General features: G+C 40.6%; 1 protein-coding gene across 5 annotated transcripts; it reads right to left on the reverse strand.

The window, feature by feature from the left end:
• Nucleotides 1-27,842: 27,842 nt before the first annotated feature.
• On the reverse strand, nucleotides 27,843-35,970 carry LOC114710016 (diphosphoinositol polyphosphate phosphohydrolase 3-alpha). 5 transcript variants are annotated; one of them, XM_028894047.2, is made up of 3 exons: nucleotides 35,643-35,953; nucleotides 34,597-35,205; nucleotides 27,843-29,515 (listed from the first exon to the last, which is right to left on the reverse strand). In XM_028894047.2, coding segments are annotated over exons 2-3 (495 nt in total). In that variant the 5' UTR covers nucleotides 35,091-35,205; nucleotides 35,643-35,953; the 3' UTR covers nucleotides 27,843-29,514. The 5 variants fall into 5 exon arrangements, with proteins under 5 accessions (XP_028749880.1, XP_028749882.1, XP_028749883.1 ...); XM_028894049.2 differs by lacking the exon at nucleotides 35,643-35,953 and adding an exon at nucleotides 35,591-35,637; XM_028894050.2 differs by lacking the exon at nucleotides 35,643-35,953 and adding an exon at nucleotides 35,547-35,561.
• Nucleotides 35,971-72,089: the final 36,119 nt, after the last annotated feature.

Raw genomic sequence — 72,089 nt, forward strand, 5'->3', positions numbered from 1 at the left:
ATTAGCCTCACATCTGAATTGTCATTGTCACAAATTGGTGAGACAATTAAGATATTTTAAAGGGAGAAATAAGTTAAAAGAGAATTTTTTTACCATAATAAAAAATGGGAAAATAATTAAAACAGAGGGTGTTTGGTCTCTGTTTGATAATATATTAGGTAGTCTGAAATGGAACAATTAAATGAGAGGGTAATTTATGTTGATGGGATAGATGTAATGTCAATTATAAATATTGTTTGTTTAATAATGTCTATTTTATCATTAAAAAAGATTAATGTGAGTGCTAAGATAACATTTTTAGAAAAACTTGTTAAAACAAATCAAAGAGAAATTAAGATCCAGATAGAAGAATTTAAAAGTGAAATTATCTCAGGATTGAATTATATGGTTACAGGGAAACAACCTTGGGTTACCAGACAGGAAACTTTAATTGACTCGCTAACCTTATAGGAACTGCCAAATGCTCAAGGGTGTGTGCAAGCTAACTGGACTCCAGTGGAAATGTTAGATTTGAGGAGATTTAAAGAAGCTATAGTATCATATGGTATGCATTCTCCATTTGTAAAGCAGTTATTAAACTTACGGTCAACTTGTAATAGAATTATCCCTCAGGACTGGAAAGAGTTAATTACAGCTGGACTAGAGACCAGTCCACAGTTGCAATGGAGAGCTTATTTTAAAGAGGAGGTTAAAACAGTAGAGTAACAACGTAGGACTAGAGGTGTGGAAATTTCCCAGGACCAGCTTCTTGGAGAAGGCGATTATGCTGATATACAAAGACAATGTTTATATGATAACCAAACCTTAATTCTATGCCTCATGGCAGCCATGAATGCGTGGGACAGAACTGAGGTAGCAGGAAAGAAATTGAGTCATTTACAAAAGTTATACAAGGACCCAGAGAATCCTTCATGGGTTCCTTACAAAGGCTGTCTTCAGCAGTAAAGAGAATGATACCAAGTTCAGAAGCTAGAAAGATAATAATAGAATCTTTGGCTTTTGAGAACACAAGTGCAGCATGCAAGATGGTAATCAGGCTGTTAAAGGCCAGATCAGCACCCTTGGAGGAATGGATCAGGGACACAATTAATATTGAGTCTCATGACCATGATGATATGTGGGTAGGAGAGGTGATGCCAAAATTGTTGAGGGAAAATAATAATGTCAGATGTTTTAACTGTGGTAAACAAGGTCATTTGTAAAGGGACTGTAAACAGGGTGTTCCTAGAAACAGTGCTTATTCAAGGAACAATGGCAACAGAATGCCCCTCCCTTCTGGATTATGCAGAAGGTGTGGTAAAGGTACACATTGAACTAACAATGTAGATCAACAAGTGACAGACAAGGCAATCCTTTGCCTCTGCCATCGGGAAACTCACTGAGGGGCCTCATGCAGGCCCCAACGGCAAATTCAGTTCAGACTTTTCCTGCCATTGTAGAAGAAAGCCTTCTCAGAGCAATTAAATAACTAAATGCCTATTGGAAGAGAGAACAGAAAATTCAGGAGAAACCATAAGGCGAATTTTTTTTTGCAAACTTCTATAAATGAACAAAGATCAAAATTAAAAATATGAATAAATGATGCTATCTTGGAAGTTTTGGTAGACACAGGTGCGGACATTACAATAATTGCACCAGAATTTTAGCACCCAAAATGACCTCTTCAGGAGGTAAATGTTCAGCTATTAGGGATTGGAACATTATCTCAAGTGAAACCGAGTGCAAGATGGCTCTTATGTATAGGTCCAGAAGGACAGAGAGGAAAATTAAAGCCATATGTGGCTAATATAGGTATGAACTTATGGGGCCGTGATCTGTTACAACAATGGAATACTCAGATAAACATTCTTCCAACCTCAGAAACAAACCATAAACTAACACATGTTTCTGAGAGAAATATTAGGAAGTTTTATTAGAAAGATCAATTAACACCGGCCATCCAGATTGTACAAGAACAGGGCACAACAACTGCTGATCTTTCAAAGACTCCAGCAGCTCTCCCTTTAAAATGGTTAACAGATAAGCCTGTATGGGTTCATCAGTGGCCTTTAACAACAGAGAAACTTCAGGCTTTAGAAGAGCTGGTACAAGAGCAGTTAAATGCTCAGCATGTTGAAGAATCAACCAGCCCTTGGAATTCTCCTGTATTTGTTATTAAAAAGAAATCTGGTAAATGGAGAATGGTAACAGACCTAAGAGCAATTAACAAAGTAATTCAGCCAATGGGCTCTCTACCATCTGGAATTCCTTTGCCTACTCTGTTACATAAAGGATAGCCTCTTGTCGTTATCGATTTAAAAGATCATTTCTTCTCAATATCCTTACAAGAAAAAGACAGAGAAAGATTTGCTTTACGGTACCTACTTATAATAATTCTCAGTCAAGAGATACCAACGGAAGGTTCTCCCACAGGGAATGTTGAATAGCCCAACTCTGTGCCAATATTTTTGTAAGACAACCGTTGGAAGTAATATGTAAACAATTTCCTAAATCTATAATTTATCATTACATGGATGATATTTTACTAGCTGATTCAAATGCAGATACTTTAGAAAGAATATCTGAAGAAGTAAAGAAAATTTTGTCTTTTTGGGGATTACAAATTGCTCCCAAAAAAGATACAAAGAGGAGATTCTATTAATCATTTAGGATATAAAGTAGGTCTACAAAAAAATTAGACCCCAAAAGGTACAAATTAGGAGAGATCGATTACAGACTCTTTTTTTTTTTTTTTCGAGACAGTGTTTCTCTGTGTAGCTTTGCGCCTTACCTGGGACTCCCTTGGTAGCCCAGGTTGGCCTCGAACTCACAGAGATCCGCCTGGCTCTGCCTCCCGAGTGCTGGGATTAAAGGCATGCGCCACCACCGCCCGACGATTACAGACTCTTAATAACTTTCAAAGATTATTCAGAGACATTTCCATCTACGAACTGTTGTTGGGGTGAAAAATGATAATCTGAGTAATTTGTTCAAAACTTTAGAAGGTGACAAGGACTTAAATAGTCTAAGAGAATTATCAGCTGAAGCTGAAAGAGAATTTGCCTTGGTGGAAAAGAAAGTACAGGAAGGACATGTGGATCAGGTGGATCCAAAGCTGGTTTGCATTTTGGTTGTTTTACCCTCTAAGCATTCTCCTACAGGAATTTTAATGCAGAGGGAAGATATTATATTGGAATGGATATTTCTACCAAATAAATAGAGTAAAAAATTAAAAACTTATGTGGAAAAGATCTCTGACTTGATTTTAAAGGGAAAATTGAGACTTCGTCAATTAGCAGAAATAGACCCAGCAGAAATTGTAGTACCTTTAACTAAGGATGGCACTGACAAATTATGGGAAGAAAGTGAACCTTGGCAAAGAGCTTGCAGTGATTTTTTTGGGAGAGATTAACAGCAAATTTCCCCAAAGTGATAGAATTAAACTTATAAAGAGAGCTAACTGGATCCGGCCTTGCATTGTATGGGAAACACCAATATCTGGAGCCTGTACATTTTATATAGATGAAAACAAACAAGGAAGGGCAGGTTACAAATCAGAAAACTTAAGTAAAGTGGTACAAAGTCCTTTTAATTCTGTCCAAAAATCAGAAGTATATACTATTCTGATGGTATTATGGACTTTTTTGGAACCTCTCAACGTAGTAACTGACTCTCAGTATGCTGAAAGAGTGGTCTTACATATTGAGACTGCAGAATGTATCCCTGATGAGTCAGAATTAACTTTGTTATTTATTCAGTTACAAGATAAAATCAGGAATAGGAAGCATCCCTTATATATAACTCACATCCGATCCCATACTTGTATGCCAGGCCCTCTAGCAGAAGGTAATGACAAGATTGATAAATTATTGATAGGAAATGTGCTGGAGGCCTCAGAATTTCATGAAAAACGTCATGTCAATAGTAAGGTTTTAAAAAAGGATTTTCCCATAACCTGGCAACAAGTCAAGGAAATACAAGGAAATGTCCTACTTGTTCTTTTTACAATCAAATTCCACTACCAGTAGGATGTAACCCAAAGGGTACTCAGAGGAATGAAATCTGGCAGATGGATGTGTTTCATTTTGTAGAATTTGGAACATTGAAATAGGTACACTACCCCATTGATATCTATTCAGGATTTCAATGGGCAACTGCTGTGAATTCCAAAAGGGCTGATTCTGAAATCACGCATTTGCTAGAAGTTATGGCCATCATGGATATACATGCACAAATTAAAACTGACAATGCTCCAGTATATGTCTGTGGTAAAGTGAAACAGTGTTTTTGCTTATTACAATATAAAGGTAATACCACACAATCCTACAGGCCAAGCAGTCATAGAAAGATCAAACAGAACTCTAAAGGATATGCTAAATAAACAGAAATGGGTAACAAAAACCCCCAGAAATAGATTGCATAATGCTATATTAAAATTGAATTTTCTAAATGCTAATGAGAAAGGAACAACAACTGCAGAGAGACATTGGATAATAGAAAAAGACTACAGAATTAAATCAGCCTATATACTTTAAAAATGCACTGACCTCAGAGTGGAAACCAGCATATGTATTACGTTGGGGACAAGGTTTTGCTTTTGTTTCTACAGGAGAAGAAAAGCTATGGATACCATCAAAATTGATAAACGTTCTATTTGAACAAGAGAGGCCTCTTAATTAGAAGAGGTGATAGTTCATCAACCAGCATGACCATTCAATTTAAACTAACTTGTACCACTAACAAATGCTTTTCATTTAGTCAGATACAACTTGCCAAAAGGGACCCCCCCCCCCCAAAGTTAGGGTTGAGACAAGCCCTGCACTTTCCCATTATGCACAGACTGAACAAATGATACAGCTAACTCTCCAAGTACTTGACAAGTAACCTAAAAATTTTCTTTTCAGGATCCCCTAAAGATGCCTTCACCCACAAATAGAAGGAAGACATTTTAAGAATAAGATGCCCATATTCCCAACAGGTGGGGCAGGTGGTTTTTCATCCTTCAATGGGTTTTTTAGATGATTGTGATTGTTTAAGGTGTTTCATTACAAAGGAGATTAGATTCATGGTTCTTATTTTTTTTAAAAAAAGAACAAGAAAATAGAGGATATAGGTAAGAGGTAGATTATTGAATCTACTTTGAAAAGAAAAAGGGGGGAGGATATAGATATGAAAAGATAAAAAGTTAGATTATTGAATCTACTTTTAAAAGGCAACTATACTTGGAGGAGTAACTAGACTGCTGGAGTCTGGCATCTCAATGCTAGACTGTCATTTAATAAAGGAGATGAAGCCACCTACATGCTGAAAAGAATTGGAAGCTGAATTCTAGAAATACAAGCAATTTCCAGAATTTGAAATCTTTCATCATGACATGACACTGGCAAATTTTAAGTTTATCTGGTACGTGGAATACTCACATCAAATGTGAGATAGAGCTGTAGGCCTTTGTCTTGTAAGGATATTGAGAAGAAATGGTCTTTTAAATCGATAACGACAAGAGGCTATCCTTTATGTAACAGAGTAGGCAAAGGAATTCCAGATGGTAGAGAGCCCATTGGCTGAATTACTTTGTTAATTGCTCTTAGGTCTGTTACCATTCTCCATTTACCAGATTTCTTTTTAATAACAAATACAGGAGAATTCCAAGGGCTGGTTGATTCTTCAACATGCTGAGCATTTAACTGCTCTTGTACCAGCTCTTCTAAAGCCTGAAGTTTCTCTGTTGTTAAAGGCCACTGATGAACCCATACAGGCTTATCTGTTAACCATTTTAAAGGGAGAGCTGCTGGAGTCTTTGAAAGATCAGCAGTTGTTGTGCCCTGTTCTTGTACAATCTGGATGGCCGGTGTTAATTGATCTTTCTAATAAAACTTCCTAATATTTCTCTCAGAAACATGTGTTAGTTTATGGTTTGTTTCTGAGGTTGGAAGAATGTTTATCTGAGTATTCCATTGTTGTAACAGATCACGGCCCCATAAGTTCATACCTATATTAGCCACATATGGCTTTAATTTTCCTCTCTGTCCTTCTGGACCTATACATAAGAACCATCTTGCACTCGGTTTCACTTGAGATAATGTTCCAATCCCTAATAGCTGAACATTTACCTCCTGAAGAGGTCATTTTGGGTGCTAAAATTCTGGTGCAATTATTGTAATGTCCGCACCTGTGTCTACCAAAACTTCCAAGATAGCATCATTTATTCATATTTTTAATTTTGATCTTTGTTCATTTATAGAAGTTTGCAAAAAAAAATTCGCCTTATGGTTTCTCCTGAATTTTCTGTTCTCTCTTCCAATAGGCATTTGGTTATTTAATTGCTCTGAGAAGGCCTTCTTCTACAATGGCAGGAAAAGTCTGAACTGAGTTTGCCGTTGGGGCCTGCATGAGGCCCCTCTGTGTAGCTTTGCGCCTTTCCTGGAACTCACTCTGTAGCCCAGGCTGGCCTCGAACTCACAGAGATCCACCTCCCTCTGCCTCCTGATTGCTGGGATTAAAGGCGTGAGCCACCACTGCCCGGCAAGCTATCTTAATTGACTTACCAATTTTTCCACTGTGTAGATCAGTAGAAGTGTGAGGGAATTTCAAATAGCTACATAGAGAGGTGGCCATCCAAGGTGGGAATCCATAGGGAGCCTATCACCCACCAGGAGAGACTGGCAGCATGTACCTCGGCCTGAGCCTTGCAGCTCAGACCTGGGGCTTGTAACAAGCAGTTTTTAAATGAATTCTTGCCACAATTGTTGGGTGCCAATTGTAGATGAATTTTTAAATGGTCCTATTAACTAAAATACATGGAGCCAGTTATAGGGGTTAAAGCCTGAGAGAGATCAGAGGACTAGAAACAGCCACAGGTAATCTTAACTCACTGACACCTAGGTTCCAAATGTGAGGGACTTCCTGTCTACCCACGCCATTATGCCTTGCTGTTCTGCCATCTGATTTGCTCTCTCTGTCCAGCTACATCACTTCCTCTTCCTACCCAGCTCTGTCACTTCCTGTCTGTTTGTACAGCCCTCCAGACCTCCATAGTTAAGTAGTGTTGGAATTTAAGGCATGCACCACCATACCTGGCTGTTTCCAGTGTGGCCTTGAACTCACAGAGATCCAGACAGATCTCTGCCTGCCAAGTGATAGGATTAAAGATGTGTGCTAACATTGTATGACTTTTGTGTTTATGTATAATGGCTTGCTTCTTCCTCTGATCTCCAGGCAAGCTTTATTTATTAAAGCACAAATAAAATATCACCATATTTCAGCATAAATAAAATATCACCACACTCGAGTCTATTCTTCATTGGAATAGCACTTATACAAGATCGGAGTATTGGAGATGAGAGGTACTGGTGGCATTTGTGGGGTATGAAACCACAGACTAGACACTGGGGATTATGAGCCTCCATGGTGCAAAGGCCTAGAGCATAGCTTATAACATAAAACTTGGTTAGATGGAACAAGTTAAGAGTCACATTATTTGACATTTCATAGATTTTATGTTTGTGCTGGCCTACAACTCACCATCCTCCTACCTTATCTTCTTAAGCACTGGTATCTTAGTCAGTGTTCTATTGGTGTGAAGAGACACCATGACCATGGCAACTCTTATAAAGGAAAGCATTTAATTGGGGCTAGCTTACAGTGTCAGAGTTTTAGTCCTGTGTTGTCATGGCAGGAATCATGGGAGCATGCAGGCAAACATGGTGCTGGAGTAGGAGCTGAGCGTTCTACATTAGAGAGAGATAATGGGCTTGGCTTGGGCTTTTGAAACCTCAAATGCCACCTTCAGTGACACACTTCTCCCAACACGGTCACACCTACCTCAATTGAGCCACCTTCTATTCCTATTCAAATAGTGCCACTCCCTATATAACTAAGAATTCAAATAAATGAGCCTTTGTGGACCATTTTTCTTCAAACAACAACTAGGATATCAGATAGGCATCACCACACAGATGCAATTTAGTATATTTTCTTAAACAAATCGTGTTTATTTTCCTCTTGCTTTTATGAGAACTTCTGTGTGTTTATATAATTGTCACTGACCCATGGTATTTCTCTGGGGAGTATGTCTATTAAAAGCCTCTGGAGGCCGGGCGGTGGTGGCGCACGCCTTTAATCCCAGCACTCTGGGAGGCAGAGGCAGGCGGATCTCTGTGAGTTCGAGGCCAGCCTGGTCTACCAAGTGAGTTCCAGGAAAGTCGCAAAGTTACACAAAGAAACCCTGTCTCGAAAAAACCAAAAAAAAAAAAAAAAAAAAAAAAAAAGCCTCTGGAAACTCTTCTGAAAAGTGTTCTTTCTTGACTCTCCCTAATTAATGACCAGATGCATTTCCATATATTTTCCTACTGACTCTCACTTAATTTTAAAACATATATCTTCAGATCTTCGTTCTTTTCTAGTTTGCATATCAATGTACTCTCTATTTTTGAATATATCATAGTTAATTCCCATTCAATAGTAGAAACTTCCATGAAATTAATCTCATATTCCTCTGTCCTGTATAACTAATATTCTTCTCATAAATTCCACTTAAGGGAATAGCATCATCAACTTAATTACTCCAGTAAGTTAACTTCAAATATATTTGTTACATTAATTTCTCTGTATCTTCTATATCCAATTAGTCAGCTCAAAGTCCTTTAAACTTTTGTTTAGGACACCATCATTTATGACTTGGAAAATTAATGTTAGCATCTTCTTATCCCTTTAAAATAATGTCCACTCTTCCAAATGAGGCATAAACTCTCTACAAATCTTTGAGTAATTAACATATTACTTTATGTTATCTATCCTTTTTCCCCCATCCAAGAAGAATCCCTTTTTAAATTTTTAAAGAATTTCATACATGAATATATAGTATTTGTACAATATCCACCCTCCCTCTTCACCTTTAACTCCTCCCATGTCCCTCCAAAGCCCCTCTCAAATTCATGACCTCTTATTCTATATTATTGCCACATATACATATATATTCTCTTTATCACACACACACACACACACACACACACAAACCTTGAGTTCATGTAGTGTTGTTTGTATATACATATATTTAGGATTGATCATTTAGGATTGCAGAACCTATCATGAGGACTGTCTTTGGATAAAACTGATTGGCTCTCCTCAGCAGCCATTGACTGCCTGTAACTTTCTATTTCAAAGAAGGGATTTGTGGAATGTTCTCCATCAGTGCTGGTATATTGTGGTGTTTTGAATGAAAATGGCCTTCATAGGCTCAGAGGGAGTGGCACTATTTGTAGGTGTGGCCTTGTTGGAGGAAGTGTGTCATTGGGGGTGGGCTTTGAGGTTTCAGAAACACCAGCCAGGCCCAGTGGCACCCTCTTCCTGCTGCCTGTGGATCAAAATGAAGAACTCTTGTCTCCTCCTCCAGCTCCATGTCTGCCTTTGTGCCCCCATGACTATAATTGACTATACATCTGTAAACCAGCCCCAATTAAATGCTTTCCTTTATAAGAGTTTCCAAGGTCATGGTGTCTCTTCACAGCAATAGAAACCCTAACTAAAACACATGTCAACTGCTATGTGCAGGTCTTCTGTAAGCAATTATATTCTTGAAAGTTCATAGATATAGCATCCTTGTCATGTCTAGAAGACACTGTTTTGCAGAAGTTGTCCTGCTCCTCTGGCTTTTACCAACATTCTGCTCCCTTTTCTGTGATATCCCTGAGCTTTAGACATAGGGGTTGTGTTGTAGATGATCTGTAGGGTCTGGAATCCCCAAAGCACAATACTTTTTAGTAGTTTTGGATCTTTGTGGTAGTTTCTACTTGCTAAACAAAGAAACTTCTTTGATGAGGTATAAGAGCTGCACATATCTGTAGATATGAATATTTAGAGTTGGAGGCTATATTAATTTAGGAAAATGGCAGTAGTTGGTCCTCTACTAGGAACTATTGTCTCTCCTCCCATGGATTTTTGCCAAGTTTTACAGAACCAACAATGAGTTTCTGCTTATTGAGTAGGTCTTAAGTCCAATCAGACAACTATTGCTTGCCCTTATAATATTAGTGCCACTATTATATCACTGTGGATATCTAGCCATTTTTTTCCTCCATGGAGACCCTTTATTCAGGTCCCAGGCCCAATTTTCAAATGAGTCATTTTTTACTGTTTTTTTTTTAGTTCTTTGTACATTTTGAATATTAATACTCTGCCCGATGTATAGATGACAAGGATTCTCTCCCATTTTGTGGGCTTCATCTTCAACCAGTTGATTATTTCTTTAGCTGTACAGAAACTTTTTAGTTTAATGAAGTCCCACTTGTTTTGTCCCTAATTCTTAGGTAAATGGAGTCCTATTCAGGGAGTCCTTTCCTATATACGTATATCATGTAGGGTCCTGCATATGTTTTCTTCCAGCAGTTTCAGGTTTCACGTTTAGGTCTTTGATCCATTTGGAGATCGTCTGTTTTGAAAAGTGATAGTTACAGAGCTAATTTCATTCCTCTACCTGTGGACATCCAATTTTCCCAGGACCATTCTCACTGAAGATGTTATTTTTCCTCTAGTGTGCATTTTTGTTGCCATTGTCAAATACCAGATGATTTTAGTTATGTGCACTCATGTTTGAGTTTCTATTTTGTTAGACTGATCTACATGTTTGGTTTGGGGCCAGTACTGTGGGAGTCTGTGGTAGACCAGCCCCTCCCTTTTCCTATCTTTTGATGGGTTCTTAGGTGGAGGAGAGAGGAATGAGGAAATATTAGGTGGAATGATATACCTAGATGATGAGGAGAGACAGAGACACAGGATAGCTTCTGGAGTCAATACCCAGTCACCCAGAGCTTTATTCAAGGGGGCTTTTTATAATATGTCAAGGGGAGAGGCAAAGGACCTACCCTTTGCAAGATCAAAGCACATGGTACAACCAAGTGTAGACCCTTCCAAACACCTGGTAAACATGCCCCATGCTAAATCCCATTATGCAACCCTACTGGGTAAAGCAAGCTCAGATTCTCTGACCCTGAGTAAGGTCTCACTAAAGAGCCTCTGTAGGCCACCACACAGTATCATGCTGACGTTAGTATGTATGGCTTTGTAATAATTTAGATCTTGGATTGTAATCTCTCTAGTATTATTCTTCTTCCTGAGGATTGCTTGGGCTATCCAGGATCTTTTGTACTTCTATGTGAAATTAAGATATTTGCTTCTATTTCTGTAAATAATGTCATGGGAGCTTTTATTGGTATTACACTGACTCTATAAAGAGTTTTAGTAGGATAGTCATTTTCACAATATTAATTCTGCCAATCCATGAGCATATGAGGTCTATCTTTTAGTGTCTTCTTCAATTTCTTTCTTCAGAGATTTATAAGTTTTCATTGTAGACATCTTTCACCTTCTTGGTTAGCTTTATTTCTGGACATTTTGTTTTATTTGAGGCTATTGTGAATAAGAGTGTTTCCATACTCTCTCTTTCACTTAGGTTGGTTTTGGTATATAAAATGACTACTGACAATTTTGTAAGTTGATTTTCTATCTTCATACTTTGTAAAAAGAACTGGCTAATTCTAGAAGTTGTATTGTGGAGTTGTTGGGCTATCCTGTAGTGCTAGCTAGTTTTATGTCAAATTGACACAAGTTAGAGTCATTGGAGAGGAAGGAGCCTTCATTGAGAAATGACTCCATAAGATTGGGCTGTAGGCAAGCCTGTAGAACAGTTTCCTAAATATTAATTGATGGGAGAAGCCCAGCCCATTGTGGGTGGTGCCATCCCTGGGCAGGTGGTCCTAGATTCTATATGAAAGCATGCAGAACAAGCCACGGGGAGTAAGCCAGTAAGCAGCACCCTTCCATGGCCTCTCTATCAGCTCCTGCCTTCAATTTCTTGTTTGAGTTCCCATCCTGACTTCTTTGATGAAGAACTGTGATGTGAAGCATAAGCAGAATAAACTCTTTCCTCTCCAAGCTGCTTTGGTCATGGTGTTTCATCACAGCAATAGTAACCCTAACTAAGACACCTATGTATAATATATCATCTGTATGTAGGTGTAAGTAAACTGTTTTCCTATTTGTATCACTTTCATTTCTTTCTTTTGTCTTATTAATCTATAGGGCTTCTAGCACTATATTGAAACAGATTGGGGGTTAGTAGGCAGTCCTTTTTCACTCATGATTTTAATGGTATTTCTTCAAGTTTTTTTCATTTAACATGTTGGCTATGTACTTTGGACATCAATATGGTGGTTTCTCAGAAAATTGGGTGCCAAATGTAGCCAGAAGTTTTTCTGTGCCCCGCCCAGTCCCACAGCCACTCGGACCCAAGTAAACACATAGAGGCTTATATTACTTACAAACTATATGGCCCAATGGCTCAGGCTTCTTGCTAGCTAGCTCTTACAGCTTAACTCAGCCCGTTTCTATTAATGTATGCATTGCCATGTGGCTTCATGGCTTACTGGTACTTTCACATCTTGCTTCTCCTGGCAGCAGCTCACAGTGTCTCACCATTCTCCTTTCTTCTCCTCTCTCTCCAGTTCGAATGTAGCATTTAACCTTATTCTGCCTCACCATTGGCCAAAAAGATTTATGTATCAAACAATCAGAGCAACACACATTCACAGCATACAGAAAGACAAATCACAGCACTTCCCCTTTTCTGACTCATCAAAAAGGAAGGTTTTAACTTTAACATAGTAAAATTACATATAATAGAATGGTTATCAAGCAAGAATTAGTTCTCATATCTTAAATAGAATATATTAGTACTAGAGTTAGAATTTTCAAGATAGGACAGCTGTTGGAGTAATCTTGGTAATTTGACATGTAACATGTCTTTCTTGTTTGATGTTATTCTTGTTGGTTGTAGTTCCATTTCTGTTTATGTTACTACCTTTTGTTTTTCCTGGACAACACTTGATAATCATTCTTATTGTATATATTTTGCATTGTTTAGAACCTTCTTATTTAGACAAAAAGGGTAAATATAGTGGTATTTGCTCTACCCATGACCTTGGGCTATAGGGCCTGAAGGAGGCAATGCTTCCTGCCATTGTACCTGACCTCTTAAAAGGAAAGGGAGAAGGGTTACATGTTCCTTTTCTCTGCTGCCTGCCTGTGAGGTGGATTTGCTCCATGTCAGATCAGAGGATGACTTCAGCTCTCTACTCTGTTCTGTATTCATGAGTGTATTTCCTCAATTTTTCTTAATAAATTCCCCTAATACTTCTCAAATAGACTCCCATGGATTTATAATTTTAAGCAGGAGCAGGGGCTGCCTCTGACTCTTTTGCCTACTTTTGAGACCCTTTTTGTCCTACCAGGTTGCCTAATCCAGCCATAATATGAAGGGACATGCCAATTTTATTATAACTTGACATGTCATGTTTGTTTGATATCCCTGAGAGACCTGTGGGGGATCCTACCCCTACCTTTCCCAGGGTACTCTTGAGAAGAAAGGGATGAGAAACTTGTAGATAGAATGATAGGTCTAGGCAATGAGAGGAAAGATAAAAACACAGGATAGCTTCCAGAGAACCTGGGTCAATACACAATGGCCCAGAACTTTATTCAAAAGGGCTTTGTATAGCAATGCCAAGGGGAGGGGCAAAAGACCTCCCCCTTGCTAGATACAGCCAAGTGTAGAACCTTCTAAACACCTGGTACCCAGGCCTGTGGTCCAATCCTCCTCTGATGCAGCCCTGCTGGGTAAAGCAAGCTCAGATCTCACTAGGAAACCTCTGTGGGCTCCTACAGGTCCCTCTTCTTAATATTTTAAAACTCAAGTAGGGCTATGGAGCTTAATTTTATGCAGCTCTGAATCCACCAAGAGCTTAAAAGTAGTTGGAACCACAGCAATTTCTATAGCTGTCGCACCTCCCAGTAAAGGAGTAAAGGATGATAAAGATGGAATGTCCTTTTTGAATGAGTCTAAGATGTCTATAGAAGTCTCAGCTGCACCAATCCTTTTTTAAATCAACAAACTCCTGATGCAACTGCATCAAACTTAAAACTCCCTTAGCTTCACCAAACTAACAGGTTAACATAATTCTAACATAAATATTACTATACATAATTACAGTTTTCAAACTTACATCCAAAAGCAAACTCTTTTTTTTGGTTTTTTTTTCGAGACAGGGTTTCTCTGTTAGCTTTGTGCCTTTCATGGGACTCACTTGGTAGCCCAGGCTGGCCTCGAACTCACAGAGATCCGCCTGCCTCTGCCTCCCGAGTGCTGGGATTAAAGGCGTGCGCCACCACCGCCTGGCCAAAAGCAAACTCTTAATAGAACCATTAACACTTTTAAAACTTTAGCAAAAATACACTTTAAAGCAATCTCTTAATAGAACCATTTGGCATTTTTTGCTAACAAAATATAGGATAAACTTATGATGTATCTGCATCAAACTTAAATACTCCCTTAGCTTCACCAAACCATGGTGCATCAATATCAACAGGTTAACATAATAACTCTAATATAAATATTATTGTACACAACTATAACTCCTACAAACTTACATACAAAAGCAATACTCTCAATATAACCATCAACACTTTAAAAACTTTAGCAAACATCCAAAAGCAATTTCTTAATAGAGCTATACAAACATACGGTACATTAATACAATTTAACATTAGTCTACTCAAATAACAAGAAAAAATTAAAGAGACTGAGGAATATTAACTTTCCCCTTTCTTTATAATTTAACTGCATCTTGAACCTGAGTAGAAAAAAACCCAAACTTCTCCATTTAAACAGTTCCGTTTTTAACACAAAACCAGTTTTATAAGCAGTTCCATTTTTACATAAACAGTTCCACAAAACAGTTCCATTTTTAACACAAAACAGTGTGTATATAGAGTCTATATGTATAAGTAAAGTCAAAATTGTTCCATTGCAATTGAATCACTCCTGTCCATCTCATTTCTGAAGTCCAAAGAGTTCAAAAACAGTTCTGGTACCAGTTCTAAAGTTTTAGAAAGCTTTTTGATATCTTAAAGTTTCAAATATGAAGAAACCCACAACCAAAAACGTTTTGCAGTTAACAATTCTAGTTCAAACAAGCGTCTCTGAAACTTGCATTCTGAGCCACAGAGGCACTTTTTTAGCTTTCCCTATGCAAAAACTGCTCCAGGGCAAAAGCTATTAGCTCGCTGGGGCAGAGTCCTTTCAAAAGAAACTTTTTTATAGCCAGCAAACAGAAACTGCTTGGCTTTAGCTGCTACCTCTGTGCAGGTTTATAGAATCCCAGTCTTGAGGCCTGAGGCTTTCAATTGCCTCACACCACACAGCCATAAGAGGCCACCCCTGTTATGAGCCACTGCTCCCAGCATCCGGTCAGGGAGGAAATCTAGCAGCTATGAGCTGCAGCTTCCTTGAGTCCCATTACCTGCTTAATCTGTGGCCCTGTGCTCAGCACCCTGTGTCCCAGAAACCTCTGTGTGCCGCTCTGCTTGTATGGCTGAATATAGTACTAGGGAAACTCCATGGTTCCGGCCACACCCTGCGGATGAGAGCTCTGACTGATCTAGGTTCCAGAGTCTCTGCAGGTCAGCCTGGAACATGGTTCTGTGTCACCTCAGCATTTCTCGCTGCCATTCCATGTAGGGGCACGTTTCAACTGCCTGTTCGGCTGCTGCTCCTGCGGCATCTCTGCCAGGCTCTGGCCACTAGGGACTGTGGCTCCAGAAGACAGACCTGCTCTCCTGCTCTACTGCACTCCCTGCTCCTCATCGTGGCTTTTTCACAGCAGAAAGCTTGCAGACCCTCACTGTTGATGCTGTCTCGGGTGTCTGCCACCTGTGCTGCACTGATGACCCATGGGTCTCAGCTGTTGATGCCTGCCTTCTCCTGCTTGCGCTGGCTCTGGCGCCTGCCATTGTTGGCAGCTTCTGGAGCTTCTGAAGCGGCTCAGACTGCCAAGCTCGCAGTGGCTGCTAGGTCCTGGACACTGCCCTGTGCACCCCAGGTTCCATCCATGCTCAGGGGAAAAAACTACTCCATTCTAATTTTCTATTATACCTAAGTCTTCACAATATCCCTATACCTAAAGTTTATTCTACCCTAATATACCTAAGTCTACATTCTTCAAACTAAACTTATGACTTACTTTAGTAGAAAGAGTGAGACATAGAAACAGAGACCTAACTACTTACTTCAGCCTAACTTGAACTACTCTGCTTTATATTTAAAATTTTACTCATGAAAAATAGAATACCACTGCCTCAACTTAATTCATTAATTCATTACTGGGTAGCCCCCCTACTTCCATGGTGCCCCCTACTCTTCTTTCACCAAGCCCCTATGCTGTGGGGGTCCCTGAACCATATGGTGATGCCATCTGTGGGGGGTCCTACCCCCACCTTTCTCAAGGTACTCTTGAGGAGAGAGGGATGAGAAACTTGTAAATAGGCCTATCCAACGAGAGGAAAGACAGAAACACAGGATAGTTTGTGGAGGACCTGGGGCCCAGAACTTTATTCAGAAGGGCTTTTTTTTTTTTACAAGGCCACAGGGCGAGGCAAAAGACCTCCCCCTTGCTGAATATAGCCAAGTGTAGACCCTTCCAAACACCTGGTACCCAGGCCCTTGGTCCAATCCTCCTCCTATGCAGCCCTGCTGTGTAAAGCAAGCTCAGATCTCACTAGGAAACCTCTGTGGGATCCCACAGAGGCCTGCCCTTTTCTGAAGAGAAAGGAGTGGATCTGGTGAATAGGGGATGATGTGAGGGGGCAGGGACTGTGGTCAGGATGTAATATAGACAGAAAAAAATGTTGGCTATGGATTTGTCATCAATAACCTTTAAAATGTTGAAATATGTTCCTTCCACACAAATTCTAAGGCTTTTATCATGAAGTTATGTTAGATTTTGTCAATGACCTTTTCTACATCTATTGAGATGATCATATGATTTTTCTTTAAGTCCATTTATGTGATTTATCACATTTATTGAATTATATATGATGACTCTTCTCTCCATGGGTCATTCAGGATAAATCCAACCCAAGCATAGTTCTCTCTTTTTGTTTTGTATTTGCCTGGATTTAGTATTTAAGTGATGATGATTTGCTAGAAGGAGTTAGGAAGTGCTCCTGTTTCTAATTTTTTAAATCATTTAAGAAGTAATTATTGTAGATCTTACTAAACGATCTAGAAGAATTCTGCTGTGTATCCATTTGGACCTGGGCTTATTGTAGTTGTAATGCTTTTCACTGTCTCAACGTCCCTATTTGTTATAAATCTGTTTCAGCTGTTGATCTCTTCTTTTAACCATTATGGTATAAATGAGGAAATTCATTCATTTTTAATGGCTTTCCAGCTTAACTGGGTACATGTTTTTAAAGTGTTCCCTTATCATTTTTAAAATTTTTTGGTGTGTGTCATAGTATTCCCCTTTGTCACGTCTCTTTTTTTCTTTTGGTGAATTAAGTTAAGGGTCTGCCAGTGTTGTTTATATTTACAAAGAAGGAGATCTTAGATTTATTGATTCTTTGTATTGTTTTGTGGTTATTGTTTCTACTTCATTAATTTGTACCCTGGATTTTTTAAATTTATTCCAGTCTATTGGATTTGGATTTGGCTTGCTATTGTTTTTCCAGACATTTTGGTGTGAATCATTAAGTTGTTCATCTGTGTTCTTTCTTTTTTTTAAATATAGGTATGCAGAGTTATAATTTCCTTCTTTGGACTGCTTTTAATGTGTCCCAAAACTTTTGGTATGTTGTGTTAATACTTTTTATTCATGTACAGGAATTTTGTATTTCTTCATTTCTCTTCTGACCCATCATCATTTAGTAGTGTGTTGTTTAACATCCATGGGTTTCTGTAGTTGGTTGCAATTATTCGGCAACTGATTTCAAGCTCTAATGCATTAAGATCAGATAGGATACTTGGAATTATTTCAATTTTCTGAATTTGTTAAGATTTGGGTTTTTTGTACTACGATACACTGTATTTTAGAGAAGCTTCCATAATATATATTCTTTGGTACTTTGGTGGAATATTCTGTAGATATCAGTTAGATCCATTTGATGTATGATTTCGTTTAGTTCTGATATTTTTCTGTTTATTATTTTTTTTGTCCCTATGATCTCTGCATTTGAGATAGTGGGATGTTGAACTCACCTGTTATTACTGAGTTGGGATTAATCTCTGCCCTGGAATCTAGTAGTATCCTTTTATATAAAATTGGTTGTATCAGTGTTTGGGGCACGTGTTTGGGATTGTAATGTTGTCTTCTTGGTTAATTGTTCCTTTGGTCCTTCTTTTGTTCTTCTTATTAACTTTGACTTGAAGTTTATTTTGTCAGAAATTAGGATAGTGACACCATCTTGCTTCCTGGTTCCATTTGGTCAAGATGTATTTTTCCATATTTTCACTCTAATATGGTGCCCATCTTTAAAGCTAAGATGAGTTTTTCATAAACAACACAAAGACGGACATTCATCTTTCCTGCATTTTTGGATCAAGAGTTGAGGCTGTTATTATTTAAAGTTATTGAAATGTTTGTATTGATCACCGTCATTTTCCTGCTTTTTTCCTATTTGTGTTCATAGTCCTATTTTGTTTTCAGTAATTATAGCTTCATCCGTTTTCTTTCTGTAGCCTCTTGACCATGCTTACTCATCTTGTAAATCAAAAGTATTGTTTTCAATGTCCTCTGAAGGACTGGTTTAGTGGACAAGAATTCTTTTAGCTTGTTTATATAATGGAAAGGTCTTTTTTCTTTCTCCTTTCACTATGGCAAGTGTTCCTGGGTAAAGTAGTTTATATTAGCATCTTTGGTCTTCCATCTCCAGTCTTCTGACTTTTCCAGATTCTACTGAAAAGTCAGCTGTTAATCTTGTGGGTTTGTCTTCACGTTACTGTGGCTTTTCTCTTCCAGCTCCTAAGGACCTTTCCTTATTCTGTATATTTAGTGTTTTATATTACTTGGAGGTTTCTTTTCTGGCACCATCTATTTGGTCTTTTGTGTGTTTCCTGTATATGCACTTGGTATGTCTTAGGTTGGGAAAGTTTTCTTTTTATTTCTTATTAAACAATTATCTTGTTGATGATCTAAGCCATTGATCTTTCCTCTGTGTCTATACTTCATAGATTTGGCCTTTTATAGTGTCCCAAAGTTCTTGAATATGTTTAGCTTTAAAAGATGTATCATAGTATGTGGTCCAGTTCCTCTACTTTATTGTCCAGTCCTGATATTCCCTGTTCTAATTGATCAACTCTACTGGCAAGGCTTCCCTCTGAATTTACTAATTGAGATACTGAATTTTTTTTTGATTCTGTATCCATTTCAGCCAGAGTTTTCTTCAGTAGTTCCCTTTATTTGGATTCACTTTTCAAATCCTGAACTGGCCTTATCTGCTGTGTACACACACACACACACACACACACACACACACACACACACACACACACACGGCTCCAATAATGAACCTGACTCTAATGGTGAGAAAAATGAAGAAAAGATAGATAGATGGACACATGGACAGAAATGCTGGATTGGATGGTCTGGGCCCTCAGACAGAAAAACCACAGTACTCTGGGATTAGAAAGAATTGAACAAGAGACAGGATTGTTGCATATATCTGGAAAATGAATGGGAATTATTATGTACAGATAAACAAGGAGGTGGGTTATTTCATACAGCTGGACTAAGGTGACATGTTCAGCTAATCGAAGTAGGAGCAGTATCTATAGGGAAGCTGTCTTCAGGATGTAAACATGTGGGGGCAGAAAAGAAAGCTATGGTGGACATTTTCTGTACACTCTGTCAATTCCCATCCAGTCTCCCAAGGAGGGCTTTGCCATCCCTCTGAGCCTGAGGCTATTGGGGACCAGCACACATCCACGCAGTACTTATCTCAACAATCTCTTTTAAAGTAGTAACACATAACTGTGTATCTCCAGAATCTGCTTGTTAACAGATAAATAAATGCCTTTCTCTAGATTCTGCTTGTCTCAATGTGTTACACCCAGTGCTTAGAATTGTCCCCCTTTGTTCTTCTGTTTGTTCCTTTATCCTTTTTATCCACTTTTGTTTCTTCTTTTCTCTTTACATCTTTCCCCTTATTTCTTCATTTTACCTTTATAAATGTGCTTCTCTGGGCATGGTTCCCTTTTCTGACCAATGAGAGTCCTCCGCCTGTAGCTAAAGTTCATGTTCTAGTTCCTGTGCAGGCAGTATTTGCCACAGCCATTCAGGGCTCTAGGGCTCCAGGAACAGGCCTGACTGGGGCAGAGAGAAAAAAACCAGACAGATGAAAAGAAATACTGGGATCAGGTGCTCTGGGCTCTCTGATGGAGAAAATGCAGCACCCCCAAAACATCATGTTTATTAATATAGAGTTGAACAGAGAGGTAGAGTTATTGCATACATCTGAACAAGGAAGTGGGGTTATTACATGCAAATAAAGGACAGCTATGCTATCTCTCTCAGCTTCAGAGACTTTGTCAAAGACCTCATAGGTCTGAGGCCTTTTGGTCCTTGACATGACTATATCCATGTCAACAACACACATTCATTCATGGCTTTGCTGTTGTTTGTTTTTGCTCTTTTGGGGGCTGCCACCCAGATCCCAAATAAATCACTCACGGAGGCTTATTCTTAATTACAAATTAGCCTTAGCTTCTTTTGTTTCTAGTCAGCTTTCCTTAACTTATCACATCTACCTTTTGCCTCTGGGCTTTTCCCATTATTTTACTTGTATAAATCTTACTCTTACTCCATGGCTTGCTGTGTAGCTGGGTGGATGGCTCCTGATGTCTTCCTCCTTCTCTGACTACTTCTTTTTTTCAATCTCTTCTCTCAGATTTCTCCTTCTATTTATTCTCCCTGCCTGCCAGCCCTGCCTATCCTTTCTCCTGCCTCGCTATTGGCCACTCAGTTCTTTATTAGACCATCAGGTGTTTTAGACAGGCACAGTAACACAGCTTCACAAAGTTAAACAAATGCAACATAAACAAAAGTAACACACCTTAAAATAACATTCTACTACATGGCTTTCTCCATTTTCCACATTCATCATTTTTATTCAGCAATATGTTTGTGCTGTCAGTAATTTCCATTAGTTTATTCATATCTTCTTTAAGTTCATTCAGATGTTTGTGTACTCTTTAAACTCCTTAAATTCTTTGTGTTTATAATTTTTTAAATCATCTGTGCTGGAGAGATGGCCCAGTGGTTAAAATCAGTTGTTCTTTCAGAGGACCCAGGTTCAATTCCCAGCACATATATGGCAGCTCCCAACTATCCATAATTCCAGTTCCAAGGGACACAACATCCTCTTCTTAACTCTGTAGGCCCCAGGTATGTATGTGATGCACAGGTACACATGCAGACAAAACACTCATACACATAAAATAAAAATAAATAAATTGGAAAACTATTAAATCTGTGTCCTGGGGTTCATCTAGGTAATTCACATTGGAAAACATTCTTTGTGGTGGACATAATTTCCTGGCCTTTTATATTGTTTGTGTTTTTTTCAATGGTCCTGGCCATGTAGGTTTATTTCATTGATTGTGTGCTGATATGAGATTTCAGCTTGCCTTTGAGAGTGAAAATCTCATTCTGTTTCTGTTGTTGTTCAAACTTGGTTGATTTCAGATCAAGTAGGAAGAGTTTGTATGTCAGTCCGTCAGATATTATGTTGAATTTTGATCATAGAGAGGTTGTTTCCAACTCAGTAGTGAGGCAGGGAGGCACAACAATGCAGCTCCCAGCTGAGTGTGGGCATGGAGTGGCATGGAGCTGCATGGAAGGGGATACAGCTACCTAGCTGGGAGTAGAGTTGAAAGCTAACAAGGAGCAAGGGACCTGGTGTGGATTTATAGACAGAGTGTGCAATTGAGACTCCTGGATGGGCTTGGGCAACAGGGGTGGTGCCAGGCAATGGTATGTGGGTGCCACTTCCAGCTGGTCCTCTGCAGGGCAAAGACCTGAGTGAGAAGACGTGTTCTGGGTTTGGATGTGGGTGTCTCTTGCAGAGAGTACAAGGGTGGGACCCCTTTCTGTTCTTAAATGTCAGTATGACAGCATCTCTCACTGTAATGCAGGTTGGTTGCAAATTTAATCTCCTGCCTTGATTTCTGGAATACCTGAGCTACGGAAGTACATTGCCACACATGCTTTGATCCCTTCAGGTTTTGTTCCCATTGATTTTAGACACAATGAACCAATTTCTTTTTATAAAAAGACCTTACTCTGTCTGGCTTCTCAAACCTCAAATCTGTTCTTTCTTATCTCTGGAGCTCCATTTTGGTACTTCTGGTTCAGTCTAATTTCCTGTTTAGGTGCCAAATTACATGGCATTTCCTCTGAGAAGGATTAGTCCTATGAGATGAGCCTGCAGAGCTGAGTGAATCATCACAATCATAAAAAAAATCCATTACGTTAGAATTTCTTCTTTTTTACACAAAAAGCTATACAAAAGGCTTAGTGAAGACAGAGGCCACATTTTATTTGCTCAACCCTTGTATATGTAGAGATAGTGTAATTCTTGACCCAGTGTTTTGAGTGGTAAGGCTAGAGGCATTAGATAAAATCGAATGTGCCTAAGGCTTGCTAGAAAAACACAAAGAACTCACAATTTTCTATTTGAAACTCAATGGAGGCTCTTTCTTCACATATCAGTTGTGAGAATTAGATGAAGTTATTTGTAAAGAGAGTGTTCCTGAGAAAGGATTCCTCTAGAGTATATTAGATAATTTTTATTTTTTAAATATAAATTTCATTGTTTTATATATATATATATATATAGTGTTATGGGATACATATAGATAACAAGATAGTTTATAAGAACAAGTTAGTATATCCACACACTCAGGTTTCCTCATTTAAAAAATGTGAGCAAAAGCAGCTGGCTTTCATTTTGTGGTAGAACAACAATAGTATTCTTCATATCTGGTACTCAGTTCTACCTCTCTTCCTTATTGAGAATGGCTCATTTTACTTAATCATGTTGAGCCTCTGTTTTCTCATCTGCATTTACCTAATGGGATCTTTTCTAGCAAACTACACCGACTTTGACGATAAAATAACTTATGTGGAAGGAGAAATTCCAATTGCTGTGATTTGATCAGTACGTGCTAGATTTGTGTATCAACATACTACACTATGTTCCATTAATGTGTAAAATTATTTCATGTTAACAAAAATTACTTAGTGATTTCTAAAACGTGCACCAGGTAATGGGCCCACCTATTCAGAATGGCTTTTGAAGTCTTCCGTATTTTCTTTGTAGCACCCAAGAAGTAAAGTTTAAGTTTGAGCAGACAAAAGGGAACATTTTACTTTTAATCAATTCTGCCCTGAGCCCTCCTCTATCCCCTCAGCACTGATCTCAAATGAGTCCAAACTCCCAGAAATACTTGCATGCTTCTTTCTATTGCTGTGTAGACCTGGTGAAGCAGTGTTTTAATAGTCTTCTTAGACAGAGGATGGACTTTTTTGTTTACCATATTTACCATTTCAGAAATATGAGTAACACTGAATTCACCATACCATTTTGTCAGTCTTGCCCATGATCTTCATCCAAGAGCATGAGCTTTGAAGGTAAAACTGGATTTCCATCCTCAACTCACAGTGTTAGCTTTTTGATTCATTTAATTGGTTTCAGGTGTACATTCTTTTCAGGGGCTATGAATCTGAGATAGCCTAGGTTCTAGAGAGATGAGTTTAGGGAGCAAGTTTCTCCACTTCATAGCCATGAGAACCACCATGCCTATGATGTGAAACTTCGAACTCACCATTTTTGGTAGTGATGGATGTTAGAGGGATGTGGAAATTTTAAAATGTACTTTGCTTTTTTTTTTTTTTTTTTTTTTTTTTTTTTTTTTTTTTTTTTTTTTGCTTTTTTGAGACATGGTTTCTCTGTGTAGTTTTGGTGCCTGTCCTGGATGTTGCTCTGTAGATCAGGCTGGCCTCGAACTCACAGAGATTAGTCTGGCTCTGCCTCCTGGGTGCTGGGATTAAAGGCATGTTCCACCACCACCTGGCTGTACTTTGCTTTTTAAAACAAGTTTTGTTTTTTTTTTTTTGATTCACATAAAAATCAAGAAGGCAGTACAGAGGCCCCTTGAACCTTATATCCAGTTTGCCCTATTAAAATCTCACATTGTAGTGATGTGTGGTGATATATTGTCTCCCAATATATTGTGTACCCTAATAAAACTTATCTGGGGTCAGAGAACAGAACAGCCACTAGATTAGACATAGAGGCCAGACAGTGGTGGCACACACTCTTAATCCTAGCTTTCTGGAGGCAGAGATCCATCTCTGTGAGTTCAAGGCCACACTGGAAACAGAGCCAGGCATGGTGGCACACACCTTTAATCCCAGCACTTGAGATCTCATGTCCTTGCTTGGGAAGGACACATGCCTTTAATCCCAGGAAGTGATGGCAGGAAGCAGAAAGGCATGTAAGGCATGAGGACCAGGAATTAGAGGCTTTTAAACTTTTAGGCATTTTAGCAGCAGTTCAGCTGAGATCCATTTGTGTGAGGACTCAGAGGCTTCCAGTTTGAGGAAACAGGATCTGATGAGGAACTGTGGCTTGTTCTGTCTCTCTAGTCTTTCAGCCTTTCACCCCAATATCTGGCTCTAGGTTTTTTATTTAATAAGACTATTTAAGATTCATGTTTACAGACATGTTTATTATAATTAAAATAATATAATATTATATTGAAAAAAGTTTTTATTTAAAACATTTTTGAATTTAAATATATTTTAATCATATTCTTCCCCTCCCCCAAGTCCAGATCCTTTTTCCCTCCCTATCCATCCAACTTTTTAAACCCTTTCTCAAAAAACAAACAAAAACCAAATTCAACGAAACCCCCAGAATGAAGACAATAAAACCCTGCCCAAAAAGAAAAAAACAAACCAATAAACAAAACCCCATCAAACTATAACCAAATAAAAGCACACAAGAACTGTGGAGTCCACTATATGTTGGTCAACTACCTCTGAGCATGAGGCCTGCCCTGGAGTGGCTGGTATACTTAGTGCCACTCCATTGAAGAAAACTGATTTTCCCTCTCCCAGCAGGTAAAAGTGACAGTTCAGTTGTTAACCTTTACCCTAGTGGCTAGATTTTCATTCATTCATGCGTTCAGTTCATTCATTCATTTAAAAGATATAACAAAATAAAATATAATAAACCGAAACTGTCACAACAAAGCTGTACAGGACAAACCAACAGAAGGAATAGAGCCCAAGAAAAGGCATAAGAATCAGAGACTCACTCATTTGCATCCTCAGGAGTCCCATGAAAACACTAAATTGGAAGCCATGATATATACACAGAAGACCTGGTCCAGACCTGTGCAGGCCTATGAAGGCCCTGTGTACTCTGCTTCAGTTGAAGAAATTTATTTTCAAGCCATTTGGACTCAGCTTGTATTACTAAACAAGTTCAGGGCTGGGTCTTGAAAGGACCTGACTTATCCTTCTAGGATATTTTATATATGCTAAATGTAAATTATGTTATATGCTCTTTTTTTTTTTAAAAAAAAGTATTACATTCATTTACTCTCCCCCCTCGTGTGTGTGTGTGTGTGTGTGTGTGTGTGTGTGTGTGTGTGTGTGTGTGTCTGCATGTTTTTGCAAGTGCCATGGTTCATGTGTGGAGGTCAGAGGACAACTTGAAGTTCTCTACTACTATGTGGATTTGGGGGAATCAAAGTAAGGTTGCATGTTTGGTGGTAAATGTCTTCCCCTCTGAGCCATCTCACTAGGCTCCCTATGTTTTTTTTTATATTTCCTTCATATATTCTTGCCATCTTCAGTCAAATCTTATTGAAAGTCCCAGAGTGGTTACTAATTACATAAGGGTTGAGGGCACATGATGGGTTAACAAGGCAAAAGGCAGAAAGCAGTGCTCCCTTCCCTTAGTCCAAAGTAGGAGGGATCCTTGTTTCCCCTTTAGAAACAATGTCCAGAATGGCAACCATATTAGGGTGAGAGGCTACAAAATGATATCACAGATGGAGGAGGAGCTAGAGAAGACAGATAAGGCTATGTATGTGAGGCCTATTTGGGGACAACATGCTGCCATTACTTTACTTTGTCCTAGTTTCTTTTCCTGTCACCATGATAAAATAACCCAGCAAAAGCAATTCAAGGGAGAAAGGCTTTATTTCAGTTCTCAGTCCAAGGGTATAGTGTTGTAAAATATTATTGAACTGGGCAAAGATGTGTTACATTTGTTTATGCTGCAGAATAGTACTTTAACTGTGTAAAGGTGTGTGACTATTGTTTATCCTGCATTTGTTTAACGATGTAAGGATGTGTTGCATCTGTTTCACCTTGCCTGCTGAAGGCACCTGATTGGTCTAATAAAGAGCTGACTAGCCAATACCTAGATAGGAGAAAGGATAGGTGGGGCTGGCAGAGAGAACAAATAGGAGGAGAAATCCAGGCTCAAAGAGAGAGAAGAATGAGAGAATGAGGGACACACCTCCAGCCAGCCAGAGAAGCAGTGAAAGGAAGTTATACAGAAGGAATGTAATAAGCTCTGAGGCAAAAGGCAGATAAACAGGTTGATTTAAGTTAAAAGAGCTAGCCAGCAAAGAGCATAAGCTAGGCTGAGCATTCAAAATTAATAAGTCTCTGTGTCATGATTTGGGAGCTGGTCCTGCTGGCTCCAGTGAAAAAGCATGGAACACTCTAGTCTCATCGTAATGGGGAAGTCAAGGTAGCATGAGCTTGAAGCTGCTGGTTATGATGTGTGAAATCAAGAACCAGGCAGGAATGGATGTTTGCTGTTGCTCAGCTTTGGCCACTTGCACAGTCCAGAATTTCAATCAAGGAATGTTTCCACACACAGTGGGCAGGTCTTCCTACCTCAGTTGACCTAATCAATACAGATCCCCACAGACTTGTCAAGAGGCCCAATTCCCATACAATTCTAAGCTGATGATTGACACTAGCTATCATGCCATCTCACTGACTACTTCAAGACCTGTGGCATCAGAGCTTCGTGTGTGAAGATATTAAAACACTCACTCACACACACACACACACACACACACACACACAATTGACCTACTTTGTCTTGCACCAGGAATTTGTAAATAGTGTATCTAGAGTTCAGACCCAAGTTTTATGTTTTGCTTCCTGTATTTGTGAATTTCAGAAGCAACACAAATTTAATAGTGGTCCTTAGCAGCAGCCTAAAACTTTCTAAGGAAGAGCAATGTGTCGGTGTGGAATGTGATTAAAATAGAAACATCATGGACTTTTTGTAAATATTCTAGTGGAGATGTGTGTGTGTGTGTGTGTGTAATATATAATCATATAGTACATTAGATCATATGCAAGAATCAAGACTGAAACTTGCCTTTTTTAAAAGCTTGGTTATCTCTGGAAAGAGGGGTTAGTGTGATTTTTTTTTAAACTCATTTTTCATTTTCAGAATTTTATGAAGATGAATTAAAATGTTATTTTCAAAGAGAATTGTGGGACTGGAGAGATGGCTCAGCAGTTAAGAGCACTGGCGGTTCTTGCAAAGGACTTGATTTCAGTTCCCAGTGCCAAATTGGCAGCTCACAAAATATCCTTACCCCCAATTCGGGGGATCTGGTGAGCTCATGCAGTGCACATACATAGAGGCAAAACCCTCATATACATATACTTAAAAAAAACACAACGGAGATTGCACTTTAACTTACGTCCTGCTCACATACTGCATGCTGGGTGAACTAAGAGCCTTTTGCACATGTTAACTGGAGGTCTTCCAAGAACAAACTTCTTGGAAAGAAACTGGTAGTTAGCAACACATGTAGCTCAGGAAGAAGAGCCAGCTTTTTAGAATAAAGTTTTATCTTTCTGTGAATTATTATTCTGACCAGCCATCCATATTTAGACTCTGAAAGAGAGAGGTGGCCTACTAGCAAACTCTAAGGCATACATCTTTGCAATTTTTATTATGGAAAATTTCAAACATATACAAAAGTATAGAGAATAATGAATTCTCAAACATCTATCACACAGCTCCAACAATTATCAAATCAGAGCCAATCTTGTTTCATCTATATACAAACTTATACCACCCTGATTATATTGAAGCAAATAACAGTAGCATATCTTTCAATTTTCAGTACAGTTTTCTAAAAGATAAGCGCTTCTTTAGAAAGCAAAACCACAGTACATATCACAAATAGAAACTCCAGTAATTATAAGATGTGGTTTTATTTCAAAGTCTGTAGGATATGGGGACACAATACATTTCACTGGTACCATGAGGAAGGGTGCTTACACTAAAGTGGAGTTCAAGCCTTTCCCAATATAATCATTTATAGTGAAAAAGTAAAACACAACTGCCATATTAGTACCTCTTTGGAACCCTTGGAATGAGCTGAATAAGAGTATTGACATCACACACCCTGTGGCAAAACTCCGTAAAATTTCCTTGGCCTTATCATACACTTATTCCTCTGGAAAGAGTTGACCCAAACTCCCTCATTTAAATTCTTCACTTTGGGTTCCTCTTTTACAGTAGTCTTTCTCCCCGAAGCCTTTCTACGTCACACCAATTTAGCACTCTCAGCCCTTTGCAATTTTACATGCGGAAAGCATGTGGTACTGAGAAGCTAGGAAAGGGAGGAGAACCACAGGCAACAGAAACAGTGAGAGAGGCAAAAGACACTTAGGCAACGAAATGGCAGGATGAGCAGGTATTCTTCATGCTCACCATCAATATTACAGAATAGTGAATCTTTAAAATAAAAAAAAAGCCAGCATTTTTCTGCAAGGAAATGTTGACATTTAAGAAATAGAGCATTGCAAAAAAATTAAATGTATTATTTGTATATTATTTTAAAATTTATTTTTATAAAAACTCACAATAATAGGTTTTCATTGTAGTGTCTTTACAATTACCTTTATAGCAAGTGATATTTTTGAATAAAATTTTAAGCAAATTAACAACAGTACAAAAACACTAAAGTTGTTACGTGAAGGACTAATTCTATAAAATGTTACCCTCAGTGATAGCATAATATTAAAACCGTACCAGCCATTGTATGATATGACATAAAATGAGTACTAATTCTTGTCCCGGAACATCTTCAACTGTCCTGAAATGTTTATGAAACACCTAATACACATGAGCCACACACGTGGTGCTGAGACAGCAGATACTCTACTAGCACCAGATTGGGAGGGAAATGCTTTGCCACAAAGAGATTACAAAATATTAATTGAATCAAAGACCTCCAGTGATGCCAACCATATTTCAAGTAGTGTCTTGGATGCACAATATGCAGAGTAAGGAAAAATAGTCGTTGCTCTCAAAGGTAATAGTCTAATGAAGAAGGCAGACACATCAGAAAAGCACAACAAAAGGCTATAGGTGCTGAATTAAGTCCGCTCACATACAATAGTACAACAACCAGAGCAAACAATGTTGGTAAAATAGACAGAGGAGTGTTCCAAGATGTAGAAGGAAAACCAGATGGGCGGTCTTCCTGGGAACCTTAAAAGTGCTCCGGTGAACTTGACAATACCACTGAATACTGGATTCACATCAATGATTTTATTTCAGTGTAATCTGGAACATGGTTTCTGTTCATCTGGAAAAAGAAACAAACATACATTTTGCAGGTGTATATTTACAATTCTTCCAAGCAGCACAGTTATTAAGGACATATTAGGTGCACCAATCACTCGGCATTTAGAAAGCCCATGCAGGCTCTAAGGCAAATGCAATGTGAACCTAGATCAGCAGTTGAGGGAATTACAGGTACACGTGTACACACATACACACACATTCCCATTCTCTCTCTCAAAAAAAATTGTGAAACCAGTGATACCAAAGGGGAACTGGAAATTAAGATGCAAAAACAAAAAAAATCATGAATTCTACCTTGTAAAAGAGTCTAGACTTCCAGGAGTAATTCAAATTGGTCAAGTCCAACAAACTGTTAACCACTACACAGAAGTGTGTCTCTTAATTCAGTTAAAAGACCATCTCATTGGAGATGTTTACAACAGTATCTATTTGTATCATCTACAATGACAGATTGAGGATGATTTGGTAATTTGGGTGAAATTACAGTGTAAGAACTGCAATTAGGTCTAACTTCCAAATCCTGGTGTAGTTTCTATCACCTCCCGTTCTCTCATAAAAACCTCTTGTGGCCATACTGACCTCTCATAGTTCTGTTTGCTCAGAACTGTTTAACTGTGTTACATACAGTGTCATATCAAGAGAGGGCTACCAGGAAAATAGTAAGCCTGAAGGTAAAAGTTCTGCTCAGGGACAATTTTCATCTATATCCCGTAAGGCATTCTTAGAGAAATGAAACCATACTGTTCAATGAAAAACCTTATTAATCATCTCAAATGAATCTATACAGAATAATAAAGCAAATGGCTTATACAAGTCAATTTCCTGTCTTTAGTTTGTTTCTTTAAAGTATAGGCAAGATTACGTTTCCAGTATATAAACAAACCTATATTAACATGTTTCCTCTGTACATCAGGGCTGTGAGTGGAGCTAAGTATTCCAGTACATGCTCAGCATGCATGAGGTGCTGGGAAAAAAATCCCTCGTTACCAACAAAACACTTGAAAAGTGGGAAATGAAAGCTATTTATAAAATGTATGGGAACTAGCACTCTAGTAATCCTTTGTTTTACATCTAGTATCCTCCTATGAGTGAGTACATACCATGTTTGTCTTTCTGACTCTGAACCAATAGCTGAGGAGCCCCCAACAGGATCAGGCCCTCTGGATAAGTGAGACAGTTGAGTAGCTTGAACTGTTTGGGAGGCACCCACCCAGGCAGTGGGACCGGGACCTGTCCTTAGTTCATGAGCTGGCTGTTTGGAACCTGGGGCCTATGCAGGGACACTTTGCTCAGCCTGGATGAAGGAGGAGGGGGTTGGACCTGCCTGGACTGAATCTACCAGGTTGAGCTGAATCTCCAGGGGAGTCCTTGCCCTGGAGGAGATGGGAATGGGGGGTGAGCTGGGGGAGGGCAGGAGGGGGGGGCAGGAGGACGGGGGAATTCGTGGCTGATGTGTAAAATTAAATCAAATTATAAAATTTAAAAAAAGATAATACATGTTAGCAAAAAAATGTATAGGAAATAAACTTCTAATTCATATCTGCAAATCGCAATTATCTGATGGAGTATCTTCCCTTTTCAATTGAAAGATGGATGTAAAATTTGGTTGTGTATTAGTATAATCATAAATACTATATAAAATGACTTAGCATTCTTGGAAAAATACCCAGTTGTTAAACAGCTTTTGGAGGACTGACTGGTAGAATTAATATACTATCCCCAATTACCTGTTTAAATCTGGAACTACTGACAAACTCTTGAAGAGAAAAATAATTCACAGTATATTTATAGGCAAACAATTCTTAATAATGGATTATGAATACACTTTTGATTATGCATAATTTAAAAATGCACTAAGAAGATCTACAGGATGGCTCAGTGTGTAAAGGCACTTGTGACCAACCCTGACTACATGAATTCTGTTTCCTGACCCTGCATGGTGGAAGAATAGACCACTCCCATACCTTGTCCTTTGACCTCTACAGCTACACAAACACACACATGCGTGCATGTATATGCACATACACACAAATAAATGTAATTTTAAAGGATGACATATTGCTGACTCCAGTAATAGCAAGTAAAGCCTCCATTGCATTTCTGACAGGGTTTCTAAGATTTTTATAAAAAGAAATATCCATAAAGCCAAATTCATTATATCTGTAATGTCAATATTGAAGTTAAGGTTAATGGAAATAAAATTGCAGAATCTACTAGAAACTTTTTAACTAGTAAAAGTAATTTTGAAGTAGGGTGGTGGTGGCACACGCTTTTATTCCCAGCACTTGGGAGGCAGAGGCAGACAGACAGATCTCTGTGAGTTCGAGGCCAGCCTGGGCTACAGAGTGAGTTCCAGGAAAGGTGCCAAAACTACACAGAGAAACCCTGTCTCGAAAAAAAACAAAAACAAAAAATTTTTTTATTGGAATTAAGAATAAGTGCTTCAAATTAGTCATATACTCTTTCTTTGGTCAAAGTATATTTTGATAAAAGTATATTTTGGAAATTAGGGTTTATATTTTAAATCTGAAGTAAAATTTTCCATAAAGGGAAATCACAGTTCTTGAGAAAATGCAAGGACGCCACTTTTAGAAGCTTAAAACAATATTAATTGTGAAATAACAAAAAGCCAAATGGAGAAAAAACATTTGAATGTTCTGAGTATAAATCACACAAAAAGGCAATAAGAACAAATATACATAGGGTTCAAAACCAAAATTAGCCCAGTATGGTGATGAGGACAAATATAATGGCTTTGGGGTTAGAAACTATGAATTCCAGGAGCTGCATACTGATATTCTTTATGTGTTCACGAAGTCCAAATTGTTTACACATTGATTTGTACGTTAAATTTTAAAAAGATGATGCTCCATTAAATTTTTAGCAGTAATTATGTTTTAAAAATGTAATTTGAGAGCAATAAACGCGCTCTTTATCAAACAGCCCTCCTCAAGGCTCGGGAATCTATGGGGAAGAGGAGGCAATGGAATGTTTGCAAGAGTCCTAAGTGGTGTAGGACACCAAAGCAACAGCATTTCCGCCCCGCCCCCCCCCCCCCCCACCCCACACACACACAACAGGACTGAAGTACATAGGAGCTCACACACAGTGCCTGTGACAGCATGGGCAAGGCCTGCCTGAATTCAAGGCAGACACAATCCCAGCATGGAGAAGGGGGAGTGGGTCCAAAGTCCCACCCCTAACCAAGAAGCTATTTGCAATTGATACCTGCTGGGAGAGGGACAATCCGTTTTCTCTAGGGGGGGGGGGGTGACACTGCCTCTTTCAACCCAACTCCAGCTTAGGCCTCATGCTCAGGAATAGCTGAGCAACACAAAATGGACCCCATGTTATTTTGTGTGCTTTTATGATCTGGTGTTTGTGTTTGTTGTTTGTTGCCTTGGTTTCTGAGCAAGAAAGAAAGAGCACAGAGTTGAGTGTGGGTTGGGGGGTGAGGGGCACCTGGGAGGGCTTGGGGCAGGGGAAAGAGCATGATCAAAATATAGTCTGGGATTTTTTTTTCAAAATAAGCTAATATAAAGTAAACAGCTCTAACCCAAGTGATTTTAGTTCTTTAACATGGTCATTTTCCCCCAAGTCTATTCATTGTACTCATAGGAGACGTTTTTGAAAAATGCTCCTGTTAAATATGGAATGATCTTTCCAGTCTTTAATAATATCTTTTAAAAGTGCCTTCTAGAGACCTAAATAGATATGGCAGGGACCTGAGGAGAGTTCCAGAAGACAGAATGACATATTGAGAGGTGGCTCCTTATTTCAAACAAGTATCAAGAGCAACAAGAGTACAACCAAAAGGTTCATTGTAAGAAATGGAACCTTCACTCGCTGGGTCGTGTGTCTTCACAGCTGAGCAACAAGAATATAAAGAATGGAAATGGTCTGAATGACTGTAAATATGTAATCACCATAAACGATTCCATTCCTGCGGTGACCGAGGGGCAGGGAATTTCAACTGAGAAGTCACTAAATTCAAGTATAGATTACTTTCTTTCACAATGAACGTACACTGAGAAAAGCACAGTTTTTCAAAGAGGATCCAAAAAGGTGCTGGGGGTTGGAAGCTGTTGGATGAGTGGGCTAAAAGTATTGTATAAATAGAATTACCCTGATCAAAAGTATCTTATTAGCAAGTCTCTAGAAATATCCTGTCTATCCAGGCAACCCCTTGTAAATTATATAGGAAATGGACATGACTATTTTAATTTTCTACAGTTGGTGATTCCTCACTACTGATTCAAAATGTCCAGTAGTGAAAAGTCAACTGTAAAATTTTCTTGAAAATTAAAATGGTTTTCTGTCATAGGAAAATACGGGAAGCTTCTATCCTAGTCATGTTAGATGACGTTTTGAGGGCTAAAAGTACTGTATGCAGAAAAGAAAGATGTAAAGTCTCAAATTTTTCTTTTTCTTATTTTAATTTCAAACAAATCGCCTGAGTCAACGTTTACCAAGAATGGCTCACTGCCAAGAACCAACACTGTGAATGAGAAAACAAGGGGAAAAACATAAAAAGATGCCCCCCACCCCATCCCCCGCCACCCCCGCCCCGCCAGCTGGTAGAACTCTAAAGGCCTCCACTAAGAAACAAACCACAAGCCTGACATCAAAAGCGCGCACGCACACTCACGCACAAACACATGTAAAGGGTGTTTAAAGGAAAAACACCACCCAAACAAAACATCACAGGGCAGACAGACACGCACGCATACACGCGCGCATACAAAAAGCACACCCTCTATGAAGAGCAGGGCAAGCAGTTAAGGCACCTTTCACGAAATCCCATGCAGCTCTGGCTGACCGCAAGATTTTTACAGTGTCACCAAGAAGCGATTAGAAAAGCATGTGAAAAAACGTGCAATTTGTCTGCAAACAGCGCCTGGCAACAGAGACAGTTTGCAAGCGTGATTCAGAGGTCTGCCTGCCAAGGAAACAAAAGAAGCCTCCCTCCTGCCCGTGCGGGCGCACAGGGCAGGAGAGGTGCTCTCCTGGCAGGCAGGCAGGCAGGAGGCAAGTGCGGGGAGGCGACAGGCGGGAGTCCGGGCGGGCGGGAGCGGTACATACTAGGGCTCGCTCTCCGGCAGGGACGGGGCGGCCGAGTTTCCATTAGTCGGGGAGCCGCCCAGCTTCAGTTTCTCCAGGTACTCGGCATGCACGGGCTTGTGGCACTGGAGGACCTTGATGGCATCTTCGATCTTGAACCACTCTCGCTTCCTGCCGATGTTGACCGAGTCTTCCCAATCCTCCAGCAGCTCGGTGACGGTGAGCACGAACACGTAGGTCCGGTGCTTGCGGTCCTGGTTCTGCTCGAAGACACCAAGCAGCCGGCCCAACTTCCCCTTGACTCCCGCCTCCTCGTACACCTCGCGCACCGCCGCGCCGTCCGGCTCCTCCTCGGGCTCCATGCCCCCGCCGGGCACGATCCAGCGGTCGGGGTAGCGGCTGCTGCTCACCAGGAGCACCTCGTCTTCGCGCTCGCTGCGGAAGCACAGGCACGCGGCGCGCTTCTTGAAGCCCTCGGGGTCGTAGGTCCGCGTCTGGTTCGGCTTGCACTTCATCCTCGCCGCTGCTGCCGCCGCCGCCGCCGCCGACTGTGTGTGGTCGCTTGCAGATGCCGAGCGGGCCGCCGCCGCGCAGCCAAGGAGGAGCTGCTGCGGGCAGGGAGAGCGAGGGCTGCAGAAGAGAAGAGCAGAGCGGAGTCTGAGCCGAGCCCGAGCCCGGGGAGACTAGGCGGGGGCGGGCGCGGGGGCGGGGGCGAGCCGGCGCGTCAGTGAGTCCGGGGCGGGCAGCGCCAGCCGGGTACGCCGAGGGTCGCGAGCCCGCTGCCTGATTGGAGGCGCCGCTTCCGCCGCCTGGAGCCGGGAGCCCAGAGCCCGCGCCTCCGCACAGCCCCCGACTGGACCGTGCGCGGTCCCCGCCCTCCCGCCCGCTTGCCCGCTTGCCCGCCCGCCCGCTTACCCGCCTGCTTGCTTGCTTGCCCGCTTGCCCGCTTGCCCGCCCGCTTGCCTGCTTACCCGCCTGCTTGCCCGCTTGCCCGCCCGCCAGCTTGCCTGCTTACCCGCCTGCTTGCCTGCTTGCCCGCTTGCCCGCCCGCCAGCTTGCCTGCTTACCCGCCTGCTTGCCCGCTTGCCTGCTTGCCCGCTTGCCTGTCCGCGATCGCGCGCTCGCTCTGCCGCCCGGCCGCCCAGGCAGGGGTTGAGCGAGGTGAGACGCGTGCGCGCGCGTGGCCGGGCCCGCGTGCGCGCGCGCGGCGGAGGGCGAGGGGCGGAGGCGGGGGTCTCTCGACTCCCGCAACGCGCGACGCCGCTGGCTCACTGCGCAGGCGCCCCTCACCGCTGTGCCTGGGAAGCTTCTAGCTCCCTGTGCGCTGGGGAGGTGCACCCCATTGTGACATTGCGCAGGGTCCCACCACGTGTGAGTGTGGGCCAGACATGGCAGCGGCGGGGGCCAGCTTCCCCCTCCCACCCCCAGCAAGGCACAGGCTGCAGGGTCGAGGTCCGCGTCATCAACCTCTCCCATTATGATCAGCACTTGCCTTATTTCTAGGCAGAAGGCAGGGTGTCGCCAGAATGACCAATGGCAGTCTTGCCAGAATAATCTTTGCTGAGTCACATGCAGCTTGCTTTCTTCAACAGGTTCTCTTCTGCGGCTTGTCAACCATCTTGGCTCAGCCCTTGTCTTAAACACTGGCACACAAACCCTGTTCACAGTTGGCATAGCCTGTCTGTCCCCCAGTTTCCCAGTCATGGAACCCCGGGACTCCTTGTCACAACCCTTGTTTCAACCCCAGTGCAAGATGATTTTGGAGCAGCACCCCCACCAAGTCGTGGATTCCCTGTCAGCCTCCATCCTCACACACTGCACCCTTTCCTGGCCTGCTCACAGATGAGCATTCAGGGCTTTGGTGATCCTTGAAAACGGGGTGTGTGTGTGTGTGTGTGTGTGTGTGTGTGTGTGTGTGTGTGTACTCTCTGAACAGGTGTAGGCCCAAGGTGGGCAAAGGTTTCTTCCTCCACTGCTTCCATTGCTCTCCCCCCATTATGACTTTGGGGACAGGTTTTCCACAATTAGGCTGCACTGGACTAGAAAGCCCCAGGGATTCAGAGTCTCCGTTTCTAGAGGCTTCCTGGCACTGGGATTGCAGCCTGGCTTGTATGTGGGTGGTGTGGATCGGAACTCAGGTCCTCAAGCACTTTGCCTAGTGAGCCATTTCCCTGGCCCAGTGGTTTTCATTTGGAGATTGCAAAGGTCGGTGTGCTTTGATCACACTGACCTCTTGCCAGAGAAGCAGCTTCCCAGAGCCCAAAATTAACACAAAACTTCAACCATACTTTTTAAAAATTTTCTCTAAGGTTTCTCTCATTCCTTCTCTCTTGTAGACTTCTAGATTTCAGGTATATTGAATGTCTCCCCATCATTTTAGGATTTTTTTTTGTCTCTCTCTCATCAGCACTCAAGTGCTATCAAGCGGGTCCTGGGGTGGGTTAAAGGTTAATAGAACCCTGCTTTGGAAAGGAAAACAGTTCCATCAAAGGGAAGTAATCTCGGAAAACTTGGGCGGTGGCTGTGACACACAGTGCAGATTTCAAGTATCAACTGAAGAACATTTTCCATCCCGGTTAAACCAGGAACAACAATGAAAGTGGTCCTGTTCTCAAGGATAACAAATGCCTGAGCTATCTTAGCCAGGTATGACTTCTGTAAATGACTACTGTGGTCTGTGCGGAGAGTATGGGCAGATGCAGGTGGAGACACTGGCTTGGAGAGAGATACTATTACTACTGAAGATACACTACGTAGGAAAGAATGATCAAAGACCTTTGGAGAGGATCAACCTGGATTAAAGACAAAGTAGGAAAAGAGAGCTAGCAAGCACCTTCGGTGGTGTAGATACACGAAGGATTGCTGTGAACCAGATAAAAGCAGATAAATATGCCGGTTCCAACCAGTATTCTTAAATGTTTCTTAAGAAGCTCTGAACTGGTGAAACGAGATTGTGAGAGATCAAAGTCTACTATTCTGGTTAAAGGAGTCATGTGATTTGATTTGTGGGTGATATATTCTTAGGTAAAACTCAGGGAAATGTAGACCTACTTTTTCCTGTTAACTAAAGAATGGAATGTCAGTATTTACAAGAACAGTGGCTTGCTTTCCTGTGTAGTGACTGCAATCACATGGAAAAGACTGTTGCAACACAGACATTCAAATGGGCAATATCAACGAACACAAAGCGCATGAAAAAGACATGTAGTCGTAAAAACTCAGTTTAGGCCTAATAATATTGGAAAATGTCCCAAGTTCTTCTCAGACACTGAATAGTGCCTTGAGTGAAGCAGGGGACACAGGCGTGAAGCTAGCAGATTGGGCTAGGATCTGTGGCAAGCTTAAAAGATCACAACTGTCTGATTAAAAGCCAGGGAGCTCTTGCCTCCTTGCTGCTTGAGGGTCACCACCATCAAGAATGACACAGTAACTACGCAGACCAGAATGTGCATTTTATGACCATCTGTGTACTGTAGAAGAAAGAAATGGCCTTTGATGGCCTTCACCCCAGAAAGGCAACACTAATGAAGGAAAAGAAATTCATGGAAAACTAGACAAAAGGTGAAGGACCACACCAAATGTTATCATCGTAGCTGGAATCAGAACCCATTTTGTTGGTGTCAAGATAACTGGCTTCAGCATCGTTTATGACTTTTTGGATTGTGCAAAGACAGTTGAGCCTAAATATGAATGCTCAAGACTTGGCCTGCATGAGAAGAAAAAGATCTCAGGAAAACAGTGAAAGGAAGCACAAGAACAGTGAAGGAGGTCAGTAGCAAAGAGTGAGCTGAAGACGGTATAACAGCAAAAGGGGGAAAAAATGATTCTGTGGTGAGCTGACCCAGTGTAAAGACCCCAGAAATACGAAGGTCATTTTTAAGACAACAGCCTTGCAAGGTATGACTTGTTGAAATTTCAGTTCCTTCCTCATGAGAATCAGGGCAGGTCACAAATCTCTGAGGTAGCAGACGGCTAACAACTGGGAAGTGTGCCTGTCCCTTTGGCCTTGTCTCTTGCCTTTGCCACGTAAGTCACTTCATCCAGTTTGACAAGAGCAAACTTGAAGCAAGCCGACTTGAAAGTGCCTGTCCTGGGGGATCTGCCCGTGTTTTAGTGCTGGAAGCACTTTGAGAGTAATGTGAAGCAGCGTGGGCTGCCTGGACCACGAGAGACCCAAGGGCCAGTTCATCCCACTCATCCCAGCAAGCATAAACCAAGTCACTCAATAAATGTGGGAGATGATCATTGCAGACCATTCATTCACCGGCATAGCCAGGCAGACAACAGGGTTGTTGCCGGAGATGATTCCAGAGATGATTAAGGAAGCTGAGCCAAGGGTGGCAGGAAAAGCTCTCATTGGAGGCCAGCCGAAATTGCCTGCAGAATTGTTGAACAAAATAAGGAATTGCTGTTTTACAGTGCTGCCTTCTTGGAGTGTTTTGTCACACACAAGGGCTACCTGATAGAACATGTAACCATAAATGGTGCTCAAAATCCAATGAAAAACAGAGAGAATGGTTGTCCCAGTTTCCCCATAACTTCCGCTTCAAGGGGTTGGCATTTAACTAACCATGGAATGAGAAGGATGGGTATGAGATTAAGCCATGTGATATTTGTTGATGACCCTGTTGTATCTGGCAAGCTCACCCACTTACCCTATACACCTGTCATCCCAGAAATTAAGAGAGGCAGTCAATTATTGTGACCATTTTTTGTACTTGGGTGTAGTGTCTCCCATACCTGCATTATCTTGAAATCACCTTGCTCTTGCTAAAGACTTTTGTACAGAGCTGAAGTAGGCTGTGGTTTAGCATGATGTTCATAGCTGTCTTCTTGGGGGAAAGAGTTCACTTTGGTAAGGATTGCTGACTTCATTGAAAGGTATTTTCCATTTTCGTGTACTCCGTGCCATCTGATTTCTTTTTAAAAGCCTCTGAATACCTCCAGGGTTCCCGGTAATAACACCTGTGGCTCCTTGCCATGTTACTTCACACTTTGAAAGCCCAGTTACCCCTGCAAGATAAAATGGAATGAAATGATAGCCAAAAGAAGATGTCGGATTCTATCATCAGTCTAGAAAAGGATTTTGCTTAGTGGCTAGTCTTCTTCCCCAGAGAAGCCATTGCCCTCAATAGTTCTCATCTATGAAATTGGGCAAGTCCCTCAGGAAGCCCAACTCTTCCAAGAGACTTTTGGGACCTGGTGCTCACTCCCACTGTGCACGAGTTCCGCTCTCTGGCCTTGAATTTGAAAGTTCCCTTTGGCTTCTCTCCTATCATAGCTCCAATGAATGGTCCTATGGCTCTCTGTCTGCTTGATGGGGGAGGGTAAGGCTGGGTGCTACCCTGAAACATGCCCTTTGTTCCTGGTGAGCCAGCATAGTCCCTGAGCCCTAGTGTCTACCAAGGACTCAAAACACATCGACTGAATAAATTTGTGAACAAAGTTCCATGGCTCCCAAAGGATCTTTCCTCTTGAGTCTCTGAGTTGCATGAAATGAGTTTCCTTAAACCTGGGGCAGCTCTCCATATGTCTTTTCACACAAGAAGGTGGGGGGTTGCGCCTTTCACATCAACATCCACACCCGCCGCCCCAGATCTCTGTTCTGTGTGTACCACACACACCTTTTTCTCCCTGGGGAATGGCAGTGGCTGTATAGTGGATCTCCAGCAGGTAATTCAGCAAATGTTCCCTCAGGGATACAATGGCTGGAACACAAAAGACCCCAGCATTCCTGATGTGATTGCAGGTTGAATCACTGTGTAATCAGAGAAGCTTCTTCTCTGCCTTTTGTTACTAATGTGATGTTTTGTAGGGGAGAAAACAATTTCTAATATTAAATAAACAAAAGGAAAAGCCCTGTTATTACTAACAACATAAACCCGAGACTAATATTTAGAGACAGTGCTCATCGTGTATACTGCAGTAGGTGTTGCATGCTTCTTCTTTTGTCCAATCTTAAAATTCCTTTGAAGAAGACAGCATCATTGCATGTGGGGAGGGATGACATTAAGATTTGATGCCTATGCGATGCTTCAGTATCTAGCAGCTGCTAGACAGGTTCATGATGGCAAATTCAGGGTCCGCAGAATGGACTGCCCAGGAAGCCTCCAGCTCAGGAAGTCCCCTCAGCTTCCCCAGCTCCTGTCTCAGTGCTGTCCCCATTCTGGCTGCTCTGGCTCCTCAGCCCATGCAGGGATTCTTCCTTGTCCTCAGCCTCTCAGAATCTCCTCCTTTTGAACACTCTCTCCAGCCCCATTGACCAAAGGCTGCCGAAGTCCACACTGATTCCCACTGTGTTTCGGAAAGGGCACAGTCCCTGGCACTGTTAGAGAGATGGAAGGCTTGCTCTGTACATGTCCTGCCTGCTTCAGAGGAGCACAGATCCTTGCAGCGTTGGTTTCTGTGTCTGATGGAATGTGCATACATAGTTTTCTGCACTGTGACAGCTGCATATGGCCTCCATGGTCACAGCACAGCAGTTCAACCACAGGGCCTTCAATAGTGCCTATGACACAAGAGGAATTTCTATATTTAGCGTAATTCCAAATTTTCAGCAGCTTCTGCTGTCAGTGAATAGTTGACTTCCATAGTCAAGTCAGCCCTTCTAAGAACCTCTTGGTTTCTGAAACATTATGTTTAGCCATGGTGTAAGAGTAAGATTTACAGAAATAAGAGAATGGGAAAAGCCCAGAGGAAAAGGTAGACAGGCTAACTTAAGAAAAGACTAAAAACTAAGTCAAGTTAAGGACGGGCATTCATAAGTAATAATAAGCCTCCACCTGTGATTTATTTGGGGGCTAGATGGTGGGCCACCAAAAGAGTAAAAACACCCAACAACATTGTACTTTCAGTGATAAGTACACAAAACAAGTACATGGAGATAAATAATGAATGATTATACAATTTAAACGTATGCTAGCACAACCTGAAACTGTGCAATCAAATTCTCTCAAAACTGCATTTTTCCCGTTTATTGCTGTATTGAAACACAATGTCCCAAAGCAACTTGGGGAGGAAAGGGTTATTTACTTCGTTTACATTTCTACATCACTCTCCATCATCAAAGGAAGACAGGACAGGAACTCAAACAGGTCAGGAAACTGAGGCAAGAGCTGATGCAGAAGCAACGGAGAGGTCCTGCTTCTGTGCTTGCTCAGCCTGTTTTCCCATAGAAACCAGGACCCCCAGCTCAGGAGTGGCCCCTCCTACAATGGCCTATGCATCCCCCATCAATCACTAATTAAGAAAATGACCTACAGGCTTGCATAGTGCCCAATCTTATGGAGACATTTTCCCAATTGAGGCTTCCTCCACTCTAGTGATTCATGCTTGTGTCAAGTTGACATAAAAGTAGCCAGTACAGTGTCCTTATGTCCATTATGCCCCCAACTCTCTATCTCCTCCATGGTGGTATCTACCAGGTAGCTCAGTAACTGAAAGCTGTGCCTTTCTCCTTGGTGTACCTCCTTGCCCCCTCTGTACTCAATTTTATACAATCATTCTTTGCCTTGCTCTCCCTAAATATCCCATGCTTGCAATATCTTGCAATAGATAGTGATTTGATAATGGGTTCAGAAATCCTCAACATCATGTGTATTACTTGGGGCCTAATGTGTACTGTGAGCCCACAGCATATCACACATCCAGTTCTTGTTTGAATGTAATCTTTATCAATTTTGATGGTATCCATAGCATTTCTTCTCTTGTGGAAACAAAAACAAAACCTCTTTCCCAACATAACACATATCCTGGCTTCCATTCTGAGGTAACACATCTTTAAAATATACAGGCTGACTAAATTCAATAGTTTTTTTTTTTCTATTTTCCAATGTCTCTCTACATCTGTCGTTCCTTTCTCACTAGCGTTTAGAAAAATTAAAGTTAATAAAGCATTAAGTAATCTGTCTCTAGGGGGTCTTTATTTGGTCTGGAGAGATTGCTCAGTGGTTAAGAGCACTGATCTTCCAGAGGTCCTGAGTTCAATTCCCGGCAACCACATGGTGGCTTACAACCATCTACAATGAGATGGTTCTGGTGTGCAGGCATACATGCAGGCTGAACACTTTATATATAATAAGAAATAAATAAATATTTTTACAAAATCTTGGGGCAACAGCATCTTTAGGGGATCCTGAAAAAAAATTGGGATAATTGTCAAGTCCTGGAAGAGCTAGCTCTATCTATCATTCGTTGACCAGTCTGTGTAATGGAAGAATGCAGGGCTTACTGAGTAGTCTGTGAGGCTGGACCATCTCAGCTAGCCACCTTGAAATTGTCCTGAGCAGTTTGTAGTCCAGAGCTGATCTTTAGATGGTGTTTTTTCAGCTTAGTGGCATTATCACAGTCCAGGTGGAATCCTCATTGTGGGCCCCATCATCCTTTTGGAGACTTCAGGGGTCACAGTTAGGCATGGTACATGGTTCATTACAGAAAACTTAAACATTTTAAATGTCATTTGCAGCAGATCTCAAAGAGGTTAAAGACTCCTAATTTTTTATATACATCCAGACTATAAAAACGTAATTTCTAGTTACCTGATAAAGACTCAAACTGGAGATCATGTACAGGGAGCTAGATGAAGCCTTTTTCTAGAATTAGTACTCTTTATGACCATTAATATCATGAAAAAAGTTTAAATATATATTAATTCTATATTTTTATATATTGATTTTGAACATTTTGATATTCTATTCATACCTTAAGAAAAGTTTTAGAATCAAAATAAAATCAAAGGATCATGAGATTAGTAGCAATAGAATAGTCTCTAAATTGGTTTTTTTCTCCTGTCCCATATCAGGTGGCTCTTCTGACATAAGACGGAGATTTTTGGATTTTCCTTTTAACAAGCTTGCTCAGGTTTAGAGAAGGAGAGAGCCATGCTCCAACTCCAAAGCCAGCTTTAATTTTTAATTGACCTGGGACCATTTGTATTATCTGTGTGTAGAGAACAGTAGAAACAAACACTTAACCAAGATAGGCTAAATAATGGAGTATTTTCTCTGATTTTGTCAAATACAAATGGACTAGACATTGTTAATGTAATTCTTGCCTGTATATATTTGTATACAGTTATTGTACTTAACTGTATATCATTTTTCTATGTTAGTTAAAACCTTCACTTTTTATTTGTGTGATATTTTGTTTGTGTTCTGACAAATAAAGCTTGCCTGGAGATCAGAGGGCAGAGCTAGCCACTAGTGAACCATAGAAGCTGGGCAGTGGTGCTCACACCTTTAATCCCAGCACTCGGGAGGTGGAAACAGGGTCTCGGAGCATCCAGAGAGGTAAGAAGTCACTAGTGGCTGCTTCTACTTCTCTGACCTATCTGGTTATTACCACAATATCTGACTCCTGGTTTCTATTGATAAGATTAATTAGATTTATGCTTCATATAAATTTATGCTTCATATAATATTTTACACTCAGTGCTTAGATGATCATTACTAACGATTTAAATGAAGCCAATTTTCCCAGCAAATTTCCTTTACAGAAAGTTTCTCAGTTTTTTTGGCCATTGAAACATTCTAGTATTTCATGTTTTATTTAATTGTGTCTTTGTGTTAATTGTCTCGGGACTGGAAAATTCTTCATATTTTATTTTCTTTGTATTTCATTGACATAATAGCTTTGTAAAGTAAGGCCAATTTAGTAGATGGTGCTTCCGTTTGAGTTTATCTCATTCTTTGGTACTTAATTTTATTTTGTAATGTAATTCTAATGACAACCAATGATCTCCATTCCCTGGGGGCAGCAGGAAATGTGAGAATTACAACATTAACCTCGTCAGACCAAGGCTCTGTCAGCAGTTTCCCAGCACTTGCAGAGGTAGACATTTGAAGGATAACTCCAGAATCAGTGTTCAAACCTTTAAGAGGAGCAACTCTTCTTATATCTTTTGCTACTAGCACCCCATCCTTTCCCTATAATGGCCTTTATAATGCAATAGAGAATTACCATCAAGTTCTAGTGGGCAAGCAAGAGCAATAACAATGGCAATAGCTTGAATTATTTTGGCGTGTTTTAGGACACGTGTAAGCTACAGCTCCATGGGGTAGCATCACATAACTTTTGTTTTGTTTTGTTTTGTTTTGTTTTTTTGAGACAGGGTTTCTTTGTGTAGCATTGCGCTTTTCCGGATCTTGCTCTGTAGACCAGGCTGGCCTCGAACTCACAAAGATTCGCCTGCCTCTGCCTCCCAAGTGCTGGGATTAAAGGCGTGCGCCACCACTGCCCACATAACTTGGTTTGGGATTTTCATCTGGTTATCTGTGCCTTCTTGGATGACTGTTCTGTGTATGGCAACTTAAACTTTTATGAATATCTAAATACATATATGCAATGCCCACCTCAGTGATTCCTTTCTAATTTCCTAGCTTCTATAGCACTCCAAATCAAAACCATAAAACTCAAGATTAGTGGCTAGCGTCCATATCAAAGGGAAAACATGTAGCATTTGTCTTTCTGGGCCTAGGTTACTTCACTCAGTATAATTTTTCCCAATTTCATCAATTTACCTGCAAATTTCATAATTTTTTTTTTACATATGAACAAACTTATATAGCTGTGTAGTATAATTTATGTCCAGATTTTGTGATGTATCAAGCATTCTTCTTTCTGCTTAGAATTACTTTGGCTATTTGGAGTTTTATATGCTTACATATGCATTTTAGAAATAATTTTTCTTATATGGAGATTCTCATTGGTATTTTGATGGTGATTGCATTAAGTTTGTAGGTTGCTTTCAGTAATATATTTTCACAATATTAATTCTGCCAATCCATGAGTTTGGAGGGCTTTCTGATTTCTAGTGTCTTCTTCAATCTTTCTTTTGTGTCATAAAGTTTTTGTTTTGGTGAGTTTTCATCTCTCTAGTAAGGTTTATTACTAGACATTTTGCTTTTGTTTTGGAGCTATTAAGAGTGAGAGAGGTTTTGGGTGAGGGAGGTTTCTTTTTTGATTGCCTACTTTTGTAGTTTGATTTTGTATTTATACCTTACAACATTGCTTTAAATGTTTACCAGAATGAACAGTTTTCTGATGGAGTCTTTAGGAACTTTTAAGTATAGGACTGTGTTAACTGCAGGTAGAAATAATTTGATAGGTCCTTTCCCGTTTGTATATTTTTAATTTCTTTCTCTTGTCATAATTGTTCTAGATGAGACTTTGAGTTCTGCATTGAATAACATTGGTGAGTGTGGGCATGCCTGTGTTATGCCTGATTCAAGATGAAGTATTTTCAGAATTTTATATTTTGTAGATTTGTCCCATACAACATTTATTACATAGAGTTATGCTCCTTCTGTTCCTAGTTTCTTTGTGACATTTATCATGAAAGGATATGGACCTTTGTCAAAGGCTTCTTCTGCATCTATTAAGATAACTATAAAATTTCTCTCCTTAAATCTATTTATGTGCTATATATATTACATTTGAGTTATCTTTTTCATTGCTGTGACAAATTTCATGACCAATGCAGCTGAAGCAAGAACTGGCTTATTATTTTCAGTATTTGAGGCTATAGCCCATCATGGAGAGGAAGGCGTGGCAGCAAGAGCATGAAGCAACTGGTAACACCGAGTCCACAGTCAAGAGATAGAGATGAATGCTGATATTCAGCGTGCTTTCTTCATTTGATTCAGATACTCCAGTTCATGAGATGGTGTGGTTCATATTCAGAGTGAGTCTTTGCTGCTCAGTTAATCCTTCTAGAGACACCCTGAAAGACATGCCCAGAAATGCTTACACGGTGATTATAAATCTCTTCAAGTTGACAATGAAAATCAACCATCACAACATATAGATTTGTGTATATCTAACTAGTTTTGCATCCCTGGAATGTAGCCAAACTGCTCATGGTGTCTGATCTTAATATGCCCAAGCAGGGCAGGAACATGGAGGCAGGAACTAAAATAGAGATGACAGAGGAACACTTCTTTATTCATGGTGCAAGAATGTTCATCAAGGACGTTGCTCTATTGTTGGATATTTTGTGGTTTCCTTATTCATTTGTATGTTCAGGGTAATGCCAGCTTCATGTCCTAGTTTACCCTCTCACTGTGATAAACACCATGACCAAAAGGACCCTGAGGAGAAAAGGATTTATGTGCCTTATATTTCCATGTCCATCATCGAGGGAAGCCAAGGCAGGAACTCAGTCAAGGCAGAAATCTGGGTGCAGGAACTACAGAGGAGCACTTCTTACTGGCTTCTTCCTCATTGCTTACTCAGTTTGATTTTTTAAAATTATTTCTCTTATTTTTGGACTATAATTACATCATTATTCCTCTCTTTTCTCCCTCCAAACCTCTTCAAACTCTCGGTTTCTTTTTTTTTCATTAGTTCTTATTACATGGGTATGTATACATATATATACATACATATCCCTAATATGATCTGCTCAGTTTGTATGATGTTACTTGTACGCATATTTCAGGTCTGATCACCTGGTACTGGATAACCAATGGGTGTGCTCTTCCTTGGAAAAAACGATTTCTCCCGTTCTCTGCATTTCATAGTTGACAGTAGTTCTTTGTGTAGAGTTGAGGCCTCGAGGTATAAGCCAAAGACCACCTAATAAAACCCCCCAACACCAGGCATGAGACGCTCTTTTGAGTTGTTGTCAGGTTTGTCCAAGGGACCACAAAACATCACAGACTATTTATATTACCCTTTGTTACCCCCCCCACACACGACCAAAGGTGGAAGCTAGGTCCCCATTGCTGAATATGCCATGCACTTCAGTCTCAGGGCCTAGAGGCTTCTGAGCTGGAACTGATCAAAATGCCTCAGTTTGCTTTTTTATACAACCCAGGGCTACTTGTCCAGGGATGGCACTACCACAATTATCTTGGCCCTCCCACATCAATCATTAATCAAGAAAATGCCTCCAGATTTGCCTATAGGTCATTCATATGGAGGTGTTTTCTCAATTGAGGTTCTATCTTTCCAAAGAGCTAGCTTGTGAAAAGTTGACAGAAACTTCCAGCACACATTGTACAATAGATTTGGTAGTATTCCTCCAATTTCTGTTTTATGAAGCAGTTTGAAGGACACTGATGTTGGTCCTTTGAAGGCTGGATAGAATATGACAATGAATCTGTATGGCTCTGGCCTTTTCTTTGTTAGGGAACTTTAGTTTCCTGCTTTAATATCACACTTGTTATGGATATGTTTATATTTTTAAATCTTCATGGATCAATTTTGATAGACTGTATTTGTCTAGGAAATATTAATTTGTATAAAATTTCCAGTTTTTTAATGTAAGTTTTCAAAGTATTCCCTAATGATACCCAAAATATCACTGGCGTCCATCCACTCTAACATCCCCCTTTTCACCACCAATTGTATTAACTTGTTTTCTCCCTGTCTCTGTTTCTGTGTGTGTCTCTCTGATTTATATCGATGAGGGATCTATTAACTCTTTCTATGATCAATTCGGTCTATTATTTTACTTCCAGTTTCATTAATTTCTTCCATATTTACTATTTCCTGCTACTCAGAGCTTTGGGGTTCAGCTTGTTCATGGTTCCCTAACACAAGATGTATCATTATTTATGTGAGTTTTTTTTTAATAGAAGCACTTAGGGATAAAAACTTCTATTAGAACTACTGTAGCTGAGTTTCAAAGGTTCTAATAGATTGTGCTTTCATTTTCTTTTGAGTTTAGTAATTTGTTAAATTTACTTTGTGATTTCTTCAATGAAATATTTCTTTCATTTAAAAGTATATTCGAGGGGAGGGATGGTACTGGTCCTTCTCTCCTGGCTCCTCCCCTACTGTGCCCGCCCCCAGATTTGTGTTTCTGAAGGGCATATGGACGCGTGATGTAGTCAGGACACATGGTATGTTCACATAGATCTGTAACTCATGACTGGCCTAAGGCCAATAAGTTTAGTCTCCATATATGCTTTCTGGAGTTTTTCTTAATATTGATTTCTGGTTTTATTTCACTATTATTTGATCCTTTTGTATTTACTGAGACTTGCTTTATGGCTTATAGTATGGTCTGTTTTAGAGAAGGTTTCATGAGCTACTGAGAAGATATATAGGGTTCTGTATTCTCTTTCTGATGAGTAAATTATTATGTATATGTAAATTTCTCTAAGATACATATTTGATCTAAGGTGTAGTTTATCTCTGAAGTTTCTTTGTTCAGTTTTAGTTGGGATGTCCTCTAAAGATGAGATTGGGACATTAAAGTCACCCACTATTATTGTATCAGAATCTATGCAACTTCTATGCATTCATACTTCTTTTATAAAAATCAGAACCTCATTGTTTGGTGTGTACATTTACCATTGTTTTATCTTCTGTTTTTAATGACTTATTTATTCCATGTGTATAGGTGTTTTACTTGCATGTATGTCTGCCATGTGGGTGCCTGGAATTGAACCCAGGTTCTCTGCATGAGTAGCAGGTACTCTTACTGAGCAAACCATCTCTCCAGCCCTGTTTTATCTTCTTGATGAATTGTTGCTTTCATTAACTTATAGTGATTTATTTATTTATTTATTTCAAGACCAATTTTGGTTTCTCATACTTTATCAGATATTCAAAAAGTTATACCACATGGTTTTCAACATTCATTTCATCAATAAAATAGACTATCATCCTTTTTCTCAGTCTGTATGTGTCTTTCATATTGAGATGTATTGGAGACAATAGGATATATTTTATAACTCAGTCAACTACTGTGTATCTCTTCATTTGCAAGTTGAGTCCATTTAAATTTGATGTAATAATTGAGAAATGTTTACTAATTCCTCAATTTTGTTTCTCCATTACAGCTTATATATTTTTTTTTGCTTTGTAATTTTGACATCTTGAGTAAAATTTGTCTTAGAGAAGTTCGTCTTTGTTGATATCTATTTGGGGTTCTAAAGACCTTCCAACTCTGCATATCAATTTATTTCTCTAAATTTGAGGAAATATATAATGTAATTTAATTGGGTAGATTAATGTCTTTACTTTCTATCTCTGATCCTTCTTCTCTTCCATGGATTTTTAGGTTTAGTCTCTTGATCATATCCTAGAATTCTTGAGCATTGTGGTCACACTTACTTATTTTTCTTCCCTTTATTGAAGTTTGACTATAGTATTGCATCAGGTTTTTCCTCTTTTCCTGATATTCTGTCTTCTGCCTAGATGAGTCTATTGATCACATTTTACATGTTTCTTGTTTGATTTTCATTTTCAACATTTTTATTTTTCCAGCATTCCAGTTTCCTTTCTGATTTTTTTCTCCTACACGGCTATTTTCTATGCTGCTGATTTTCATATCCATTTAGTAGAGCTTTTTACTAAGATGCTGAGTTTCTTCCCCAAGTTCCAGATTGAATTCATCCTCTTTGACATCATGGATTATGTTTAATAGTAAACATTTGAAAATTTCATCTTTTATTTAACTACTTTAGTATCTTTGCATTCAGTAGACAAGGAGGTACAATCTTTTAGAAGGGTCATATTACTTTGCTTCGTGTTTTTTGTATCATTGTTTTCTGTTGGGATTTGTGCATTTGTTCATTTGGCTTTCTCTCTTGGTTTCATATCTCTGCAGGAGCCCTGTTCTTAATATTACTCGTAAAGGAGAAGACAAACTAGTATAACAGAAGCAATATCAAACCATGCAAGATATAGATGGTGAAAGGATAGAACGTGGCAAAGTGGGGACCTGTGGCAGGGCCTGCCTAGTTATGCAGCTCAGAGAACATGTCACATGCAACAGACAGTGCAAGAGGTTTATTGGAGGAGGGGGAGAGTGAAAGAGAAAAGGCCTACTCGGAGTGGGGACATGAAAGAGGCAGGCAGACAGACAGACAGACAGACAGAGAAAACAAACAAGAGAGGAGCGAGAGGGAAGTGAGAATGAAGCAAGAGGGTGGCAGGTGCTGATGTAACTGCTGCCAAGGCAGGCTGCGGCCAGAGCTAACAGCTGGGTCTTGAAAATCAATCCAGGTCCACTAATACTTTAACAATAACCACTAAAGGAAAAATGAGAAAGCCAATATCTATTGTACAATGAAGTTAAAAACTATGTAGGAATCTGTACACCCACCAGCGTAGGTCCAGACATATAGTTTGTGAGCCCTGGTCATGAGGCCACCTTTGCTAGGTCTAGATCCAGATTTGTGGCCTTTGAACCCTCTTGGTTTGTGAGCCACCTTTGACTAGTAAGAGGCTCCTTTCTTCTTCAATCCTTCCCTCCACCTGCTGCTGTCTCTATATCCAAAGGTCAAGTTCCAGATCCATAGTTTGGGAGCCATCTTTGACTAGTTCAAGTAAACAGTTCCTCCACCTGACTTACTTTCCTTAACTCCAGTCATGTCTCTCTTGCACTGGCCTCTTCTAAACTAGGTAAGATTCTCCCATCAGATACAAAACCAAATAAAAAAGTCCACATGCCAAGGTCAAATCACAAAACCAAAACCAACATGAATAGCTAAGCCAGCATGTCTCCTATCAAACCCACTAGCCCTGCCAGGTGGCGGTGGCGCATGCCTTTAATCTGTGAGTTCAAGGCCAGCCTGGGATACAGAGTGATTTCTAGGAGAAGCGCCAAGCTACACAGAGAAACCCTGTTTCGAAAAACCAAACCAGACCAAACCAAACAAAAACAGACAAACAAACAAACAAAAACCAGACTAGTCCTATAGAAGTTTTTCCTAATGAGAACTATCTAGATGAACCCTGGGACATAGGAGTAAAAGAGCAATCATGAATTTTGTCAAGGGATTTAAAGGAGATGCAAACAAACACTTCATTGAACTTTAAGAGGATAACAATAAATACTTGAGTGATGTTCAAGAAATACAAATACATGGCTGAATAAAATGATGGTGATGATTCAGGATTTGAAAACCAAATTCAATAAACAGAAATATTGAAGAGAATACAAGTTGAAATGAAAATGGAATTGAAAAACTCAATATCCCAATTAGGAAAACTTAGGGGAAATCCTTACAAGTAGAATGATAAAGTAGAAGATACAGACCAGATAAATAAAGACTATCAAAAATATTTAAAAGCACAGGAAAGGAATATGTAGGACATATTGTAGGACATCATCAAAAGACAAAATCTTCAAATCACAGGCATAGATGAGGGATAAGAATCTCAGGTCATTGGCATAGACCAGCTCTTTAACAGGATCATATAAGAAAAACTCTTTCCCAAACCAAGAAAAAATATATCCATACAGCACATGGAAGTGTGTAGTTGGAAGTTTTTCTTTGTCCCGACTAGCCCGTGGTCTGGATAAATCTCTCACCCCCAATCCTGCAACCTTTTATAAAATAATTACACAGAGGCTTAATATTAATTATAACTGCTTGGCCATTTGCTCAGGCTCATTACTGACTAGCTCTTTTACTTAAATTAATCCATAATTCTTATTTATGTTTAGTCACATGGCTTGGTACCTTTTTTCAGTTCTGCCTTCACATCTTGCTTCCTCTGTGTCCGGCTGGCAACTCCTGACTCAGCCTTCCTCTTCCCAGAGTTCTCCTTATCTCTTCTCCCACCTATACTACCTGCCTGGTTATTTGCCAATCTGATTTTATTTATCAACCAGTCTATGCAACATATTCACAGCATACAGAGCAACATTCCACAGCACTTTCCATTTTCTGTCTAATTAAAAAGGAAGGCTTTAACTTTATCATAGTAAAATTACATATAATAGAACAGTTATCAAGCAAGAATTACAGTTACAATATTTGGTCTATTTGTATTTGGCAAAATTAAAGAAAATATTATATCTATCCTATATTTGTGAGTCTAAAATTTCTTATCTAATTTATCTTTTATCATAACCAAGGAAAATTATAATTATAACTACCTAGTCTTCAACTACATCAAAGACTCCAGAAGGATATAATATTACCTGAGTAAACAGGAAGAGCATTGTAAGCAACTTCCAAAAATTCTGGAAATGACAGAGACACCTGCCTGCCTGGACAGTCATCCAAAGTTCCTCTACAATGTTGGGGCATCCATCTTCAGCCCATAGGTCTAGAGTCTCTTAGTCATTTTTCTCTGTGTTCTGTAGAATGTCTAGCAGTTTCTTCTGTGAAGCAGGAACCTGAAGGACCATCTCACCTTACTAAGTTTAGTGGTCACCTTCCTATGGGTCCTGCATGTCCAGTTTATACAACATTTTGTCAAGCAGTCCAGGCAAGAAACAGTTTCTTGCCCAAATGGCTACTTTTGCCATGACGAAGATAAACTCCATATGGAATGTCTTTGGTGCCCATCAGCTTCCTTGAAGTAATTGGTGCTGCCAGGAGCAGACGTGTCAAAGTCTAAATTCTTAAAACATTTTAAATGCCATATTCTGTAGGTCTGTGTAGTGTTTGAAGATTGCCTACATAACTGAAATATAGCTATGTATATCTAGAAAATTTAACAAACACAGTGAGAAAAAGACCCTCACTAATATGGCTACAAGTGTGATTATCATAGATGACTAATTATTAATGTGTATTTCTCAACTATATACTAAAATTTCAAATGAGTTACACAAACAAAATATTTTAAACAAGAGTAGAAATATACATACAGTACAACAAAATTAACTTTAACTTTGTATCAATAAACTAAAATCCATAGCAATGTAAAACATTTTAAGTAAGTTGTTGCTCTTTAAAAGTAGATTCAATAATCCACCCTTTTATCCTATCATATCTATATCCAACATTTCTATATAAGAAGTGTCTCTAAAATATATCACACCTTGTGACACAGAACAAATCTTTACAAATTCAAAAAGATTGAAATCATACCTTGTCTCCTATCTGACCAAAATGTGATGAAATTTTAAATTAATAGTAAAGAAATTTCCAGTAAACACATAACTCAGGGAGATTAAACAACTCATTACTGTATGATGAATGAGTCAAAGAAGAAATTAAGAAAGAACTCAACATAAACTGGGAGCTAAATGAAAATGAAAACACAAAAGGACCACTAGGACATATTATAAGTAGTTCCAAGAGGGAAGTTTTTAGCCCTAAGTGATTACATTTAAAAAAAAATAGAAGGAACACAAAAAAATGACTTAATGATACAACTCAAAAACTTGGAAAAAGAAGAACAAACAAAACCTAAACCCAGCAGATGGAAAGAAATAATAAAAACCAAAATAGAAATCAATGAAATATAAACAAAAAAATATAAAGTATCAATAAATTTAAGAGCTGGTTCTTTGAGAAGATTAACAAGATTGGCAGACTCTTGGCCCAAACAACCAAAAGAAGAAAACAGGACCAAAATTAACAGTGAAACATTACACCAAAAATTTCCAGATTTTAATGAGAATACTTTAAAAATCTATATTCCGCCGGGCGGTGGTGGCGCACGCCTTTAATCCCAGCACTCGGGAGGCAGAGCCAGGCGGATCGCTGTGAGTTCGAGGCCAGCCTGGGCTACCAAGTGAGCTCCAGGAAAGGCGCAAAACTATGCAGAGAAACCCTGTCTCAAAAAAACAAAAAAAAAAAAAATCTATATTCCATTAAGCTAGAACAACTAAAAGAAGTGGATGAATTTCTAGATTCATCCAAAACACCAAAATTAAACAAAGAAGAGATCAACAACATACACATACCCCATAACAAAGGAGAATAAAACAGTAACAAAAAGACTTCCTGCTAAAAAAGAATTCCAGGGCCATATGGATTCACAAAAAAATTCTACCAGACGTTAAAAGAACTACAACCAATAATTCTTAAATTATATTTAAAAACAGAAATAGAAGGAATCACTCCCAAACTCATTCTGTGAAGCCAGAATTACTCTAATACCCAAGCCAAGAAAAGACAAGAGAAAAATAAAACTGCAGGTTAATATCCATGATTAACATAGATGCAAAAATTCTCAACACAACACTAGGAAACAAAATACCGGCTTGTATTATAAAGATCACCTACCATGATCAAGTTTAGTTCATACCAGAAATGCAGGGTTATCTTAAAATACATAAATCAATAGATTAAATTATAGAAATGGACTTAAAAACAAAATGGTATTATAGTAGATGCAGAAAAAGCCTTTGGCAAAGCGCAATATGCTTTCATGAGGAACATCCTAGAGAGAGCAGGACTGGATGGAACATACCTTGACATAATAAAAGTTATAGATAAGAAACCCATAGCCAACATCATCCTATATGGAGAAAAATGTGAAGCAATCTCACGGAAGTCATGAGGAGGCAGGGCTGTCCACTATCCCCACTCCTTTTAAACATGGTGCTCTTAACACTAGCTGAAGCAATAAGGCAAAAGAAGGAAATTAAAGGGACACAAGTAGGAAAAGAAGAAGTCAATTTATTCTTATTTGCAAATGATATGATATATGTAAGATTTCCCCAAAAGTTACCAGAAAACACCTAGAAACAACAGTTTCATCAAAGTGGGACGATAGAAAAATCAACTTTGAAATCCAGTATCCTTTCTTATATCAGCAACAAACACAGTGAGAAAAAGACCATGAACATGCTTCTATTTACAATAGGAAGAAATAAACTGTCTTGGAAAAAAAAACCTAGTAGATGAAATACTTCAAATCTATGAAGAAAGGGATTGACAAAGACACTAGAAAATTTAAAGACTGTCGATGTTGATTGATTTATAGAATTAAGATTGTGAAAATGAACATCCCACCAAAAGAAATTTACAGATTCAATGTGACCCTTCCCTCCAAAAATACCCAAAACATTCTTCACAAAAATAGAAAAATAAATCCTAAAATTCATATGGAACCAGTAATGGTCTTGAATAGTCAAAGAAGACTTGAGTGAAAAAAAAATAGTGATCTGGGCATGGTGGTACACAACTTTAATCCTTACATTTAGGAGGCAGAGGCAGGCAGATCTCTGAGTTCGAAGCCAACCTAGTCTACAGAGTTGCACGATAACCAGGGATATACAGAGAAACCATTCCTTGAGAAATCAACAAGTAAGAAAGAATAATACTTTAAAGATTGCCATTCTAGTTTAAATTATAGATATATAATAATAAAAACAATATGGTACTGGCACAAAACCAGACATGTAGACCAAAAGAATAAAACTGAAGAGTCAAACATGAGTACATGTAGCTTCAGCCATCTGATATTTGTCAGAGACCAAAAGCATACACTGGACCAAAGACAGCATCTTCAATAAATGGTGCTGGGAAAACTGAATGTTTATAATACATAATAATAAAATTAGTCCCATATCTTTTACTGTGCACAAAAATTAGCTCCAAGTAGATCAGAAACCTCAATTTGAAACCTGAGATGCTAAAATAGGCAGTACCCTAGAAGACATAGACGTAGGGAAGGACTTTCTGAATAGGGCTCCATTTGCCCGGGAGACAAGGTGAAGAACTGACAAGTAGGACCTCATAAAACTAAAAAGCTTGTGTACAGCCAAGGAAACAACTGAGTGAAGGCGAAACCCACAGAGTGAGACTCTTGCTAGCTATCCGTGTGACAGATCATTAATATCCAGAATGTACAAAGAACTCAGAAAACAAAAAGTCAAGGAAACAAATGGTCCAAGGAAAAAATGAGCTGGTGATTTAAACAGAGATCTAAATAGAAGAAATAAAAATATCTAAGAAATAATTAAGAAGTGTTTATGATAGCTGCTAGTAAGGTTGTGGGGAAAGGCACTGTAAATTGGTCCAGCTACTATGCATATCAGTGTGAAGAATTCTACAGAGCTAAAAAGATTTTATATTTACCTAAAATTAATTATATACCCCCACAACTCTCTTAAACAAAGCTATGCCACCCGGGTTGACAATGTTCCCCACAAGAACCATACATTAACATAAACCCTATTACTAGGCATGAGAAACCTCCTTTTGAGTGGTTGACCAGGGTAGTCTAAGTGACCCCCCAAACAAGATGTGCCTATGGCTGTTGCCCTTGGTTCCCTTTCACAGGTTGAAGTTAACTCCCTCTTGCTGAAGGCACTTAGGACACAGGACTTGTACGATTCGAGCCGGATTTAACCCAAAAGCCTCCTTCCTGTGTTGGAGCTTTCATAGGACCAGAAAATACTATACAAAATCCCAATGAGGGAAGCTATTAATAATCCTACCCAGCTATGATACCTATGAACCACAACAATGACCAGCATGACTATATATCTGCAAACATATAATAAGTGGTTAATTGGACTTCAGGCCCACTCAAGAGGAGGGAAATCATGCCTGGTACTATAAACCTATCCAACTACACAGGACTAATAACATCATGTATCTTAGAAGAGAATCTACTACTATCACCATACTAGGTCAGTATAATTATATTCTAAATCTTATCTTCAAACCCACAGGTAAGTGTAGCCACCCCACCTCATCAAAAAAGCCTCTCTTTACATACAGGAAATGAGACCATAATGGAAATATCAAAACTGGACACAATACAGAGATCAACAGATTGTGGGGACCCCAGCTCTAATAGATACATTTACAGTATAGCTCTTGATTCTGTGGCTCAGGGAACATTGTTGAAGAGGGTGTAGAAAAACTGTAAGACGTCTGCTGTGAGGCTCTGTCTCCTAGAAATGGCTGCATATAGACATACCAGTGCAGAAAGGGAAAAGTCTCAAGGGGTCCAGCCATTAGACAAAGAGCTACAGCCAACTAATTGCTTCTCAGAGAGGGAGAATTAATTTCTCACAAGGATGAGTACTCTAATTGGTTTTTCAATACAAAGTAGTCAGCCCTGAAATGATATACATACAGACAACAAATTAATTTAGAAGGCTGTATTTACATATTTGTGTGTGTGTGTGTGTGTGCGCGCACGCGCGCAATAGTAATAATCAGAGGAAATTTGAGAGTAGGGAGTCAAAGAAAGGGCTGGAGGGAGGGGACCTGGGAAGGGCTAGAGGGAAGGAAGGGAAGGGGGACGTTACTAAATTAAATTTTGTATTATTATTAATAATAATACAATATTTACACTGAATATAGAGATAGTAAATAAATGAAATAAGGGAAGGGGGCAAGGAAATTTGTAAAATAAAGGAAAAGGAATGTTGGAAATGATTTTTAAAAATGAGACATGGAGCAGAATGCTATGGAGAGAATGGAAAAAAGAGCCAGCTAAGACTTAAAACCCAGGGTGGGTGAGATGGCTCGGAAGACAAAGGCAGCTGCTGCGAAGTGGGGAGACCTGAGTTCAATCCCTGGAAACGGCACGGCGGGAGCGAACTGACGTCTGCAAGTTTTCCTCTAGACATGGACATGGACACTAGGAACTTTATGTGTGCAAATGCGCTAAAAGAAATGTAGTAAAAACGTAATAAAATAATTAAAACACTAGAAAAGGACGAGTAAATATAATAGAGATTTCCAATAATGAGAAAGTTAGAAGCAAAGTTAAATAGCTATGAAGGGAAATTAAAAATAAAACCGTAATACCATTTTTTTTATTTTAAAAAAATAAGATCATGCCGGGCGTTGGTGGCGCACGCCTTTAATCCCAGCACTCGGGAGGCAGAGGCAGGCGGATCTCTGTGAGTTCGAGGCCAGCCTGGGCTACCAAGTGAGCTCCAGGAAAGGCGCAAAGCTACAAGAGAAACCCTGTCTCAAAAAACCAAAAAAAAAAAAAAAAAAAAAAAAATAAGATCACATCAAAATACTTATGAAAGTACGATAACACTCTTTAAAAGGGAAACAGGAGTAAAGAAGAAAACTGCATAAAGAAATGAAACATGTGTAAACAAATTGGATGAATGTGTCAGGGGGAATAAAAAATTAAAACATAAAAATTATATCTATAAAATAAATAAAGTGAAACTGCTGCTAAGTGGAAGGAGTGTGGTGGTAGAGGGCTTCAGGCATTGGTCTTGCCAATTCTACTGTACCATAGTAAATAGAAAATAAGGGGGGGACATAGGGCCAACCAAAAGACCTACAGCCAGTTCCCTGTTCGGTAATTGTCGGTTGAACTCGTGGACTTTCATCTTTCCTATGGCTTATGCCGCGGTTGAGCCTGGACGGGAAAAGTATTCAGTTTCCGGGACAACTGTCTTCGCTTTAGTAGCTTCTCTTCCTTGCAAACTAGGAGCCTCTCCTGACCACTCTTGGCTTTGTATTCTGTGAGCCTGGTTCCTTCTCCTACCTTCCCGAGCATCTCCAAATCGAAACTCCTAGGCTGCCTAGTGTTCTGGCTAGGGCTCTCTCCCAAATGCATTGAGAGCTGGGAAAGCAACGACAGCACAGATGTTTGCACAGGATGACTTCCAAGAATTCATCACTCTGCTGGAGGGATTCAGTTGGGGGTGTTGAGCATTCCACTGGGGGTTAGAGTTCTAGGGCTCTACAATAGTGAGTGGCTCCTAAGCGGCTCAAGAGGTTGATCTATGCTTTGACTACAGGCTCAAGGCTATCAAGCCCCAGGTTATTCTCAGTTGAGAAGGTTTCTTCCAGTTCACGGATGCTGGGGCTATCTTTTTCTGTGCACTTTATTGCCTGAGCCCAACCTCTTGTGGCCTGCCCTTTTACAGTTTGGCAACATCTTTTCTTCTTGCTCTCCATAACTGGTTGACCCTTATGGCCCTAGCAGGTTAAAGTCGGGTTATTTGACTTGTGGTTGCCCTCTGTTCTCAGGCTCCCCCCAAACAGTCCAAAACAATAGGTTGTTTCTCAACATGGCACCCTGCCTCTGACCAAAGACAAAATGGAATCCATCTGCAATACCGCTTCGTCCTGTGGAGCAATCACTCTCTTACTAAACCCTGCAACTGGAAGTGAGGCTTTGATTTCTGTGGGCATGTCATGAAGGAAGACTGCCAGCCCCTTTTCACCAGGCCTGCCTGCCTGCCTGCCTGCCTGCCCTTTGGTGGAGGTTTCTGCTTTCCCCTGTTTTCTGCCTCCAGGGAGCTGTGCAGCTGGAGCTGAGTTCAGCTGGCATTCCTTCTTTGCAGAGCATCACTCATATTTCTCTCCTCCATTTGCTTGCTTGCTTTGTTTTGGTTTTATTGAAAAGAGAGTCTTCTCTCATATAATATATCCCAACCACAGTTTCCCCTCCCTCCATTCCTCCCATCCTCCATCCTCTCTCCCCAGATCCAAACCCCCTCTATTTCCTCTTCAGAAAAGAGCAGGCCTCCAAGAACCAACAGACAGCTAAACAGGACAAAACACGATACAATAAGAGAAGGCAAATGCTGTCGTATTAAGGCTGGATGAGGCAAACCAATATAAGGAAAAGAATCAGAGGCACCCCCCCACTCCTACTGTTAAGAGTCCCACAAAACCCCCAGCTAACAGCCACAACATACAGGCAGAAGAACTGGTGTAGTCCCATGCAGGCCCCGTGATTGCCATGTCAGTCTCTGTGAGTCACAATGAGTCCCGCTGTGTTGATTCTGTGGGCCATGTTCTCATGGTTTCCTCAACACCTCTGGCTCCTACAATCCTTCCTCCCCACTTCTGAGGGGTTCCCTGATCTCTGAGGGGAGGGACCCAATGTAGACCTCTAATGTAGACTCTTTCTCCACATAATGTCTGGGTGTGGATCTCTGTACCTGCTCCCAACTGCTGGAGGAAGCCTCTCTGATTATGACTGGACAAGGCACCATTCTATGAGGATAGCAGAATATTATTAGGAATCATTTCACTGATTTTCCCCCAGTCCTGTTCAGTTCTACCTTAGGTCTCTGGGCTCTCCAGTCTCCAGTTTCTGGCCATCCAGGCAGTGTAGGGCATGGGCTCCCTCCCATGGCATAGGCCTCAAGTTAAACCACACATTGTTTGGCCATTCCCACAAGTTCTGTGCCACAGTTGCCCCCAAATATCTTGCAGGCAGGACAGATTGTAGTTCGAGGGTTTTGTGGCTAGGTTGGTCCAGATTTCTCTTTCCCTAGCCTGAAGAGTACCTTCTTGTTCCAAAGAGACTAGCACATAGGGGTGAAGGCTTTATGCAGGAACCAGCTTCACCTCTCTCTGTTCAATAAGCTGTGTGGATGTTGTCCTCAGCAATGGGGCCCCACTGTCAGTTTTCAGAGAGCGACCCTCTGTCTTAGTATTAGCCTGAGTTGTTTAGGGATCTTCATGGGATCCTGTTGGCCAACAACTCAACCAAATGTAAGGGGGTCCCACCACTGGAAGCCTTGCCTGGCTAGAAAAGATGGCCAGTTCAGGCTCCATAACCTCCATCCCTAGGAGTCCTAACTAGGGTCATCCTCATAGATTCCAGGAAGTTTCCACTGCACTGGGTTTCTAACCCCCAAAGCTCCCCAATTCCAGTTGTCTCTCTCCATATTCTCTCCCTCTATGCTGTTGTGGAATATTGGTTTAAGATGTGTTACATTCACTTATGCTATGGGACATTTGTTTAATGATGCAAAGATGTGTTGCATTCTTTTATGCTGCATTTGTTTTACTCTGTGGAGCTGTGTTACTTTGCCTATCTAAAATACTTGATGGGTCTAATAAAGAGCTGAGCAGCCAATAACTAAGCAGGAGAAAGGATAGGCAGGGTTGGCAGGTAGAGAGAATAAATAGGAGAACTCTAGGCTTAAGAGAAGAGTGAGGAGCGAGAAAAGGAGGAAAGGAGGATGCCAGGGGCAAGCCACACAGCCACACAGCCACCCACAGAGTAAGAAGGAATGAAAGATACATAAAATAAAGAATGATAAAAAGCCCAGAGGCAAAACGTAGTTAAAAAGAAATGGAGTAATTTAAGTTAGAAAAGCTGGCCAGAAACAAGCCAAGCTAAGGCTGGGCATTCATAAGTAAGAATAAAATCTCCATATACTTATTTGGGAGCTGGGTGGCAGGCCCCCAAAGAAAATAAAATACCCACAACTACACATCTCCCCCACACCTGATCCTTGCCACTCCCATCCCCATCTACCCCCAGTCAACACACTAAATTTATTCTATTTTCCTTTCCCAGGGAGATCCATTTGTCCCCCTTGAGCCCTCCTTTTTACCTAATCTCTCTGGGTCTGTGGATTGTAGCTTGATTATTATTTACTTAATGGCTAATATCCACTTATAAGTGAGTACATACCATATTTGTCTTTCTGGGTCTGGGTCAGGATGATTTTTTCTAGTTGCATCCATTTGCCTACAAATTTCATGATGCTATTTTTTAAACAGCTGAGTAAATGTACATTTTCCTTATCCATTCTTCATTTGGGGGACCTCAGGGTTGTTTCCAGTTTCTGGCTATTATAAATGAAGCCACAATGAACACAGTTGAGCAAGTGGTAGGATGGAGCATTCTTTAGGTGTATGCCCAAGAGAGGTATAGTTGGAGCTTGAGGTAGATTGATTTCCAGCTTTCTGAAGAAATGCCATATTGATTTTCAAAGTGATTGTACAAGTTTTCACTCCCACCAACAATGGAGGAGTATTCCCCTTGCTCCACATCCTGGCCAGCATGACCTGTCACTTGTTTTTATCTTAGTCATTCTGACAGGTGTAAGATGGAATCTCAAAGTAGTTTTAATTTGCATTTCCCTGGTGGCTAATGATGTTGAACATTTCTTTAAGTGTTTCTCAGCCATTTGAGATTCCTCTACTGAGAATTCTCTGTTTAGATCTGTACCCCATATTTAATTGATTGTTTTTTATATCTAATTTCTTGAGTTCTTTATATATTTTGGGTATTAATCCTCTATCAGATGTGCAGTTGGTAAAAATCTTTTTCCATTCTGTAGGCTGCCATTTTGTCCTATTGATGGTGTTCTTTGCCTTACAGAAGCTTTTTGGTTTCATGAGGTCCCATTTATTAATTATTGATCTTAGTGCTTGAGCTACTGGTGTTCTGTTCAGAAAATTGTCTCTGGTGCCAATGAATTCAAGGCTATTCACTACTTTCTCTTCTATCAGGTCCAATGTATCTGACTTTATATTGAAGTCTTTGAACCACTTGGACTTGAGTATTATGCAGGGTGATAAATATGCATTCTCTTACATGTAGACATCCAGTTAGACCAGCACCATTTGTTTATGCTTCCTTTTTTCATTGTGTTTTTCTGGCTTCTTTAACAAAAATCAGGTGTCTATAGGTGTGTAGATTTATGTCTGGGTCTTTGATTCAATTCCATTGATTAATGTGTCTGTTTTTATGCCGATACCATGCTGTTTTTATTACTGTAGCTCTGTAGTAGAGCTTGGAGTCAGGGATAGTGATACCTCTGGAAGTGTTCAGGATTGTTTTAGTTACTCTGAGTTTTTTTATTTTTCCCTATTACATTAAGTATTGTCCTTTCAAGGTCTGTAAAGAATTGTGTTGGAATTTTGATGGGGATTGTGTTGAATATGTAGATTGCTTTTGGTAGGACGGCCATTTTTACTATGTTAATCCTATCTTCCATGAGCATGGGAGATCTTTGCATCTTCTGATATTTCTTCTATTTTCTTTCAATTTGATATTTCTTCATCTTCTTCAAATATTGTTCAAATTCTTTCTTTAAAAACAAAGTTTTTAATCATACAAATCTTTTGCTTGCTTGGTTAAAGTTACTCCAAGATATTTTATATTATTTGCGGCTTATGAAGGGTGTTGTTTCCTTAATTTCTTTCTCAGAACTAGGGAGACTGAGGCAGGAGGATCAGTGTGAGTTCAAAGTCATCTAGGGCTACAGAATGAGACAGTCTCAAAAACAAAATCACACTGGAAATGGGTGTGAATATAAAAACAAAGTGTAGACTTCTAGTTTTAAAATTGATCACAGCATCTGCTTGCCTTCATTCCTAGTGGAGCTCAATCCATTGCTATGCTCACTCCTTGTGTGCTCACTTCACTGTTGCTATGCTCACTCCTTGTCTGCTCACTTCACTATTGCTGTGCTCACTCCTTGTGTGCTCACTTCACTATTGCTGTGCTCACTCCTTGTGTGCTCACTTCACTGTTGCTGTGCTCACTCCTTGTCTGCTCACTTCACTATTGCTGTGCTCACTCCTTGTCTGCTCACTTCACTATTGCTGTGCTCACTCCTTGTCTGCTCACTTCACTATTGCTGTGCTCACTCCTTGTGTGCTCACTTCACTATTGCTGTGCTCACTCCTTGTCTGTTCACTTCACTGTTGCTGTGCTCACTCCTTGTCTGCTCACTTCACTATTGCTGTGCTCACTCCTTGTCTGCTCACTTCACTATTGCTGTGCTCACTCCTTGTGTGTTCACTTCACTATTGCTGTGCTCACTCCTTGTCTGTTCACTTCACTATTGCTGTGCTCACTCCTTGTCTGCTCACTTCACTATTGCTGTGCTCACTCCTTGTGTGTTCACTTCACTATTGCTGTGCTCACTCCTTGTGTGCCCACTTCACTGTTGCTGTGCTCACTCCTTGTCTGCTCACTTCACTATTGCTGTGCTCACTCCTTGTCTGCTCACTTCACTATTGCTGTGCTCACTCCTTGTCTGCTCACTTCACTATCCTTCGCCTTCCTGGAAGGTAGGCTATTTATTGGTTACATTATCAATCTCCAGTATGAAATGGGACAGCCCGGCCAAACAAAGATTTTTTTTAAATAGGAGGATGATACGTTTATTTTTATTTCAAGAAAATCACAACAATTTTCAAGCTGCTGCAAGTGCCATCTACAGTTTTCCATTACAGATCTACTTTAAAAAGGGTTTCCAAGGACAGTAAAACAAGTCTCTTTTTCAGAGAAATAGTCCCCAATTCTCCTTCCAAAATAAGAAATCCATTCTAGTAAATAGCAAATACATCAAATTACAATAAACTACAACTCTTAAATGATAGCCCAGAAATCTTTCAACAGTCTATTGGAAAGAATGTAGACATTTTAAAAATCTCCCCACTGTCATGAACATAAATTGAAGTTTTTCAGCCAGGGTATAAGCTGAAATCAAAACAAGATATAAAAATTCCAAAAGTGTGTTAGCACTTTCTTTCTTTCTCTTCCTTCCTTCCTTCCTTCCTTCCTTCCTTCCTTCCTTCCTTCCTTCCTTCCTTCCTTCCTTCCTTCCTCCCTCCCTCCCTCCCTCCCTCCCTCCCTTCCTTCCTTTTTACTTTTATTGGTTCCTTGTGGATTTCACATTATGCATTCTGATCCCACTTATCTCCCTGTCTCCTCCCATCTGCCCTTTGTCCTTGCAGCCTCCCCAAAACCAAATTTAAAAAAAGTAAAACCCCAAACCAAATGAGATAAACAAACAAAACCAAACCAAAACCAAAACAACAAAAAGAAGACTCTTATCATAGAAGCTGTAGTGTGGCCCGTTGAGACACACAGTTTACCCTTTAGTCCATTCATCTTTACTTGCAAGTGTTCATTTCCATGAGACATTGGTCTAGCTCAAGCCTCTGGTCTCTGCTATACCACTGATAATGGGCTCTCCCTGGGGCTCCTGTTGGACATCCTGTTGTCCTGTGTCATGGAGATCCTGCTGTTTTGGATCTGCGAGTTTGTCTCTTGTACATGCTTCAACAGTTCATAGATTTGGTAGATGTTGGGGTGGGCCAGTTCATAGCGCTGGTTCTGGGCCTGGCTTGGTCAGCTCGCCAGCTTCCCCTCCTCGTCACTTCCTGGATGAGCTCTCCTCAGCCAGCTTGCCAGTGCAGCCTGCAGCAAGGAGCGGAGGCAGTTCTGCCCTCAGGCCCTCAGACTGGGTCCCCCTCACTCATATCACCAGGCCAAACTCTCCTGTCTCACCCAGGCAAGGTACCTCTAGGGCCCTCTCTCCCAGTTGTTGTAGGGGGCGTATGAGGGGGGCTGGGACAGCACTCCTGCCCTTTGGGCTGGCTCACATGCATGCCCTCATAACAGAGTCCGCTCTAGTGGGCTGCCCAGGCAGAGCGAAGGACCTGCTCTCCTGTGGGATGCAGCTAGTGTGGGGCAGGACTAGTTCTCTCCTTTTCATGACCCCAGGACCAGCTCTCTCAAGGGCCACAGGTAGCAAGAGGTGAAAGGGGGATGGCATCTTGCCCTCACCCATGGTAGCACATGCAGATGAGGTGGGGGCAAGGTCAGCTCTGTTGCTCTCATACTCTCAGAGCTGGCTCACTTGCGTTCCTGGCAACGGGGTCAGCTCTAGTGTGCTTCCCAGGTGAGGTGAACATCTGTGGTGAGGGGCTGGGCCGTCCTTCCCAAGTGCAGGGGAGAGCCTGAGGGGCAGGGCCAGGTCACCTGCTGCAATATACAGTGAGGGGCAGGACCAGCCATCCTAGGGCCAGTGAAGAACGGGGCGTGCTCAGCACAGCATGGTTCCAATGACCCTCATGCTAACACCAGCCACAGACATCACCACAGACCCCAGCTGCAGCAGGACCATGGGCCCAGGCATGGGCCTCCAGCAGCTCAGACCTGGATGCTACCACGGCCCCAGCAGAAGCACAGGCCACTCAGTTCAGCACAGCCCTAGTGGCAGCATGGCCCCTGGGCACTAACATGGTCCCAGGTGGCTGGCCAGACTCCAGTCATCCGCATGACCCTTGTTGACAACACTGGCCCTAGACATCAACTCAGACCCTGGCTACTGTAGGGCCATGGACCCAGGCATACTCCTCTGCAGCAGCTCTGGCCCAGATAACACCATGGCCCTGGGTAGACAGCTCAGGCCACTCAGATCAGGATGTCCCTGGTGGCAGCATGACCCTTGGACACCCTCATGGCTGCAGGTTTCAGCGCAGACCGCGGGCATCTATGTGGCCTTTGGGGGCAACATGGGTCATGAACATCAATACAGAGCCTGGTCCTAGGCAGCAGCCCAGGTCTAGCTGTCACCATGGTCCCAGGTGGCAGCGCAGGCCACCCTGACCAGCATGGCCCTCATAGCAGCATGACTCTTGGACACCAACATGGCCCCAGGTGGCAGTCCAGACCTCCGGCATCTTCATGGTCTTAGATGGTCTCAGGAGCCACAGACATTAACACAGACCCTGGTTGTGTCAGGGCCACAGACCCAGATATAGCCCTCGGCTATAGCCCTGGTCTAGATGAAACCATGGCCCCAGTTGACAGCCTTGGCCATCAGAATCAGCCTGGCCCCAGCAGCAGCACAGCCCTCAGACACCAACATGGCTCACGTGGCAGCCCAGACCACAGGCTCCTGCACAGCTCCCCGCAGAGACAGGAGCCACAGAGATCAACACAGGCCCCCTTGGCTGCTCCAGGGCCCAGGACCACGACCTGGCCCTTGGTCACAGCCCAGGCCCAGACATCTCCCTGGACTCGGGTGGCCAGCTGGCCCTTCCCGTCAGCCTGTTCCTCACCACTCTCACCTCTCCAGATCTGCCTCTCTCCCCAGTCCATGGACCATTCTGCCTCTCCCTCCCTTTTACCTCCCCACCCTATACTCTCTCACCACAATGGAGCCCAACTGCCCAGGGCCAGCACTCTTGGTTGGTCACAGGCGGTGCTTGGTTGAGTCCTGCCTGCCCCAGCCACAAGGGATGGTGCAGAGCTGTTGTTTCCCTCTCTCCTGTGGCTAGCTCTAGAGACCCTGGGCAGTACTTGGTATGATGGTATCTGATCATCAGTGTCAAAGGTGCCTGGCAGACTCCTGGTTGATTGTGACCCCAGCAGACCCAGACGCAAAAGTCTGGGGCAGAGACACCATCTGTGTCCATTACCGACACAGGTGGTTCCTGGTTGATTCATAAGAGAGGTAAAAGCTTAAGGGCCAAACATCATCAAATATATAGGCTTCAAAAACCATCTAAGTTAGGATATTCACCATTTTAGCTAAGTTATGCATGGGACACTGTAGGTTTTTTTTTTCCTCTTTGGGGGCCTGCCACCCAACTCTCAAATAAATTCTTACTTATGAATGCCCACACTTAGCTTGGCTTGTTTCTAGCCAGCTTTTCTAACTTAATTTATTCTGTTTGCCTCTTGGCTTTTACCTTTCTTTATTCTATATATCTTTCTTTTCTTCTTACTTTGTAGCTGTGAGGCTGTGTGGCTGGGTGGCTGGCCCCTGGTGTCCTCCTCTCCTCCTTTCCTTCTCTCCTCATTCTTCTCTCTTGCCTAGATGTTCTCTTCTCTTTATTCTCTCTGCCTGTCCCTCTCTCCTGCCTAGCTATTGGCTGTTCAACTCTTTATTAGACCATCAGGTGTTTTAGACAGACAAAGTAACACAGCTTCACAGAGTTAAACAAATGCAACATAAAAGAATGCAACACATCTTTGCATAATTAGACAAATATTCCACTGCATCAACGAATGTAACACATCTTTTTTTTTTTTTTTTTTTTTTTTGGTTTTTCGAGACAGGGTTTCTCTGTGTAGCTTTGCGCCTTTCCTGGGACTCGCTTGGTAGTCCAGGCTGGCCTCGAACTCACAGAGATCCGCCTGGCTCTGCCTCCCGAGTGCTGGGATTAAAGGCGTGCGCCACCACCGCCCGGCATAAATGTAACACATCTTAAACTAATATTCCATAATAGGACACTGACAAGTGATCACTTGTGTACAATAATGTGAAGTAGAGTTTTTGAAAAATAAAGTTTTGTGGAACAGTCCTGGAGAGATACACTGGAGGAATGAATGGCAGTGTATCTCGTTCATTTCTTTCAGTCCTTTTAAAGTCCATGCCATAGAATCTAAAACCTAGTTTCCTTCCCTAGGCTGAGAGCTTGCTACCATGTCGGTAATTTTCATGAAGGAAAAAAGACTTAGATGGGATATGTTTATTCATCACAGCTGCTGTGCCAGTTGCCTAGGAGCTGAACAGCGTCATGGATTTCTGGGAAATGTTCATGCATAAGAATATTGCCTTAGATGATTTAAAACTGTCCCCATGTAATGGTACATTATCAACCCTTGGTGAAGCCTTTAAAAAGAAACATCTAGGTTGAAAAGTAGGTTAAAGGAAGTAAATATAGCATCTGCTGTGAAAGCTATCAAGTCAGGAACTCTCTCAATTATGAAATCTCGTAGAGAAGTTCTTTTCCTATGTCCACGTCCAGGAGATGACAGTATTTTACTTCAGCCTGGCACTGTTTTTTCAACATCTCTGTCTCGTGAATCACCATCTGCCCCATTCTGGTAAATCTACATCCCCATCACAACCCAGGTGCTTCATCATCTCAAAAACAGTCCAAGTAAGGCATGTCTTCATCTGAGCCATCTTCCCAGTCTTTTTAGTCACTAAAATCCACACGAACCCAATTAAATCTGCACTTTCTTCTGATAACTTTGGTCATTATTGGCCAGATTCTCCTTTATCCAACATGATAAATGTGATCTAGCTGTTCTTTTATGCTTACAATCATTTTGATTCATATGGTTTTGAAAAAGATATATTTCATTTAAATGTTTAAAATTGCTATTTCTCTATGACAAATGAAATTAAGTTTGGATTTTTCAGATTTTGCATTAACCTGTTTACACCCTTCAATGTTAGCACTTTGTAAAAAAAAAAAATGGTGAACCTGGCACAGTATGAGTGAATAGGTGGGCAGGCCTTCCAGCCCTGGAAAACTTGATTGAGACTCTATCCAGCCTTTTCTGCCTCTTCTAAATCCTTTGAAGGAAGGCACAGTGAGCTTAGCCTTGATCCCCAGAATGCAGCGCAGGGCGGAAGATCCTCAGTCCTGGAGGAGAAGAAAGTGTGGGGAAAAGGGGTTATGAGGACTGAGAGAATAATGTATGTCCTGCAGGGAGCAGATGCTTGCTTTTTAAAATCAGGCATTTTGATGGGCAGTTATCATAATGCATCGGTTTGGCCTTTATTTATTTAAATTTCCACCCCCTTGTTTATTTGTAAAAATGAAAATGGTTTTCTTGCCAACTACAGTTACTTTGTGTTATTCAATATCCTCCTTTTATTAAAGTGATAAAGGATCATGTTGATAAGTGTATTTTCTTATTAGGTCCTGATTACATCTCTGCCACAATGACTATTTTCATTTCCATTTTATGAAGAAAATGTAGGTCAGCAAGACAGTAATACAAGATTAAGAAATGGATAAGCACACATCTCAGCCCACGTTTTCTTCATCACATATTTCAGGTCATCTTATTGATGATGCAGAGAAAAATTGTCGCAGCTGAAGTCCTAATAGGGGGGTAGGGGTAACATAGGTGACACCATCATGTTTCTGCCCCTAATATGCAGGTTTCTTTGTTGTTCATCACAAATGATTTTTATCTGACTGAAAAGGTAAATAAAAAACGTGGGATTCCACTGAACAGAGAAGTGGTTCTCAACCTTCCTAATGCTGTGACCCTTTAATACAGTTCCTCATGTGGTGACCCCCACCATAAAATTATTTTCATTGCTACTTCATAACTGTAATCTTGCTACTGTTATGAATCATAATGTAAATAGCTGACATGCAGGATAGCCTTAGACAACCCTTAGGAAAGGGTTGTTGGACATTCTCCCAAAGTGATCACCACCCACAGGTTGAGAACTACTGATCTAGAATGTTTGGATCAACTAGTAGTTCACACAAGGTCAATAAAAATTATATCTGATATCATCATTGATATATATAGTACAAAGGGTTACATACTAACATATTTCTTTAAGAAATAGAGTTGCAAAATACGTCATTTATTTCATGGATTTTTTCATATTGGTGAGTACTTTGTAGTTGCAAAGCTGAAGAGTTATAAATGTGCTAAAGAAACAGGGCTGGGCATGTGACTTAGTAGCAGAATACTTGTCTAGTATGAGCCAATCCCTGGCCTTGGTCCCCAGCAACATGTACACACACACACACACCATGCAAATTGGTGAACTGAACTGAACTCAGTGTGCCCTGAGAAGAAAGTGGAATATAACTAATTGCTGACAGTGCATAAGACACGAACAGATGTCTACCACGTACCATTTCCTTCACCCTGTCTGTACATGGAGGAACAGGGGATCTGAAACATCTTACCTGAAGCCAACAATCAGGGAGATGCGGATAGCATAGCAAGATGTGGGCCCAGTAGGAGACGAGGGGGTGAGGACTCTGAAGATGAGAAATTCACAGTGCTCACCATCCCTCTCACACTTACTGCTGTCTAATAAAGTAAGAGATAGGGACCTGGGGAAACATGGTGGAACGTGGAATGTGGTACAGCATGCTAATGGGACAGCGGACCCCGAACAGCACTGGCTGGGGCTAGTAGAAGTGTGGTGAGGGAATCTGTACCTGAGCAAGCGCTTATCAACACCCCCCCCCATACATACACATACATACACCCTGGCTATAATAGGGAGGTCACAGGAAGTGCGTGATGAAATTTGCTTTAATGTCCTGATAGACAGAACTAAGGTAAACACAGGGATTGGGCCTTGCCCCATTCACAAAAAACATTATCTGGAAACAAAATGCCTTATGTTTTATTTTGATGCTTATCTATATATATTATTTTAATATTCAATATATTTAAAAAATTTTGTATACATATGTACTTTCAATTTTAAAATATTTACACTTATGTACTTTTGATGTTTAGTTGTTTTGTTATACTTATATCTCATTGGAAAAGGCTTTTATGTCTAGCCCTCTTTTTTATATAACTAATATATAGTATTTTTTACTGCTTTTCATATCTCTAATCCATATACTTTGTTCTTATCTTTACCATGTTTCTTTGTATTTATTTATTGCTTGTTTGTTTTTACATCCAGACTGCAGTTTCCCCTCCTTCCTCTCCTCCAAGTCCCTCCCCCACCTCCCTTCTGCATCCCCCCCCCAAACCGTTCCTCCTCCATTTCTATTCAGAAAAGGGAAAGGCATGGATATCAGCCAGCCATGTTATATCAAGTTTCAGTGAGCCTAGGCACCTCTTCTGCTATTAAGACTTGAGGAGGCAACCCAGTAGGAGGAAAGGGACCGAAAAGCAGGGCCACAGGTAACAGGGTGACCCACTGTTAGGGGTTCTACAAGAAGACCAAGCTACACAACTGTAACATATTCATAGTGCCTAGGTCAGTCCCGTCCCTGGTTGTCGGTTCAGTCTCTGTGAGCCGAGTCAGTGACTGTGTGATACTTTACCCTGTTTTTAACCTTTTCCCATTTCATCCTCACATCACTGCTTAGCCCTAAGGAAAACTAGTCCTGCTGTCTCCGAATGACAAAGAGGACATAATTAGAATGCAAATAGTTTCTCCTGAAGCCAACACTGGAACGGCTGTAGAAACATCATCATTGTTGCTTCAGTTGGCTTTCCTCCAAACAGAAATACACATTAAGATAACCCACTAAGAGGATTCAAGTAAAAGAAACTAAAGAACAACAGTGGAGAGAAATGAGAAAAATGAAAAACTATAAGATGCATACATAGAGAAAAGGAACACAATATAACAAGACATCATTTCACTATAAGCTGGCAACTTCTTGATACCAGAAAATAAAGATAATGAGATAGTTGAAATGTCGAGAAAATATTTCAGAGCCCTACTTTTAAAAAGAATTAATGACGATATAGAGGACTCAAACAAGGAACAAAATTAATTCAAGACACAGACACAGACAAGAATATTACCAAAGTAGATGAAATAATCCTGAACTTCGAGCAAAAGTTTTTTAAATGGTGAAAAAAAAATCAGCAAATAAAATGGAGATGCTAAAAAAGGACCACACAGAAAAGGA

This window comes from Peromyscus leucopus, chromosome X, assembly GCF_004664715.2.
Source record: "Peromyscus leucopus breed LL Stock chromosome X, UCI_PerLeu_2.1, whole genome shotgun sequence".
In the NCBI taxonomy this organism is placed as follows: Eukaryota; Metazoa; Chordata; class Mammalia; order Rodentia; family Cricetidae; genus Peromyscus; species Peromyscus leucopus.

Coding starts and splice junctions, on each gene's coding strand:
- LOC114710016 (XM_028894047.2), bottom strand. CDS start 35,090: ATGAAGTGCAAGCCGAACCAGACGCGGACCTACGACCCCGAGGGCTTC.